General features: G+C 33.2%; 2 non-coding genes across 2 annotated transcripts; both read left to right on the top strand.

Annotated features, from left to right (window-relative positions):
* The first annotated feature begins 23,445 nt into the window (after nucleotides 1-23,445).
* LOC145599879 (small nucleolar RNA R71) lies at nucleotides 23,446-23,551 on the top strand. The gene has a single exon (XR_014104133.1). It is a non-coding gene; the product is annotated as a small nucleolar RNA R71 (small nucleolar RNA).
* Nucleotides 23,552-34,446: 10,895 nt separating this feature from the next.
* Nucleotides 34,447-34,552, top strand: LOC145599877 (small nucleolar RNA R71). The gene has a single exon (XR_014104131.1). It is a non-coding gene; the product is annotated as a small nucleolar RNA R71 (small nucleolar RNA).
* Nucleotides 34,553-72,089: the final 37,537 nt, after the last annotated feature.

Below are 72,089 nucleotides of genomic sequence, written 5' to 3'. Positions count from 1 at the left end.
CAACAAAGCTAATTGAGTCTAATGAAAGTCAAACACATTGAAACAAAGCTTTTTGTATCAAATGAAAGTCAAATGCATTCAACAAAGCTAATTGAGTCAAATCAAAGTTAAACACATTCATACAATTGTTTTTGAATCAAATGAAAGTCAAATGCATTTTACAAAGATAATTGAATCTAATGAAAGTCAAACGCATTCAAACGAAGCTTTTTGAATCAAATGAAAGTAAAATTCATTCAACAAAGCTAATTGAGACAAATAAAAGCCAAACACATTCAAACAAACCATGTTGAATTAAATGAAAGTGAAATGCAATTAACAAAACTAATTGAGTCAAATGAAAGTCAAACACATTCATACAAAGATAATTGAGTCAAATGAAAATCAAATGCATCTACAAAACTAATTGAGTCAAATGAAAGTCAAACACATTCAAAGAAAGCTTTTTGAGTCAAAAAAAAGTCAAATGCATTCAACAAAGCTAATTGAGTCAAAATGAAAGTCAAACACATTCAAACAAGGCATTTTGAATCAATTGATAATCAAATGCAATCAACGAAGATAATTGAGTCAAATGAAAGTCAAAGACATTCAAACAAAGCTTTTTGAATTAAATGAAAGTCAAATACATTCAACAAAGCTAATTGAGTCAAATGAAAGTCAAACACATTCATACAAAGCATTTTTAATCAAATCAAAGTCAAACGAATTCAACAAAGATAATTGAGTCAATTGAAAGTCAAACACATTCAGAAAAAGCTTTTTGAATTAAATAAAAGTCAAATACATTCAACAAAGCTAATTGAGTCAAATGAAAGTCAAACACATTCTTACAAAGCTTCTTGAATCAAATGAAAGTAAAAAGCATTCAACAAAGCTAATTGAGTCAAATGAAAGTCAAACACATTATACAAAGCTAATTTAGTTAAATGAATGTCAAATGCATTCTACAAAGCTAATTGAGTCAAATGAAAGTCAAACACATTCATACAAAGCTTTTCGTATCAAATGAATATCTAACATATTCAAACGAAGCTTTTTGAACGAAATGAAAGTTAAATTCAATTAACAAAGATAATTGAGTCAAATGAAAGTCAAACACATTCAAACAAACTTTTTTTAGTCAAATAAAAGTCAAATTCATCGAAAAAAGTTTTTTTCCTCAAATGAAAGTCAAACAAATTCAAACAAAGCTTTTTATATCAAATGAAAGTCAAATGCATTCAATAAAGATAATTGAGTCAAATGAAAGTCACACACATTTATACAAAACTTTTTGAATCAAATGAAAGTCAAATGCATTCAACAAAGCTAATTGTATCAAATGAAAGTCAAACACATTCAAACAAAGCTTTTTGAATCAAATGAAAGTTAAATGCATTCAACAAAGATGATTGAGTCAAATGAAAGTCAAATACATTCAAATAAAGCTTTTTGAATCAAATGAAAGTCAAATATATTCAACAAAGCATTTTAACTCATATTAAAGTCAAACACATTCAAACAAAGCTTTATGAATCAAATGAAAGTCAAGTGCATTCAAGAAAAATGATTGAGTCAAATGAAACTCAAACACATTCATACAAAGCTTTTTAAATCAAATGAAAGTCAAATGCATTCAACAAAGCTAATTGAGTCAAATGAAAGTCAAACACATTCAAACAATACGTTTTGAATCAAATGAAAATCAAATGCATTCAACAAAGCTAATTGAGTCAAATGAAAGTCAAACACATTGAAAAAATGCTTTTTGAATCAAATGAAAGTCAAACACATTCAAACATAGCTTTTTGAATTAAATGAAAGTGAAATGCAATTAGAAAGCTAATTGAGTCAAATAAAAGTCAAACACATTCACACAAGGCTAATTGAGTAAAATGAAAGTCAAATGCAATCTATAAAGCTAATTGAGTCAAATGAAAGTCAAACACATTTAAACAATGCTTTTTGAATCAAATTAAAGTCAAATGCATTCAACAAAGCTAATTGAGTCAAATGAAAGTCAAACACATTCAAACAAAGCTTTTTGAATCAAATGAATGTCAAACACATTCAACAAAGATAATTGAGTCAAATGTAATTCAAACACATTGAAACAAAGCTTTTTGAATCAAATGAATGCATTCAATAAAGATAATTGAGTCTAATGAAAGTCAAACACATTCATACAAATCTTTTTGAATCAAATGAAAGTCAAACACATTCAACAAAGATAATTGAGTCAAATGTAATTCAAACACATTCAAACAAATCTTTTTGAATTAAATGAAAGTCAAATGCATTCAACAAAGCAAATTGAGTCAAATGAAACTCAAACACATTCTAACAAAGATTTTTGAATCCAATGAAAGTAACATGCATTCAACAAAGCAAATTGAGTCAAATGAAAGTCAAACACATTCAAAGCAAGCTTTTTGAATTAAATGAAAGTGAAATGCAATTAACAAAGCTAATTGAGTCAAATGAAAGTCAAACACATTCATACAAATCTTTTTGAATCAAAATGAATGTCAAACACATTCAAACAAAGCTTTTTGAACCAAATGAAAGTCAAATGCATTCAACAAAGATAATTGAGTCAAATGAAAGTCAAAAACATTAAAAAAAAAGTTTTTTGAATCAAATAAAAGTCAAACATTAAAACAAAGCTTTTTTAATCAAATGAAAGTCAAACATTCAAACAAAACTTTTTTAAATCAAATAATAATCAAATGCATTCATCAAAGCTAATTGAGTCAAATGAAAGTCATATATTAAAACAAAGCTTTTTGAATCAAATTAAAGTCAAATGCATTCAACAAAGCTAATTGAGTCAAATGAAAGTCAAACACATTGAAACAATACTTTTTGAATCAAATGAAAGTCAAATGCATTCAACAAAGCTAATTGAGTCAAATGAAAGTCAAACACAGTCAAACAAAGCTTTTTGAATCAAATGATAGTCAAACACAATCAAACAAAGCTTTTTAAATTCAATGAAAGTGAAATGCAATTAACATAGCTAATTGAGTCAAATGAAAGTCAAACACATTCAAACAATGCTTTTTGAATCAAATGAAAATCAAATGCATTCAACAAAGATAATTGAGTAAACAAAAGTCAAACACATTCAAACAAAGTTTTTTGAATCAAATGAATGTCAAACACATTCAACAAAGATAATTGAGTCAAATGTAATTCAAACACATTGAAACAAAGCTTTTTGAATCAAATGAATGCATTCAATAAAGATAATTGAGTCTAATGAAAGTCAAACACATTCATACAAAGCTTTTTGAATCAAATGAAAGTCAAACGCATTCAACAAAGATAATTGAGCCAAATGTAATTCAAACACATTAAAACAAAGCTTTTCGAATTAAATGAAAGTCAAACACATTCAACGAAGCAAATTGAGTCAAATGAAACTCAAACACATTCTAATAAAGATTTTTGAATCCAATGAAAGTAACATGCATTCAATAAAGCTAATTGAGTCAAATGAAAGTCAAACACGTTCAAACAAAGCTTTTTGAATTAAATGAAAGTGAAATGCAATTAGCAAAGCTAATTGAGTCAAATGAAAGTCAAACACATTCATACAAATCTTTTTGAATCAAAATGAATGTCAAACACATTCAAACAAAACTTTTTGAACCAAATGAAAGTCAAATGCATTCAACAAAGATAATTGAGTCAAATGAAAGTCAAAAACATTAAAACAAAGTATTTTGAATTAAATACAAGTCAAACATTCAAACAAAGCTTTTTGAATCAAATGAAAGTCAAACATTCAAACAAAGCTTTTTTAAATCAAATAAAAATCAAATGCGTTCATCAAAGCTAATTGAGTCAAATGAAATTCAAACATTCAAACAAAGCTTTTTGAATCAAATTAAAGTCAAATGCATTCAACAAAGCTAATTGAGTCAAATTAAAGTCAAACACATTCAAACAATACTTTTTGAATCAAATGAAAGTCAAATGCATTCAACAAAGCTAATTGTATCAAATGAAAGTCAAACACATTCAAACAAAGCTTTTTGAATCAAATGAAAGTTAAATGCATTCAACAAAGATGATTGAGTCAAATGAAAGTCAAATGCATTCAACAAAGCTAAATGAGTCAAATGAAAGTCAAACACATTCAAACAAAGCTTTTTGAATCAAATGATAGTCAAACACAATCAAACAAAGCTTTTTGAATTCAATGAAAGTGAAATGCAATTAACATAGCTAATTGAGTCAAATGAAAGTCAAACACATTCAAACAATGCTTTTTGAATGAAATGAAAGTCAAATGCATTCTACAAAGCTAATTGAGTCAAATGAAAGTCAAACAAATTCAAACAAAGTTTATTGAATCAAATGAATGTCAAACACATTTAACAAAGATAATTGAGTCAAATGTAATTCAAACACATTGAAACAAAGCTTTTTGAATCAAATGAATGCATTCAATAAAGATAATTGAGTCTAATGAAAGTCAAACACATTCACACAAAGCTTTTTGAATCAAATGAAAGTCAAATGCATTCAACAAAGATAATTGAGTCAAATGTAATTCAAACACATTCAAACAAAGCTTTTTGAATTAAATGAAAGTCAAATGCATTCAACAAAGCAAATTGAGTCAAATGAAACTCAAACACATTCAAACAAAGCTTTTTGAATTAAATGAACTTGAATTGCAATTAACAAAGCTAATTGAGTCAAATGAAAGTCAAACACATTCATACAAAACTTTATGAATAAAAATGAATGTCAAACACATTCAAACAAAGCTTTTTGAACCAAATAAAAGTCAAATGCATTCAACAAGGATAATTGAGTCAAATGAAAGTCAAAAACATTAAAACAAAGTTTTTTGAATCAAATAAAAGTCAAACATTCAAACAAAGCTTTTGAATCAAATAAAAGTCAAACATTCAAACAAAGCTTTTTTAAATCAAATAAAAATCAAATGCATTCATCAAAGCTAATTGAGTCAAATGAAAGTCAAATATTCAAACAAAGCTTTTTGAATCAAATTAAAGTCAAATGCATTCAACAAAGCTAATTGAGTCAAATGAAAGTCAAACACATTCAAACAATACTTTTTGAATCAAATGAAAGTCAAATGCATTCAACAAAGCTAATTGAGTCAAATGAAAGTCAAACACATTCAAACAAATCTTTTTGAATTAAATGATAGTCAAACACAATCAAACAAAGCTTTTTGTATTCAATGAAAGTGAAATGCAATTAACATAGCTAATTGAGTCAAATGAAAGTCAAACACATTCATACAAAGCTAATTGAGTCAAATGAAAATAAAATGCATTCTACAAAACTAGTTAAGTCAAATGAAAGTCAAACACATTCAAACAAAGTTTTTTGAATCAAATGAAAGTCAAATGCATTCAACAAAACTAATTGAGTCTAATGAAAGTGAAGCACATTCAAACAAAGCTTTTTGTATCAAATGAAAGTAAAGTGCATTCAACAAAGCTTATTGAGTCAAATGAAAGTCAAACACATTCATACAATTTGTTTTTGAATCAAATGAAAGTCAAATGCATTTTACAATGATAATTGAATCAAATGAAAGTCAAACAAATTCAAACAAATCTTCTTGAATCAAATGAAAGTCAAATGCATTCAACAAAGTTAATTGAGTCAAATAAAAGTCAATCACATTCAAACAAAGCTTTTTGAATCAAATGAAAGTAAAATGCATTCAACAAAGCTAATTCAGCCAAATAAAAGTCAAATACATTCAAACAAACCTTGTTGAATTAAATGAAAGTGAAATGCAATTAACAAACCTAATTGAGTCAAATGAAAGTCAAACACATTATACAAAGCTAATAGAGTCAAATGAAAGTCAAATGCATTCTAGAAAGCTAATTGAGTCAAATGAAAGTCAAACACATTTAAAGAAAGCTTTTTGAGTCAAATGAAAGTCAAATGCATTCAACAAAGTTGATTGATTCAAATTAAAGTCAAACACATTCAAACAAAGCGTTTTGATTCAATTGAAAATCAAATGCATTCAACAAAGATAATTGAGTCAAACAAAAGTCAAACACATTCAAACTAAGCTTTTGAATCAAATGAAAGTCAAATGTATTAAACAAAGCTAATTGAGTCAAATGAAAGTAAAACACATTCAAACAAAGCTTTTTGAATCAAATGAAAGTAAAATGAATTCAACAAAGCTAATTTAGTCAAATGAAAGTCAAACACATTCAAACAAAGCTTTTTGAATTAAATGAAAGTGAAATGCAATTAACAAAGCTAATTGAGTCAAATCAAAGTCAAACAATTCATACAAAGCTAATTGAGTCAAATGCATTCTGCAAAGCTAATTCAAATGAAATTCAAACACATTCAAACAAAGCTTTTTGACTCAAAGGAAAGTCAAATGCATTCAACAAAACTAATTAAGTCAAATTAAAGTTAAACTCATTCAAACAAAGCTTTATGAATCAAATGAAAGTAAAATGCATTCAACATAGCTAATTGAGTCAGATGAAAGTCAAACACATTCAAACAAAGCTTTTTGAATCAAATGAATGTCAAACACATTCAACAAAGATAATTGAGTCAAATGTAATTCAAACATATTAAAACAAAGCTTTTTGAATCTAATGAATGCATTCAATAAAGATAATTGAGTCTAATGAAAGTCAAACACATTCATAGAAAGCTTTTGAAAGTCAAAAGCATTCAACAAAGATATTTGAGTCAAATGTAATTCAAACACATTCAAACAAAGCTTTTTGAATCAAATGAAAGTCAAATGCATTCAACAAAGCAAATTGAGTCAAATGAAACTCAAACACATTCTAACAAAGATTTTTGAATCCAATGAAAGTAACATGCATTCAACAAAGCAAATTGAGTCAAATGAAAGTCAAACACATTCAAACAAAGCTTTTTAAATTAAATGAAAGTGAAATGAAATTAACAAAGCTAATTGAGTCAAATGAAAGTCAAACACATTCATACAAATCTTTTTGAATCAAAATGAATGTCAAACACATTCAAACAAAGCTTTTTGATCCAATTGAAAGTCAAATGCATTCAACAAAGATAATTGAGTCAAATGAAAGTCAAAAACATTAAAACAAAGCTTTTTGAATCAAATAAAAGTCAAACATTCAAGCAAAGCTTTTTGAATCAAATGAAAGTCAAACATTCAAACAAAGCTTTTTTAAATCAAATGAAAATCAAATGCATTCATTAAAGCTAATTGAGTCAAATGAAAGTCAAACATTCAAACAAAGCTTTTTTAATCAAATGAAAGTCAAATGCATTCAATAAAGTTAATTGAGTCAAATGAAAGTCAAACACATTCAAACAAAAAGAAAAGGAAAAGAAAGGAAGAAAAAAAAAAGAAAAAGGAAAAAGAAAATAAAGAGGAGGAAAAAATTTGGGGATGTATGGGGTATTTATAGGAGAGAGAGTGGTGTAGGGTTAGTTTTAAGATTGGGCCTCATAAAATTAATGGGTCAATTAGATAAATGAAATGGACTAGCTTTGTCTAATATGTATGGCATAAATGTAGAATGGACAATTAAAAATCCTTTTAGAACAAAATCAATTATCAACCCAAAAATAATTTGGAACTTTAAAACTTAAATCCCGGAAAAACACACATAAATATTATAAATGAAATAAAAATTCATTTATAATGGGATTACACTTGTTTTTTCCATGAGAAAGAGTATGAAAATGATAGCCATTGATGTGATAGTGATTAAATTTTCGAACTCTTGTTAGTGGTCCAAATGCTAACGAGCGAACAATGTCATTTTTTATGCCCTTTTCCAATACCTATATTAATCAAAGGTTCAAAATGTCATTACGGTCATATACTAACATGCTAAAAACACTAGTTAATCATATATTTAATTAGTATTTTATATTAGTTAAGTGACTTACATAATCTTAGAACCAATCAGGATATATGTCTTCATATTTGATCCAAACTTCATCTGAACTTTGGCATCTATGTTCTCTGATCATTTGTTCTTCAAACAAACTGTTAATTATATTAGTATGTAAACATATAGATATGTTACGAGCAACATGTTATGGTACTTTTATAGAAATTTACCTTTCATATTGCTGTAGAGTTTCACAATTACTTAGAACATATCGGTGAGCAACTTTGTAATCTTTTTCAACAAGGTAACAAAATTGACCTTCTGACGAACTATGTCCAAAAGTTGAAGAGAACATCTCAGGTAAGTCAGGATTATTGTTCAATTCACTTTCAGCATGTGCACCCAATCCTAAATCCTTCACCTTAGAGTCAACTTCTTCTTCAAAATAAAGGGAGAAAAAATTTGTTACCTCCTCGAGTAGGTAGGCATTACAAATTGAGGCTTCCACTCGCGCTTTATTACCCACTTTCCTCTTTAAATGGTATAAAAACCTATAATAAAAAATGCTAAGTATCTTCAAATTAATTTTAAAAAAAAGAAAGTAAAAGATGAATTTTATATAATTACCTCTCAAAAGGGTACATCCACCTATATTGAACCGGCCCACCAATTTTTGCATCATATGGCAAATGAATAGGAAGATGCTCCATGCTATTAAAAAAACCAGGCGGAAATATTCTCTCTAATTTGCTAATAATTTCAGGAATATTTTCTTCCAATCGCACCATGTCTGTAGTTTTTTAAGGTGGTGGCGCAAAGATCTCTAAAAAATTGGCTCAACTCAGTAATAACATTCCACACATTTAAGGGTAACAAGTCTTTAAATACCGCTGGTAGCAATCGTTGCATAAAAACATGACAATCATGACTTTTCATACCGAATAGCTTACACTCCTTTAAATCAATGCATCTACCTAAATTAGAAGCATATCCATCAAAAAACTTTAATTTCTTCACCCATTCACAAATAAGTTTCCTTTTCTCTTTAGGCAACACAAAAGGAGCATTCGGTTTTAAAGTCCGTTTTTCCCCTTTACTATTAACAACATCTTGCGCCTCCAATTTTCGTCGTTTACAATACTCCCCCAAGTCTCTTCTTGCTTTCACATTGTCTTTAGTTTTACCCTTAACATCTATTACAGTGTGAAACACATTATCAAATACATTTTTTTCAATGTGCATGACATCAAGATTGTGGCGTATCAAGAGCTTGCTCCAATATAAAAGCTCCCAAAAAGACGCTTTGCTTTGTCCAATGGTGGAACTTTCCATATCCTTCTGCCTCGTTATCATCACCCCTTATTTGCTCAACAGTTTTTGGAAATAAAGATACTCGATTCCAAATGTCCTCACCACTCATTCGTGGTGGTGGGGAATCATTCTCAACTCTGTCTTTAAAAAAAGCACTCTTATTTTTTCGAAAATTATGATCATGGGGTAAAAACTGACGGTGACAATCAAACCAACTTTGTTTTCCACCATTTTTAAGAGTGAAATCCTTAGTGTTTCCATACAATATGGGCAAGCTAATCTACCCGACGTGGTCCATCCTGAAAGCATGCCATAAGCCGGAAAATTACTAATAGTCCAAAGCAATGTAGCCTTCAATTGAAAATTTTGTTTTTGCGAGATTTCGTAAGTCGGTAACCCAACCTCCCATAATTGCTTTAACTCTTCAATAAGAGATTGCAAGTACACATCGACCTTTAGGATTCTTCGGACCTGGAATTATCAAACTTAGAAACATAAAAGGTTTCTTCATGCACAATTGAGGTGGAAGATTATAAGGAGTTAAAATGACGGGCCAACAAGAATATTGCCAACCTGTCTTTCCAAATGGTGAAAATCCGTCGGTACAAAGACCTAGTCGGACATTTCTAGGCTCCACAGCAAAAGAAGGGTACTCTTTATCTAGGTGTTTCCACGCCTCTCCATCACTTGGATGAGACACAAGGCCATGAACTCGAGGATTATCTTTATGCCACCTCATCTGCTCTGCAGTAGATCTTGTTGCATATAATCTTTGTAATCTCGGGCCTATAGGAAAGTAAATAAGAGCACTATGAGGAGAATTGTTGCCACTTTCTCTAAGTTTCTTATAACGACTTCCTTTGCAATATTGACATTCTTTGAGATCTTTGTGTTCCTTCCAAAATAACATACATCCATTTGGACATACATGAATCTTTTGGTGCAGAAGTTCTAGCCCTTCAAGCAATTTCTTAGTCTTGTAAGAACTATTTGTCATCTTGTTTTCATCTGGGCACATGTCTTTCATTAAGGAAGCAACACCATCTATAGCTTTATGTGGAATATTATACTCGCACTTGATGTTTGCCATCCTTGCAGCAGCAGACAATACAGACAACTTGCAGCCATCATACAATGGCTCTTCCGCTGCCTTCAACATGTCAAAGAACTTCTTGTAACTAGCATGTGGCTCTTCTTCAATATTTTCTAAACCACCTTCTAGTCCAAAGGCATCTAATACCATGTTTCTATATGGGTTCAATGCATCCTCGGTGGATATGGAGCTGCTACTTTGGGATTCTCTTTGGAAGTGCAGTTCACCATGAAAAACCCATTGGAAATAGTTAGGCAAAAAACCATGCCTATAGAGATGCTCCTTAATGGTATCAAGATCTTGATAAGGAATATTTCGACACTGTGCACATGGACATTTTATCACACCATCTGTCACGACATTGTCTTGTGTGGTAGCAAATGTAATAAACTCATTGACCTTTTCAGCAAAGGTTGGACTAAGGAATTTTCCTTCTAACAGTTTAAACATCCATGCTCGATCCTCCCTCATTATATAGCAGTTTCACTAAAAAATAAATGATACAAAAAGCATAGAAAAAGTAAGTAAAGCACTTGGAAGAATGACATTCTTTTAGGTCATTTAACTATTTAAGGTCATCAAAATGAAAATTATTGTTACCAATTAACATCATATGAGAAGAAGCGTTCCCATTTTCTCCACGCTCTACCTAATGAACTTGAAAAGGATTGATTCATGTCTAATATATGTATTTCTAAATTCCTACGAAAATAAATCTCAAAAAAAAAGCATGTTATAACGTTTTAAGGTCTTGTAGAACCAAAATCAAGCAAATTCGGCCAAAATGGGAAGAAGCGTTCCCATTTTCTACATGCTCCTTCTAATGAACTTATAAAGGCTTGAATCATGTCAAATATATGTATTTGTAACTGCCTAATCAAATAAATAACAAAGAGAAAGAATTTTATAAGGTTTTAAGGTCTGGTAGAACCGAAATCAAGCAAATTCAGGCAAAATGAGAAGAAGCGTTCTCATTTTCTACATGCACTTACTAATGAACTTCAAAAGGCTTGAGTCATGTCAAATATATGTATTTAAAACTTCCTAACAAAATAAATCACAAAAAAAAAGGATGTTATAAGGTTTCAAGGTCTTGTAGAACCAAAATCAACCAAATTCGGCCCAAATAGGAAGAAGCGTTCCCATTTTCTACATGCTCTTTCTAATGAACTTATAAAGGCTTGAATCATGTCAGATATATGTATTAGTAACTTCCTAAGCATAGAAATCACTAAGACAAAACAATTTATAAGGTTTTAAGGTCTGGTAGAACCGAAATCAAGCAAATTCGGGCAAAATGAGAAGAAGCGTTCCCATTTTCTACATGCTCTTTCTAATGAACTTGAAAATGCGTGATTCATGTCAAATATATGTATTTATAACTTCCTAACAAAAGAAATCACAAAAAAAGGATGTTATAAGGTTTTAAGATCTTGTAGAACCAAAATCAAGCATATTCGGGCAAAATAGAAAGAAGCATTCCCATTTTCTACATGCTCTTTCTAATGAACTTATAAATGCTTGAATCAATTTAAATATATGTATTTATAACTACCGAAGCATAGAAATCACAAAAAAAAGCAAGTTATACGGCTTTAAGGTCTTGTAGAACCGAAATCAAGCAAATTCGAGCAAAATGGGAAAAAGCTTTCCCATTTTCAACATGCTCTTTCTAATGAACATGAAAAGGCTTGAGTCATGTCAAACATATGTATTTATAACTTCATAACAAAATAAATCACAAAAAAAAGGATGTTATAAGGTTTTAAGGTCTTGTAGAACCAAAATCAAGCATTTTCGGGCAAAATGGTAAGAAGCGTTACCATTTTCTACATGCTCTTTCTAATGAACTTATAAATTCTTGAGTCCTGTCAAATATATTTATTTGTAACTGCCTAAGCATGGAAATCACAAAAACAAAGCAAGTTATAAGGTTTTAAGGTCTGCTAGAACAGAAATCAAGCAAATTCAGGCAAAATGAGAAGAAGCGTTCCTATTTTCTACACGCTCTTTCTAATGAACTTGAAAAGGCTTGATTCATGTCTAATATATGTATTTATAAGTTCCTAAGATAAGAAATCAGCAAAAAGCATGTTATAAGGTTTTAAGGTGTTGTAGAACCAAAATCAAGCAAATTCGGCAAAAATGGGAAGAAGCGTTCCCGTTTTCTACATGCTCCTTCTAATGAAATTATAAAGGCTTGAATCATATCAAATATATGTAGTTGTAACTGCCTAAGCAAATAAATAAAAAAGAGAAAGTAATTTATAAGTTTTAAGGTCTGGTAGAACCGAAATCAAGCAAATTTAGGCAAAATGAGAAGAAGCGTTCCCATTTTCTACACGCTCTTTCTAATGAACTTGAAAAGGCTTGATTCATGTCTAATATATGTATTTATAACTGCCTAATAAAATAAATCACAAAAACAAAGCATGTACTAAGGTTTTAAGGTCTTGTAGAACCAATATCATGCAAATTCAAGCAAAATAGTGAGAAGCATTCCCATTTTCTACATTTTCTATCTAATGAAATTATAAATTCTTGAATCATGTCAAATATACATATTTATAACTACCTAAGAAAATAAATAACAAAGCAAAAGCAAGTTATAAGGTCTTAAGGTCTTGTAGAACCAAAATCAAGCAAATTTAGGCAAAATGGGAAGAAACATTCCCATTTTCTACATGCTCTTTCTAATGAACTTATAAATGCTTGTATCATGTCAAATATATGTATTTATAAATCTATAAGAAAATAAATCACAAAAACAAAGCAAGTTATGAGGTTTTAAGGTCTTGTAGAACCTACATCAAGCAAATTCGAGCAAAATAGTAAGAAGCATTCCCAAATTCTATATGCTCTTTCTAATGAACTTATAATTGTTTTAATCTTGTGAAATATATGTATTTATAAATGTATAAGCATAGAAATCACAAAATCAAAGAAAGTTATAAGGTATTTAGGTCTTGTAGAACTGAAATCAAGCAAATTCGGGCAAAATAGTAAGAAGTATTCCCTTTTTCAACATGCTCTTTTTAATAAACTTGAAAAGGCTTGATTCATGTCAAATATATGTATTTATAACTTCCTAAAAAAATAAATCACAAAAACAAAGCAAGTTATAAGGTTTTAAGGTCTTGTAGGACCAAAATCAAACAAATTCGGGCAAAATAGTAAGAAGGCTTTCCATTTTCTACATGCTCTTTCTAATAGAACTTATAAATTGTTGAATCAATATATGTATATATAATTTTCTAAGCATATAAATCACAAAAACAAAGCAATTTTTAAGGTTTTAAGGTGTTGTAGAACCAAAATCAAGCAAATTCGGGTAAAATGGGAAAAAGCGTACCCATTTTCAACATGCTCTTTCTAATGAAGTTGAAAAGGCTTGGTTCATGTCAAATATATGTATTTATTAGTGCCTAACAAATGAAATCACAAACACAAACCTAGTTATAAGGTTTTAAGGTCTTGTAGAACAAAAATCAAGCAAATTTGGGCAAAATAGGAAGAAGCACCCATTTTTTACATGCTCTTTCTAATGAACTTGAAAAGGCTTGATTCATGTCAAATATATGTATTTATAACTTCCTAACAAAAAAAATCACAAAAACAAAGGATGTTATAAGGTTTTAAGGTCTTGTAGAACCAAAATCAACTAAATTCGGCCCAAATGGTAAAAAGCGTACCCATTTTCTACATGCTCTTTTTAATGAACTTATAAAGGCTTGAATCATGTCAAATATATGTATTAGTAACTTCCTAAGCATAGAAATCACTAAGACAAAGCAAGTTATAAGGTTTTAAGGTCTAGTAGAACCGAAATCAAGCAAATTCGGGCAAAATGGGAAGAAGCGTTCCCATTTTCTACATGCTCTTTCTAATGAACTTGAAAAGGCTTGATTAATGTCAAATAGATGTATTTATAACATCCTAATAAAAGAAATCACAAAAACAAAGCATGTTATAAGGTTTTAAGGTCTTGTAGAACCAAAATCAAGCAAATTCGGCCCAAATGGGAAGAAGCGTTCCCATTTTCTACATGCTCTTTCTAATGAACTTATAAAGGCTTGAATCATGTCAAATATATGTATTTGTAACTTTCTAAGCATAGAAATCACTAAAAAAAAAAGCAAGTTGTAAGGTTTTAAGGTCTGGTAGAACCGAAATCAAGCAAATTCGGGCAACATGAGAAGAAACGTTCCCATTTTCTACATGCTCTTTCTAATGAAATTGAAAAGGCTTGATTCATGTCAAATATATGTATTTATAACTTCTAAGAAAATAAAACACAAAAATAAAGCATGTTATAAGGTTTTAAGGTCTTGTAGAGCCAAAATCAAGCAAATTCGGCCAAAATGGGAAGAAGCATTCCCATTTTCTACATGCTCTTTCTAATGAACTTGAAAAGGCTTGAGTCATGTCAAATATATGTATTCATAACTGCCTCACAAAAGAAATCACAAAACCAAAGAAATTTATAAGGTTTTAAGGTCTTGTAGAACCAAAATCAAGCAAATTTGGGCAAAATAGTAAGACGCATTCCCATTTTCTACATGCTCTTTCTAATGAACTTATAAAATAATATATATTATTTTATCGCCTTCGTTTTATTGCTAAAAGTGATTGAACGATTATTAATTCCTTCTAATATTTCTTTTGTATAGAACAAGATGACTTGTTTTCGTTTTATTTATTACAACATAATATGTAAATTAGTTCAATGACTCTGAATAAATTAGCAACAATTTATAACACAACTTGTTTCTAATGGCAACAAATTAAAATGTGATGTCATTTTAGCAACAAATAGTAAAAGAAGTGTCTCCAATAGCAACAACTAGAAATTTTGTTGCCCAACGTTTTGTAAAATGGCATTAATAAATAACAACAAATAAAAAATCTGTTGTCATCTAGCAATAATAATGAGACGGCTAATTTCTAATAGGAACAATTCAAAAATTTGTTGCCTCAATTTGTTTCTAAATCGCTACAAATAAAAAATTAGTTGTCAAAATTTGTTGATATAAGAAAACAAGACAAAATTTGATGAAATCTAGCAACAACTAGTAAGAAAACTTGTTTTCAATAGCAACAAAAAAGAGATATATTGAATCAAATAAAAGTCAAATGCATTCAACAAAGGTAATTGGGTCAAATGAAAGTCAAACACATTCATACAAAGCTTTTTGAATCAAATAAAACTCAAATGCATTCAACAAAGCTAATTGAGTCAAATGAAAGTCAAACACATTCAACAACGCTTTTTGAATCAAATGAAAGTCAAATACATTCAACAAAGACAATTGAGTCAAATTAAAGTCAAACACATTCAAACAAAGCTTTTTGAATCAAATGAAAGTCAAATGCATTCAACAAAGATAATTAAGTAAAATGAAAGTCAAACACATTCAAACAAAGCTTTTGAATCAAATGAAAGTCAATTGCATTCAACATAGCTTTTTAACTCAAATGAAAGTAAAACACATTCAAACAAAGCTTTTTGAATCAAATGAAAGTCAAATGCATTCAACAAAGTTTTTTGACTCAAATGAAAGTCAAACACATTCAAACAAAGCTTTTTGAATCAAAAAGGTTGTAACGTAAGGCATAAAGGGTGAAGGTAGGCTAAAATTTAAAATTTGGTGATTTTCCTAAAAAGTGAAACAAAAGGGTGATCAATCCTTAACACCACAATCAAGAAATTACCAAACAAAAACGACACCCCCAAGCTTAATTGAAGCTGTACTCACAAAGAAATATATACAAAAAGCGTACACGCTTCTCCCCCCAAGCTAAAATGAAGCATTGTCCTCAATGCTTAGAAGGAGAAAAGAATACATCAAAATATTTTTGAAATTTTTCACTTTTTAAATTTTTTTGTATTTTTGTAATATGCAATGTCCTTGCCTTTTACTTAATTCGGACGGCTTTTTCTATTATGCAATTTATTAGTCCATGCCTTTTTTGAAATAGGACGGCTTTTGCTCAAACATTTGCCATTATTCACAAAGAAAATGATATCACAAACTTGCATTCATAAAAACCAAAACTCCAACTCATCCACCACAAACTCCATCTCAAATGATCATTTTGCTTCACAAAAACCAAGAAAAGTAGAAAATGAAACAAAAGGTCAAATAACTAAAGATGTGGCTTGAAAAGAAGGGATAAGGCTCAAATGGTTACAAGAAGGCAAATGTAAACCCAAAAATAAAGAAAATAACAAAATATAACAAAAATGAAAAATACCACCCCGAAAAATGTGCCTTTGTCATTCCTAGATAGTTCGGTCTCAGGTTTAAGAATCATACATCAAGCTTTATTAGATTAGGTTTGCATAGTCAAGGATCCACGCCGCTCATACAAAGAATGTTGAAGGCTAGAAAAACAAGTAACCTCACAAGGATGTAGCAAAAACTCACTAATGGTGTCAAATTGACTATAGGGAGCAACTACCAAGCATGCCACAAACAAGTAGAATCCGGCTTCATGATCCTCCTAGTTCAAACCAACTACCCTAGCATACACCTATCCTACAGTCAACCAAACATAGTCTCAAACCGTGCATACCTTTACAACCTAGGAAGAAAGTCATGCAAAAGACAAGTCCAATGTATAAAGTTCATTCCTAAAGAAAAATTGAAAAATTAGGCCTCAAAATTACACCACAAATAAAAAGAAAAATAAAAGAAAATAAAAGAAAAGGAAAGTAAAAGAAAATAAAAGAAAAGAAATGGAGACATAGAAGAGGAAAAATAGGAGAAATAATATGAAATGGACTAGAAAGCAAGTTAAACACATAAGAATCCCAATCGACAAACAAGTGATCGATCGACATCATCGTCATCGATCCCAAACACATTACGTGTTAACAAGCATCCATCCTCGAACCATTCAACTTCCCCTAAACTAATCCTATTCTATGCAACCAAGGAAAATAAAGAGAAAAATAAGAAAGATCTCACCGGGCTCCAAGCTAAGCAAAAATAAACGAAGCAAGTAGAAACCACCTCGTTGCATTCCATATCCAAAAGCTTCTTCAAGAAACCAAGTGAGAAAAAGAAAATAAAAGAAACTATGAGCAAAGAAAATGGTTAGTAACTTCAAAGCAAAGAAAAGAAAACAACAAATAAAAGGAAACTAAACTAAGCAAAAAGTATATACAACTAAAGAAAATAAAAGCTAAACTAATCAAAGAATAAAAAAGAATAAAAGAAAAGAAACTAAGAAAGCAAGAAAGTCTAAACTAACTAAAGAACTAAACTAAACTACAAGATTTGGATTCAAGGGATTTGGATCAAAGGGTTTTGGATTAAAGGGATTTGGATATTAGGGATCAACAATAACAACGTCTCAAGCAAAGCATCATCACAAACAACAAGTATCCAAACAAATAGGGCAAGCAAGCTAGCTACAAGGAAGGTAGCCTAGAGATCAAGAAAAAGAGGAAATCAAACAAGAGGAAAAAAAATAAGCATGCAAACAACTAAGGTATGTACACAACAACAAATATTGGTCACCGAGCAAATCATTAGTTCCCCCAAGCTAGATAAAAGTACATCTCAACATCCCAAGCAATACAAAACAAGCATAAAAAATATAAGGGATGGAGGTAAAAACTACAAAAAAAAAAGCAAAAGGGAACTAATGACTACTACCATCACCACCACCACTACCACTACCACTCGGCCCGGCCCCATTGGGGTCAATGTTGCACTCGGGGTCATCAAAGGGATGAGGGTAAGGCTTCCATCTTCCGGTGTACCCCTCGGGCCACCCATAATGCCCCTTGAAAAGATCTTGTTGCCAAGGAGCAAGAGGGGTGAAGTGATCGGGCAAGGTAAGTTCATAGGGGTGGTTGTCATGGACATGGGGGTAGTTAGGATCACCCCTATAGTCACTACCACTCGGAGCCTTGTAATCATAGTTACCATGCTCATCCGGATAGTAGCGACGCTCGGTATCAGGTTTGGAAGGACCCGACCAATATGGATGCCCATACGAAGGTAGAGGACCTTGTTGGGGCGGGAAATACGGATAGTTAGCCGGGGGAACAATGTTCCCGCGGTCAACTTCCGCATCATAAATTTGTTGTTGTTGAGCAAACATACCTTGTTGCATTTCTTGAATACCTCTCAATTGTTCATAGATAGCCCCAAAATCTTGATCATATATGCCGTCCAAGTGGATTTTCAACCCACTCATTTGCTCACTAAGAGCCCTCAAATCGGCATTTTCATAAGCATGTTGCCCTTCTTGTTGTTGTTCTTGAGGAACTTGTTGTTGTTGTTGTTGTTGTTGTTGTTGTTGCTCTTCATCATCATCTTCATCATCCTCATGGGAGTCGAAGTTGGGACGCCGAAAGGACTTAGGGACATGCCACACATTGTTGGCGATCCAGGCCAAAGAAGTCAAGCCGGGGTTAGGCAAATAGCACCAATGCTAGTTACCCCTTAGCCACTCATATCTCCCATCCCTATAGCTCTTGGAGATGAATTGAATTTGACCCAATTGTTGCAAGTCAAGGTATAGAGAAGTGCTATCTCCAATCTCCTTGCAAAAGGGAAGATATGCATCAAGGCGAAGGCGAGTCAAGAGCCTAGTCACCATGCCCCCGCATGGGATCTCTCCCGAACTCCGGCCACGAAGATCAACACAATATTGGGCAAAGATATACCCCAAGTTCAACCGGCCCACATACTCCGGGCGAGTAGACAACCACAAGACTTTGAGCTCAAGCTTGCTCAATTTCCCCAACTCTTGCTTGGGAAATACCACATAGCCCAAAAGGCGGTGCACAACCCTAAGGCAAGGTTGGTACACCGAGGAAATCTTAGCCCTGTTGGTGATGAATTCGTTACCACCCGAGATGTCTTCCCACCAAGAGTTGTGGTCGTACTCCGGGAAGATATAGTGTTCAACGTTCAATATATCCCCATGGGGATCAAAGTCCAAAGCCGCGTTGAACTCTTCTAAGGAATGATCGAAGACATGGTTGAATATTTGGAATCGCACCCGATATTGCCCTCCCAAGGGCACAAGCTCCAAGGTAGCCAAGAACTCCAACGTTGGCTCCTTGTAGGTGCGATAGGCATTGTTGATGAAAGAAGCCATTCGAAGGTTCAAGAGCAAAGACCGCACATCATCATCTATCCCCAATTTTACCATGTCACGTTGGAGATAATGGCGGGTTTGTTTGAAGGTTCTCTCTTCCTTCAACTGTTGGTAGAAGGTCTTTTGTTCGTTGGTGAAATTTTTCTTTTTGGGAAGAGAGGTTGGTGGTCGTGTTTGAGAGGAAGAGGGGTTTGAAGTACTTGGCCTAGATGAAGTACTTGGCCTTGAAGAAGTACTTGGGCAAGGTTCATCGATGATAACATCGGTTTTTCTTTTCTTGGAGAGTTTCTTTAAGTATTTAGACATGTTTGAGGCTTTGAGAAAGTTCACCAACAATGATCAAAGAGCAAAACCAAAGAACCAAGAACACCACACCCAAAATCACCACTTACTACCAACTTCACCAATTTTCAATTTCACACTTCCTTCCAACAAAACCAATTCCAAACCAATCAACAACACCAATAATCCAAGAAAAACTCCTTTCAAACAATTCAAGATCAACCAAGAGACCAATACCAACAATCACAACAAACTACCCAATTTCCAAAAATCCAACTCACAATTTATCAACCAAAGATGATGAAAATCGCTACAAAATCAACAAACAACACAATGTTATGCAAAATCAATCAATAAACATCACAAAATCACATCCAATATCAAGATGAAGCATCAAAAATCACAAAACCCATACTACACTATTCATGCTCATACAAAATTTCAACCTATGCAAAATTATGATATAATTGACAAAATTAAAGCAAGGATTAGTGATTATACCATACAAGATGCAAGATTAACCAAATTTGAGCCACCAATTGCAATCCCAAACAAAAGCCCCAATTTTCGGTCACCAAGTGTAGGAGAGAGAGTGAGTGAAATTTGGGTCAATTTGTGAGGAATTTTGAGTGTAGGAAGGTTTGTGAGTGAATTTCAATGAAAATGGAGTGATTTTTATGAGGAATTGAAGGATTTTTGAGGGTGAATGAGGAGGGAATAGGTGCGCACAAGGAGGGTTTGAGGGAGTGATGTTCATGAGGTAGAAGAAGAAGAGTGATGAAATGAAAGGAAGGAGAAGGAGGAAAGAAGATAAGGAGCACGGCAGCAGGGCGTGCGGCCGCACCTGCTGCTGGTGCGCCCGCACACACCTCGTGTGCGGCCGCACCTTGCTGTGCATCTCCGATTTTTTTCTTTTTTCTCTTATTTTTGATACTTACTGCCTATTTGGGTGCGCACATGAATCATGATGGTGATGAGGAACACCATAGGCAGTAGCCAAAATCATTTTTAAAGATCTCAAAGTTGAAAATTCATGTGCTCACCACAAAAATTCACTAAGTATCAATTTCCTCTAACTTTCAAAACATGAATTTCCTATCTTACCTCTCTAAAATTCTTACCCTTTTTACCTCAAATTTTGATTAGAATCGAACAAAATATGATATGTGCCATGAACACCTTCCATTCACCATGCATTCTTGAAGAAATCCAATCCCGCAAAATTCATCCTGAAAATCCAAACAAGTAAAAAAGTGAAAGAAAAGACAAAGTAATAAAAGAAACAAAAACAAGAAAATTCAAAAATCAAAAGGAAAGGTTAGAATCTTCGGGTTGCCTCCCGGGAAGCGCTTGCTTAAGGTCCTTAGCTCGACCCTTCCTCCAAATCATGGAGGGTCAAAGAACACCACCTTCTTCAAGGTGGTTGAAAGAGCAAAATCTTCTTCAATCTTGAGTAACTTCTCATTGTTGCTTGATGAAACCTCCACAAAATTCTTCTCAAATTCATTTTTCTCTTTTCTCAACTTCTTTCTTTTTCTCAATTTCTTCGAATCACGAGCCTTTTTCTTCGGCTTAACTTCAACATCCTTGACTATAGAAGCTTTCTCTTCATCTTGAGAATTAAGCTTGAACCAATTTGGAATCTCAATTTCCTTCTCATCCTTTAGCTTTGGAATCACAATTTCTTCTTCTCTAACCTTCATGCTATCAAAACTTGCAAAAACATCATCAACTTTCTCAAGAGCATTGTTAGTAGAAGAATCAACCATGCATACATCATCAATAGAACGAGAAAGACTAGCACATGCTATATCTTGCACACAAGATAGAGACTCATGCATTGGTTTCAACTTAAAACTCTCTTCTAGCTTACCACATCTCAAAGTAATGCCGCCTCCTTTCACATCTATCAAGGCTCCCGAGGTAGCTAAGAAGGGTCTCCTTAGAATGATTGGAATATGCTCATCTTCCTCAATCTCCAAAACCACAAAATCTACGGGAAAAACAAACTCTCCAATCTTAAGAGGGACATCATCAACTCTCCCCTTAGGAAGCTTAATAAAGTGATCGGCTAATTGAAGGGTTATATTAGATGGTTGAAGCTCACCTAGATCAAGTCTTTTGAAAACCGAATAGGGCATGATACTCACACTAGCCCCTAGATCACATAAAGCATTCTCAAACATCATTTTCTTGATCTTGCAAGGAATTGAAAAGTTTCCCGGATCCTCCATTTTCTCCGGAAGCTCACCATGGACAAGAGCACTAAAACACTTCCCTCCTTCCACCGAATTACCCTCATGAAAATCTTCCTTCTCCTCTAATATCTCCCTAAGAAACTTGGAGTACTTAGGCATTTCGGGAATTGGCTTGGTAGAGGGTGTGGAAACATGAACTTCCTTAAGAACTTCAAGGAACTTCCCAAATTGATCGTCCATTTTGAATCTCAAGAGTTTTTGGGGGTATGGTAGATCGGGAAATCTCTCTTCCTCACACATCTTTTCAACAACACTTTCTTCTTTTTCCTCATCCTCACAATAAACTTCCTTAGACTCAACCTTCTCAACTTCATTCTCCATAGCACCACTCTCATCTTCTCCCTCCATTGAACAAGAAACTCCCTCACTAAGGTCATTCCCACCACTAGTGGCAATAGAATACACTGGTTTCTTTGGTTCAACACCTTAGGAAGGTAAAGAAGAAGGACAAGCATAATCCTTAAGAGTGTTTGCTAGTTGGGTTATTTGAGTCTCAAACATCTTATTGTGAGTCATCATTTCATTGAACTTCTTATCACTAACCGTCGTGTAGGTGTTAATGATCTTGGTTTGATTATCAATCAATTCTTCCAAATTAGTCCTAGGAGAAGAAGGTTGTGAATAGGAATTTTCACCTTGAGTCTTTGGAACAAATCCGGGTGGGGGACCTCTTTGAGCATTGTTTTGAAAATTGCCCCTTCCTTGATTATTCCAAGTACCCCTATTTTGATTTTGACCATAACCTTGATTATGGTTACCACCACCTTGATTATGGTTACCATTACCTTGGTTATGATTTCCATAACCTTGGTTTTGATTACCATAGCCTTGGTTTTGATTACCATAATTTTGTATTTGATTTTGGCCACTATAACCTTGGTTATTATGGTTACCACGAGAACCTTGATTCTCTTGGTTCCTATAACCACCACCATGATTATAGTTGTCAAAATTGCCTTGGTTTTGGTAATTCCTATTCCATTGGCCTCTTTGATTATCAAACCTTTGAACATTGTTGTTTGACACAAAATTCACATGCTCACACTCATTGTTATCAAACTCATCAACACATTCATTATTGCAATTGCTAGAGTCATGATCATATGATCCACATGCATCACAAAACAAACAACCCATAGGCATATTATGTGAAGTGGGAGGGGTTTGAGAGTTGGAAGAAGTACCTCTCCCCTTAAATTGGGAGGGAAGATTTGAAGCTTGAGAAGTGGAAGAAACACTCTCCAACTTGGCTTTGATTGCGGTCATCTCCTTTCCCAAGTTTGTCATTTGAGAGGAAAGATTGTTAATGGCATTGAGATGGTCCACCGAATACAACGAAGATTGCTTGCTTAAAGAATCTCTTTCCCCATCTTGCCAATCTCTATAGTAAGTCACCACATCCACTATTATGTCCACAACTTCTTCTTCGGTCTTGTTCATGATAGGACCACCGGCCCCTCCATCAAGGCATGACTTGCCATGAGGACTCAAGCCACCATAGAAGATTTGGATCACTTGGTATGTTGGAATTCCGTGGTGAGGACATTCTCTTTGATACTCCTTGAATCTTTCCCATGCTTCATAGAGACTCTCATTTGGCTTTTGCTTGAACCCTTGAATTAAAGCCCTTGCCTCCGCCGTCTTCTTTTGAGGATAAAAACGGGACAAGAAAGCTTTAGTGACATCATCCCACGTTCTCAATGAATTGGGCTTCACCTCTTTGTCTAGCCATTCCAAAGATCTTCCTATGAGAGAGAAAGGGAACAACTTAAGGCGGATAAACTCTTGAGACACTCCATTAACCTTGATTGTGTTGCAGTATTTTTCAAACTCCTTAAGATGGTTCAATAGGCTCTCATTCTTAGCCCCACTATATTGTCTCCTCTCAATTGGTGATCATTTCCGGCCGAATTTCAAAATCGTTTGCCGGTGTTGTAGGTGGAGCTATGCCGCTCTCCAACCTATATGCACCGGGCACTCCCAATTATTTCAAGGCAACTCTTGGATGTTCTCCCATAACTTGCTCTTATTCAATCTCTTCTTCGCTTGAAGAACTATAATCCAATGACTTGTTTGCTACTCTCCTCCTTGAGAGAGTTCTTTCAATCTCCGGATCAAAGGGAACAATTGAACGATCTCGGGACCTTTGCATACAAAACTCAAAGAAAATATTAGTAGCACGGCTACAAGTGTAGCCTAAAGTATAAAATCTTTTTGTATTTTGCAAATTAAGTGGAATAGACTCAACAACAATATGCACTCAAAGCACCATTCCCCGGCAACGGCGCCATTTTGATGGGCGAAGGAACGGAAGGTCTTTGGGCTACCACCCCACCCAATCAAACAAAATTTATAACTCAACAAACCCCTATGAAGTGTAGTGGTAAGTCAAGGTTGAACCCAAAGGAATGGAAGTTGAATGTATATTGCCTAAGTCAAGCTACTCCGAATTCAAATGCGGGGTTTATGGTAGAAACTAGAGCTAGAGCTAAACGATGCAAAGAACTTGTATAAAATCAATGTAAAAGACACTAGGGTAATGGATCCACATGTAATTGTAATGGAGAATGGTAATTTGGGAGGTCAAACCAACTAAGTCAAGTGATATGAAGGAAGATAAATCATGTATCCAAAAGAGCATACCAAGATAATTCTCCTAGAGGTCTAACTAGCGCCAACTACGCTAAACACTAACTAGGAAACGTCACAAGGCACCTCAATCGAGAAATTGCAAGTTACTAATCAATGGTCCGTATCATAGCAAGCTTACAATGCAATCTAGTGTAACAATTAAAGATGGCCAAGCTTCAATCAATTACACACATGCACATGAACCAAGTTTAATCATATCATCAACTCCATTAATTATCCCCAAATTACTCTAATCCATCACTCAAACATTTTTCACCATTTCCCTAACTAGGAAACTACTCACTAGCCATGGAAATTAAGATCAAAACTACACTAATCATCAATTTCATCATCAACATATTTGAAATCAAAGATCAAATCAACAATCAATTAAAAATCAATCAAACTTCAATCAAACATCAAACAAAATTCAATCAATCAACAATAATATGGAAAACAAATGAAATCAACTAAAAGCAAACTTATATTGAAATCAAGATGAAGATCCTTACAAACTTTGATCTAAAGATCAATTACAATGAAGAATTCTTGAACAATCAACCAAGAAGCGTTCCCATTTTCTACATGCTCTTTCTAATGAACTTGAAAAGGCTTGATTCATGTCAAATAGATGTATTTATAACATCCTAATAAAAGAAATCACAAAAACACAGCATGTTATAAGGTTTTAAGGTCTTGTAGAACCAAAATCAAGCAAATTCGGCCCAAATGGGAAGAAGCGTTCCCATTTTCTACATGCTCTTTCTAATGAACTTATAAAGGCTTGAATCATGTCAAATATATGTATTTGTAACTTTCTAAGCATAGAAATCACTAAAAAAAAGCAAGTTATAAGGTTTTAAGGTCTGGTAGAACCGAAATCAAGCAAATTCGGGCAACATGAGAAGAAACGTTCCCATTTTCTACATGCTCTTTCTAATGAAATTGAAAAGGCTTGATTCATGTCAAATATATGTATTTATAACTTCTAAGAAAATAAAACACAAAAATAAAGCATGTTATAAGGTTTTAAGGTCTTGTAGAGCCAAAATCAAGCAAATTCGGCCAAAATGGGAAGAAGCATTCCCATTTTCTACATGCTCTTTCTAATGAACTTGAAAAGGCTTGAGTCATGTCAAATATATGTATTCATAACTGCCTCACAAAAGAAATCACAAAAACAAAGAAATTTATAAGGTTTTAAGGTCTTGTAGAACCAAAATCAAGCAAATTTGGGCAAAATAGTAAGACGCATTCCCATTTTCTACATGCTCTTTCTAATGAACTTATAAAATAATATATATTATTTTATCGCCTTCGTTTTATTGATAAAAGTGATTGAACGATTATTAATTCCTTCTAATATTTCTTTTGTATAGAACAAGATGACTTGTTTTCGTTTTATTTATTACAACATAATATGTAAATTAGTTCAATGACTCTGAATAAATTAGCAACAATTTATAACACAACTTGTTTCTAATGGCAACAAATTAAAATGTGATGTCATTTTAGCAACAAATAGTAAAAGAAGTGTCTCCAATAGCAACAACTAGAAATTTTGTTGCCCAACGTTTTGTAAAATGGCATTAATAAATGACAACAAATAAAAAATCTGTTGTCATCTAGCAATAATAATGAGACGGCTAATTTCTAATAGGAACAATTCAAAAATTTGTTGCCTCAATTTGTTTCTAAATCGCTACAAATAAAAAATTAGTTGTCAAAATTTGTTGATATAAGAAAACAAGACAAAATTTGATGAAATCTAGCAACAACTAGTAAGAAAACTTGTTTTCAATAGCAACAAAAAAGAGATATATTGAATCAAATGAAAGTCAAATGCATTCAACAAAGGTAATTGGGTCAAATGAAAGTCAAACACATTCATACAAAGCTTTTTGAATCAAATAAAACTCAAATGCATTCAACAAAGCTAATTGAGTCAAATGAAAGTCAAACACATTCAACAACGCTTTTTGAATCAAATGAAAGTCAAATACATTCAACAAAGACAATTGAGTCAAATTAAAGTCAAACACATTCAAACAAAGCTTTTTGAATCAAATGAAAGTCAAATGCATTCAACAAAGATAATTAAGTCAAATGAAAGTCAAACACATTCAAACAAAGCTTTTTGAATCAAATGAAAGTCAATTGCATTCAACATAGCTTTTTAACTCAAATGAAAGTAAAACACATTCAAACAAAGCTTTTTGAATCAAATGAAAGTCAAATGCATTCAACAAAGTTTTTTGACTCAAATGAAAGTCAAACACATTCAAACAAAGCTTTTTGAATCAAAAAGGTTGTAACGTAAGGCATAAAGGGTGAAGGTAGGCTAAAATTTAAAATTTGGTGATTTTCCTAAAAAGTGAAACAAAAGGGTTATCAATCCTTAACACCACAATCAAGAAATTACCAAACAAAAACAACACCCCCAAGCTTAATTGAAGCTGTACTCACAAAGAAATATATACAAAAAGCGTACACGCTTCTCCCCCCAAGCTAAAATGAAGCATTGTCCTCAATGCTTAGAAGGAGAAAAGAATACATCAAAATATTTTTGAAATTTTTCACTTTTTAAATTTTTTTGTATTTTTGTAATATGCAATGTCCTTGCCTTTTACTTAATTCGGACGGCTTTTTCTATTATGCAATTTATTAGTCCATGCCTTTTTTGAAATAGGACGGCTTTTGCTCAAACATTTGCCATTATTCACAAAGAAAATGATATCACAAACTTGCATTCATAAAAACCAAAACTCCAACTCATCCACCACAAACTCCATCTCAAATGATCATTTTGCTTCACAAAAACCAAGAAAAGTAGAAAATGAAACAAAAGGTCAAATAACTAAAGATGTGGCTTGAAAAGAAGGGATAAGGCTCAAATGGTTACAAGAAGGCAAATGTAAACCCAAAAATAAAGAAAATAACAAAATATAACAAAAATGAAAAATACCACCCCGAAAAATGTGCCTTTGTCCTTCCTAGATAGTTCGGTCTCAGGTTTAAGAATCATACATCAAGCTTTATTAGATTAGGTTTGCATAGTCAAGGATCCACGCCGCTCATACAAAGAATGTTGAAGGCTAGAAAAACAAGTAACCTCACAAGGATGTAGCAAAAACTCACTAATGGTGTCAAATTGACTATAGGGAGCAACTACCAAGCATGCCACAAACAAGTAGAATCCGGCTTCATGATCCTCCTAGTTCAAACCAACTACCCTAGCATACACCTATCCTACAGTCAACCAAACATAGTCTCAAACCGTGCATACCTTTACAACCTAGGAAGAAAGTCATGCAAAAGACAAGTCCAATGTATAAAGTTCATTCCAAAAGAAAAATTGAAAAATTAGGCCTCAAAATTACACCACAAATAAAAAGAAAAATAAAAGAAAATAAAAGAAAAGGAAAGTAAAAGAAAATAAAAGAAAAGAAATGGAGACATAGAAGAGGAAAAATAGGAGAAATAATATGAAATGGACTAGAAAGCAAGTTAAACACATAAGAATCCCAATCGACAAACAAGTGATCGATCGACATCATCGTCATCGATCCCAAACACATTACGTGTTAACAAGCATCCATCCTCGAACCATTCAACTTCCCCTAAACTAATCCTATTCTATGCAACCAAGGAAAATAAAGAGAAAAATAAGAAAGATCTCACCGGGCTCCAAGCTAAGCAAAAATAAACGAAGCAAGTAGAAACCACCTCGTTGCATTCCATATCCAAAAGCTTCTTCAAGAAACCAAGTGAGAAAAAGAAAATAAAAGAAACTATGAGCAAAGAAAATGGTTAGTAACTTCAAAGCAAAGAAAAGAAAACAACAAATAAAAGGAAACTAAACTAAGCAAAAAGTATATACAACTAAAGAAAATAAAAGCTAAACTAATCAAAGAATAAAAAAGAATAAAAGAAAAGAAACTAAGAAAGCAAGAAAGTCTAAACTAACTAAAGAACTAAACTAAACTACAAGATTTGGATTCAAGGGATTTGGATCAAAGGGTTTTGGATTAAAGGGATTTGGATATTAGGGATCAACAATAACAACGTCTCAAGCAAAGCATCATCACAAACAACAAGTATCCAAACAAATAGGGCAAGCAAGCTAGCTACAAGGAAGGTAGCCTAGAGATCAAGAAAAAGAGGAAATCAAACAAGAGGAAAAAAAATAAGCATGCAAACAACTAAGGTATGTACACAACAACAAATATTGGTCACCGAGCAAATCATTAGTTCCCCCAAGCTAGATAAAAGTACATCTCAACATCCCAAGCAATACAAAACAAGCATAAAAAATATAAGGGATGGAGGTAAAAACTACAAAAAAAAAAGAAAAAGGGAACTAATGACTACTACCATCACCACCACCACTACCACTACCACTCGGCCCGGCCCCATTGGGGTCAATGTTGCACTCGGGGTCATCAAAGGGATGAGGGTAAGGCTTCCATCTTCCGGTGTACCCCTCGGGCCACCCATAATGCCCCTTGAAAAGATCTTGTTGCCAAGGAGCAAGAGGGGTGAAGTTATCGGGCAAGGTAAGTTCATAGGGGTGGTTGTCATGGACATGGGGGTAGTTAGGATCACCCCTATAGTCACTACCACTCGGAGCCTTGTAATCATAGTTACCATGCTCATCCGGATAGTAGCGACGCTCGGTATCAGGTTTGGAAGGACCCGACCAATATGGATGCCCATACGAAGGTAGAGGACCTTGTTGGGGCGGGAAATACGGATAGTTAGCCGGGGGAACAATGTTCCCGCGGTCAACTTCCGCATCATAAATTTGTTGTTGTTGAGCAAACATACCTTGTTGCATTTCTTGAATACCTCTCAATTGTTCATAGATAGCCCCAAAATCTTGATCATATATGCCGTCCAAGGGGATTTTCAATCCACTCATTTGCTCACTAAGAGCCCTCAAATCGGCATTTTCATAAGCATGTTGCCCTTCTTGTTGTTGTTCTTGAGGAACTTGTTGTTGTTGTTGTTGTTGTTGTTGTTGTTGCTCTTCATCATCATCTTCATCATCCTCATGGGAGTCGAAGTTGGGACGCCGAAAGGACTTAGGGACATGCCACACATTGTTGGCGATCCAGGCCAAAGAAGTCAAGCCGGGGTTAGGCAAATAGCACCAATGCTCGTTACCCCTTAGCCACTCATATCTCCCATCCCTATAGCTCTTGGAGATGAATTGAATTTGACCCAATTGTTGCAAGTCAAGGTATAGAGAAGTGCTATCTCCAATCTCCTTGCAAAAGGGAAGATATGCATCAAGGCGAAGGCGAGTCAAGAGCCTAGTCACCATGCCCCCGCATGGGATCTCTCCCGAACTCCGGCCACGAAGATCAACACAATATTGGGCAAAGATATACCCCAAGTTCAACCGGCCCACATACTCCGGGCGAGTAGACAACCACAAGACTTTGAGCTCAAGCTTGCTCAATTTCCCCAACTCTTGCTTGGGAAATACCACATAGCCCAAAAGGCGGTGCACAACCCTAAGGCAAGGTTGGTACACCGAGGAAATCTTAGCCCTGTTGGTGATGAATTCGTTACCACCCGAGATGTCTTCCCACCAAGAGTTGTGGTCGTACTCCGGGAAGATATAGTGTTCAACGTTCAATATATCCCCATGGGGATCAAAGTCCAAAGCCGCGTTGAACTCTTCTAAGGAATGATCGAAGACATGGTTGAATATTTGGAATCGCACCCGATATTGCCCTCCCAAGGGCACAAGCTCCAAGGTAGCCAAGAACTCCAACGTTGGCTCCTTGTAGGTGCGATAGGCATTGTTGATGAAAGAAGCCATTCGAAGGTTCAAGAGCAAAGACCGCACATCATCATCTATCCCCAATTTTACCATGTCACGTTGGAGATAATGGCGGGTTTGTTTGAAGGTTCTCTCTTCCTTCAACTGTTGGTAGAAGGTCTTTTGTTCGTTGGTGAAATTTTTCTTTTTGGGAAGAGAGGTTGGTGGTCGTGTTTGAGAGGAAGAGGGGTTTGAAGTACTTGGCCTAGATGAAGTACTTGGCCTTGAAGAAGTACTTGGGCAAGGTTCATCGATGATAACATCGGTTTTTCTTTTCTTGGAGAGTTTCTTTAAGTATTTAGACATGTTTGAGGCTTTGAGAAAGTTCACCAACAATGATCAAAGAGCAAAACCAAAGAACCAAGAACACCACACCCAAAATCACCACTTACTACCAACTTCACCAATTTTCAATTTCACACTTCCTTCCAACAAAACCAATTCCAAACCAATCAACAACACCAATAATCCAAGAAAAACTCCTTTCAAACAATTCAAGATCAACCAAGAGACCAATACCAACAATCACAACAAACTACCCAATTTCCAAAAATCCAACTCACAATTTATCAACCAAAGATGATGAAAATCGCTACAAAATCAACAAACAACACAATGTTATGCAAAATCAATCAATAAACATCACAAAATCACATCCAATATCAAGATGAAGCATCAAAAATCACAAAACCCATACTACACTATTCATGCTCATACAAAATTTCAACCTATGCAAAATTATGATATAATTGACAAAATTAAAGCAAGGATTAGTGATTATACCATACAAGATGCAAGATTAACCAAATTTGAGCCACCAATTGCAATCCCAAACAAAAGCCCCAATTTTCGGTCACCAAGTGTAGGAGAGAGAGTGAGTGAAATTTGGGTCAATTTGTGAGGAATTTTGAGTGTAGGAAGGTTTGTGAGTGAATTTCAATGAAAATGGAGTGATTTTTATGAGGAATTGAAGGATTTTTGAGGGTGAATGAGGAGGGAATAGGTGCGCACAAGGAGGGTTTGAGGGAGTGATGTTCATGAGGTAGAAGAAGAAGAGTGATGAAATGAAAGGAAGGAGAAGGAGGAAAGAAGATAAGGAGCACGGCAGCAGGGCGTGCGGCCGCACCTGCTGCTGGTGCGCCCGCACACACCTCGTGTGCGGCCGCACCTTGCTGTGCATCTCCGATTTTTTTCTTTTTTCTCTTATTTTTGATACTTACTGCCTATTTGGGTGCGCACATGAATCATGATGGTGATGAGGAACACCATAGGCAGTAGCCAAAATCATTTTTAAAGATCTCAAAGTTGAAAATTCATGTGCTCACCACAAAAATTCACTAAGTATCAATTTCCTCCAACTTTCAAAACATGAATTTCCTATCTTACCTCTCTAAAATTCTTACCCTTTTTACCTCAAATTTTGATTAGAATCGAACAAAATATGATATGTGCCATGAACACCTTCCATTCACCATGCATTCTTGAAGAAATCCAATCCCGCAAAATTCATCCTGAAAATCCAAACAAGTAAAAAAGTGAAAGAAAAGACAAAGTAATAAAAGAAACAAAAACAAGAAAATTCAAAAATCAAAAGGAAAGGTTAGAATCTTCGGGTTGCCTCCCGGGAAGCGCTTGCTTAAGGTCCTTAGCTCGACCCTTCCTCCAAATCATGGAGGGTCAAAGAACACCACCTTCTTCAAGGTGGTTGAAAGAGCAAAATCTTCTTCAATCTTGAGTAACTTCTCATTGTTGCTTGATGAAACCTCCACAAAATTCTTCTCAAATTCATTTTTCTCTTTTCTCAACTTCTTTCTTTTTCTAAATTTCTTCGAATCACGAGCCTTTTTCTTCGGCTTAACTTCAACATCCTTGACTATAGAAGCTTTCTCTTCATCTTGAGAATTAAGCTTGAACCAATTTGGAATCTCAATTTCCTTCTCATCCTTTAGCTTTGGAATCACAATTTCTTCTTCTCTAACCTTCATGCTATCAATACTTGCAAAAACATCATCAACATTCTCAAGAGCATTGTTAGTAGAAGAATCAACCATGCATACATCATCAATAGAACGAGAAAGACTAGCACATGCTATATCTTGCACACAAGATAGAGACTCATGCATTGGTTTCAACTTAAAACTCTCTTCTAGCTTACCACATCTCAAAGTAATGCCGCCTCCTTTCATATCTATCAAGGCTCCCGAGGTAGCTAAGAAGGGTCTCCTTAGAATGATTGGAATATGCTCATCTTCCTCAATCTCCAAAACCACAAAATCTACGGGAAAAACAAACTCTCCAATCTTAAGAGAGACATCATCAACTCTCCCCTTAGGAAGCTTAATAGAGTGATCGGCTAATTGAAGGGTTATATTAGATGGTTGAAGCTCACCTAGATCAAGTCTTTTGAAAACCGAATAGGGCATGATACTCACACTAGCCCCTAGATCACATAAAGCATTCTCAAACATCATTTTCTTGATCTTGCAAGGAATTGAAAAGTTTCCCGGATCCTCCATTTTCTCCGGAAGCTCACCATGGACAAGAGCACTAAAACACTTCCCTCCTTCCACCGAATTACCCTCATGAAAATCTTCCTTCTCCTCTAATATCTCCCTAAGAAACTTGGAGTACTTAGGCATTTCGGGAATTGGCTTGGTAGAGGGTGTGGAAACATGAACTTCCTTAAGAACTTCAAGGAACTTCCCAAATTGCTCGTCCATTTTGAATCTCAAGAGTTTTTGGGGGTATGGTAGATCGGGAAATCTCTCTTCCTCACACATCTTTTCAACAACACTTTCTTCTTTTTCCTCATCCTCACAATAAACTTCCTTAGACTCAACCTTCTCAACTTCATTCTCCATAGCACCACTCTCATCTTCTCCCTCCATTGAACAAGAAACTCCCTCACTAAGGTCATTCCCACCACTAGTGGCAATAGAATACACTCGTTTCTTTGGTTCAACACCTTAGGAAGGTAAAGAAGAAGGACTAGCATAATCCTTAAGAGTGTTTGCTAGTTGGGTTATTTGAGTCTCAAGCATCTTATTGTGAGTCATCATTTCATTGAACTTCTTATCACTAACCGTCGTGTAGGTGTTAATGATCTTGGTTTGATTATCAATCAATTCTTCCAAATTAGTCCTAGGAGAAGAAGGTTGTGAATAGGAATTTTCACCTTGAGTCTTTGGAACAAATCCGGGTGGGGGACCTCTTTGAGCATTGTTTTGAAAATTGCCCCTTCCTTGATTATTCCAAGTACCCCTATTTTGATTTTGACCATAACCTTGATTATGGTTACCACCACCTTGATTATGGTTACCATTACCTTGGTTATGATTTCCATAACCTTGGTTTTGATTACCATAGCCTTGGTTTTGATTACCATAATTTTGTATTTGATTTTGGCCACTATAACCTTGGTTATTATGGTTACCACGAGAACCTTGATTCTCTTGGTTCATATAACCACCACCATGATTATAGTTGTCAAAATTGCCTTGGTTTTGGTAATTCCTATTCCATTGGCCTCTTTGATTATCAAACCTTTGAACATTGTTGTTTGACACAAAATTCACATGCTCACACTCATTGTTATCAAACTCATCAACACATTCATTATTGCAATTGCTAGAGTCATGATCATATGATCCACATGCATCACAAAACAAACAACCCATAGGCATATTATGTGAAGTGGGAGGGGTTTGAGAGTTGGAAGAAGTACCTCTCCCCTTAAATTGGGAGGGAAGATTTGAAGCTTGAGAAGTGGAAGAAACACTCTCCAACTTGGCTTTGATTGCGGTCATCTCCTTTCCCAAGTTTGTCATTTGAGAGGAAAGATTGTTAATGGCATTGAGATGGTCCACCGAATACAACGAAGATTGCTTGCTTAAAGAATCTCTTTCCCCATCTTGCCAATCTCTATAGTAAGTCACCACATCCACTATTATGTCCACAACTTCTTCTTCGGTCTTGTTCATGATAGGACCACCGGCCCCTCCATCAAGGCATGACTTGCCATGAGGACTCAAGCCACCATAGAAGATTTGGATCACTTGGTATGTTGGAATTCCGTGGTGAGGACATTCTCTTTGATACTCCTTGAATCTTTCCCATGCTTCATAGAGACTCTCATTTGGCTTTTGCTTGAACCCTTGAATTAAAGCCCTTGCCTCCGCCGTCTTCTTTTGAGGATAAAAACGGGACAAGAAAGCTTTAGTGACATCATCCCACGTTCTCAATGAATTGGGCTTCACCTCTTTGTCTAGCCATTCCAAAGATCTTCCTATGAGAGAGAAAGGGAACAACTTAAGGCGGATAAACTCTTGAGACACTCCATTAACCTTGATTGTGTTGCAGTATTTTTCAAACTCCTTAAGATGGTTCAATAGGCTCTCATTCTTAGCCCCACTATATTGTCTCCTCTCAATTAGGGTGATCATTTCCGGCCGAATTTCAAAATCGTTTGCCGGTGTTGTAGGTGGAGCTATGCCGCTCTCCAACCTATATGCACCGGGCACTCCCAATTATTTCAAGGCAACTCTTGGATGTTCTCCCATAACTTGCTCTTATTCAATCTCTTCTTCGCTTGAAGAACTATAATCCAATGACTTGTTTGCTACTCTCCTCCTTGAGAGAGTTCTTTCAATCTCCGGATCAAAGGGAACAATTGAACGATCTCGGGACCTTTGCATACAAAACTCAAAGAAAATATTAGTAGCACGGCTACAAGTGTAGCCTAAAGTATAAAATCTTTTTGTATTTTGCAAATTAAGTGGAATAGACTCAACAACAATATGCACTCAAAGCACCATTCCCCGGCAACGGCGCCATTTTGATGGGCGAAGGAACGGAAGGTCTTTGGGCTACCACCCCACCCAATCAAACAAAATTTATAACTCAACAAACCCCTATGAAGTGTAGTGGTAAGTCAAGGTCGAACCCAAAGGAATGGAAGTTGAATGTATATTGCCTAAGTCAAGCTACTCCGAATTCAAATGCGGAGTTTATGGTAGAAACTAGAGCTAGAGCTAAACGATGCAAAGAACTTGTATAAAATCAATGTAAAAGACACTAGGGTAATGGATCCACATGTAATTGTAATGGAGAATGGTAATTTGGGAGGTCAAACCAACTAAGTCAAGTGATATGAAGGAAGATAAATCATGTATCCAAAAGAGCATACCAAGATAATTCTCCTAGAGGTCTAACTAGCGCCAACTACGCTAAACACTAACTAGGAAACGTCACAAGGCACCTCAATCGAGAAATTGCAAGTTACTAATCAATGGTCCGTATCATAGCAAGCTTACAATGCAATCTAGTGTAACAATTAAAGATGGCCAAGCTTCAATCAATTACACACATGCACATGAATTATCAACCAAGTTTAATCATATCATCAACTCCATTAATTATCCCCAAATTACTCTAATCCATCACTCAAACATGCTTCACCATTTCCCTAACTAGGAAACTACTCACTAGCCATGGAAATTAAGATCAAAACTACACTAATCATCAATTTCATCATCAACATATTTGAAATCAAAGATCAAATCAACAATCAATTAAAAATCAATCAAACTTCAATCAAACATCAAACAAAATTCAATCAATCAACAATAATATGGAAAACAAATGAAATCAACTAAAATCAAACTTATATTGAAATCAAGATGAAGATCCTTACAAACTTTGATCTAAAGATCAATTACAATGAAGAATTCTTGAACAATCAACCAAAAACCATGAGTTTCTCTCTCTTCAATCCTTGAGTTTCTCTCTCTAAAATTCTAATCAAATACTAACAATATGAATTCTAATGTAAAACTTCTCTTAAAATAGAAGGAAATAACTATATATACAAAGAGGAGGTAGGTATTGACGCCCAAAAATAGACCCACGCCGGTGCGGTCGCACATAGGAGAGAGAGTGGCGCGCACGGGAAACATACCCAGAAAGGTGCGCCCGCACGCACCAGGTGTGTGGGCGCACACTCCCCGAGTGCGCCCGCACCTAACTGGGTATAGCCCTCTTCTTCTCTTCGTCCTAGCTCAAGTGGTGCACACATCCTAGATGATGATGATGGAGGACAAGGTAGGCAGCAACTTCTTTGGAATTCTTGAAGAATATAAGCCATGAAAAGAACATATACAAGGCCTTGAAGCATGCTCCTTGGATCCCCCTTTGACTTGAAACTCTTCGCACAAGCATTAGGCATGAAAAACAATGAAAGATCATGGAGAGGAAGCTCGGGAATTCTTGGACTATTAATCATAACCTACAAACAAAGGATAAAAAGCAAGTAAAAGGGAAAAATAACAAGTAAACTAGAAAATGCATAAAATAGAGAAACTAACTAAGAAAAGCATAAAATGAAGAAAATAAGAATAAAACTAAGGAAAACTAAAGAAAAGAGTAATAAAATGAAATGAAATTCATCCAAAAAGAGATCAAATGAGTGCCATAAATGTCACTCATCAGTCAAATGAAAGTCAAACACATTCATACAATGCATTATGAATCAAATTAAAGTCAAAAGCATTCAACAAAGCTAATTGAGTCAAATGAAAGTGAAACAAATTCAAACAAGGCTTTTTTAATCAATTGAAAGTCAAATGCATTCAACAAAGCATTTTGACTAAAATGAAAGTCAAATACATTCAAACAAAGTTTTTTGAATCAAATGAAAGTCAAATGTATTCAACAAAATTCATTGAGTCAAATAAAAGTCAAACACATTCAAACAAAGCTTTTTGAATCAATTGAAAGTCAAATGCATTTAACAAAGCTAATTGAGTCAAATAAAAGTCAAAAACATTCAAACAAAGCTTTTTGAATAAAAAAAAAAGTCAAATGCATTCAACAAAGCTAATTGAGTCAAATTAAAGTCAAACACATTCAAACGAAGCTTTTTGAATCAAATGAAAGTAAAATGCGTTCAACAAAGCTAAATAATTCAAATGAAAGTCAAACACATTCAAATAAAGCTTTTTGAATTAAATGAAAGTGAAATGCATTCAACATAGCTAATTGATCCAAATTAAAGGCAAATGCTTTTTTAATTAATTAAAAGTCAAATGCTTTCAACAAAGCTAATTGAGTCAAATGAAAGTCAAACTCATTCAACAAAGCTTTTTGAATCTAATGAAAGACAAACACATTGTAACAAAGCTTTTAAAATAAAATGAAAGTCAAATGCATTCAACGAAGCTAATTGAGAAAAAAAAAGTCAAACACATTCATACAAAGCTTTTTGAATCAATTGAAAGTCCAATGTAATCAATAAAGCTTATTGAGTCAAATGAAATTCAAACTCATTCAAAGCTTTTTTTTATCAAATGAAAGTCAAACACATTCAAACAAAGCTTTTTAAATTAAATAAAACTCAAATGCATTCAACATAGCTAATTGAGTTAAATTAAAGGCAAACACATTAAAACAAATTTTTTTTAAATCAAATGAAAATCAAATGCATTTAACAAAGCTAATTAAGTCAAATGAAAGTCAAACACATTCAAACAAAGCTTTTTAAATTAAACGAAAGTTAAATGAATTCAACAAAGCTTTATGACTCAAAAGAAAGTCAAACACATTCAAACAAAGCTTTTTGAATCAAATTAAAGTCAAATGCATTCAACAAAGCTAATTGAGTCAAATGAAAGTCAAACAAATTCAAACAATACTTTTTGAATCAAATGAAAGTCAAACACATTCAAACAATACTTTTTGAATCAAATGAAAGTCAAATGCATTCAACAAAGCTAATTGAGTCAAATGAAAGTCAAACACATTCAAACAAAGCTTTTTGAATCAAATGAAAGTCAAATGCATTCAACAAAGCAAATTGAGTCAAATCAAAATCAAACACATTCAAACAAAGCTTTTTGTATCAAATGAAAGTAAAATGCATTCAACGAAGATAATTGAGTCAAATGAAAGTCAAACACATTCAAACAATTTTTTTTTGAATCAAATGAAAGTCAAATGCATTTTACAAAGATAATTGAGTCAAATGAAAGTCAAACACATTCAAACAAAGCTTTTTGAATCAAATGAAAGTCAAATGCATTTAACAAAGCTAATTGAGTTAAATAAAAGTTAATCACATTCAAACGAAGCTTTTAGAATCAAATGAAAGTAAAATGCATACAACAAAGCTAATTGAGCCCAATAAAAGTCAAACACATTCAAACAAACCATGTTGAATTAAATGAAAGTGAAATGCAATTAACAAAGCTAATTGAGTCAAATGAAAGTCACACACATAATACAAAGCTAATTGAGTTAAATGAAAGTCAAATGCATTCTGCAAAGCTAATTGAGTCAAATGAAAGTTAAACACATTCAAAGAAAGCTTTTTGAGTCAAATGAAAGTCAAATGCATTCAACAAAGCTAATTGAGTCAAATGAAAGTCAAACACATTCAAACAAAGGATTTTGAATCAATTGAAAGTCAAATGCATTCAACAAAGATAATTGAGTCAAATTAAAGTCAAACACATTCAAAAAAAGATTTTTGAATCAAATGCAAGTCAAATTTATTAAACAAAGTTAATTGAGTCAAATGAAAGATAAACACATTCAAACAAAGCTTTTTGAATCAAATGAAAGTAAAATGCATTCAACAAAGCTAATTAAGTCAAATGAAAGTCAAACATCTTCAAACAAAGCTTTTGGAATTAAATGAAAGTGAAATGCAATTAACAAAGCTAATTGAGTCAAATCAGAGTCAAACACATTCATACAAAGCTAATTGAGTCAAATTAAAGTCAAATGCATTCTGCAAAGGTAATTCAAATTAAATTCAAACACATTCAAACAAAGCTTTTTGACTCAAAGGAAAGTCAAATGCATTCAACAAAACTAATTGAGTCAAATGAAATCAAACACATTCATACAATGCTTTTTGAATCAAATGAAAGTCAAATGCATTTAACAAAGATAATTTATTCAAATGTTAGTCAAACACATTCAAACAAAGCTTTTTGAATCAAATGAAACTCAAATGCATTCAACAAAGCTTTTTGACTCAAATGAAAGTTAAACACATTCAACAAAGCTTTTAGAATCAAATGAAAGTCAAACACATTCATACAAAGCTAATTGAGTCAAATGAAAGTCAAATGCCATCTAAAAAGCTAATTGATTCAAATGAAAGTCAAACACATTCAAACAATGCTTTTTGAATAAACTGAAAGTCAAATGCATTCAAAAAAGCTAATTGAGTCAAATGAAAGTCAAACACATTCAAACGAAGCTTTTTGAATCAAATGAAAGTCAATTGCATTCAACAAAGCTAATTAAGTCAAATTAAAGTCAAACACATTTAAACGAAGCTTTTTAAATCAAATGAAAGTAAAATGCATTCAACAAAGCTAATTGAGTCAAATGAAAGTCAAACACATTCATACAAAGCTTTTTGAATCAAATGAAAGTCAAATGCATTCAACTAAGTTAATTGAGTCAAAAAAAAGTCAAACACATTCATACAAAGCAAATTAAGTAAAATGAAAGTCAAACACATTCATACAAAGCTTTTTGAATCAAATGAAAGTCAAATGCATTCGACAAAGCTGATTGAGTCAAATGAAAGTCAAACACATTCAAACAAAGCTTTTTGAATTAAGTGAAGGTGAAATGCAATTAACATAGCTAATTGAGTCAAACGAAAGTCAAACACATTCATACAAAGTTAATTGATTCAAATGAAAGTCAAATGCATTCTACAAAGCTAATTGAGTCAAATGAAAGTCAAACACATTCAAACAAATCTTTTTGAATCAAATGAAAGTCAAATACATTCTACAAAGTTAATTGAGTCAATTGAAAGTTAAACACATTCAAACATTGCTTTATTAATCAAATAAAAGTCAAATGCATTCAACAAAGCTAATTGAGTCAAATGAAAGTCAAATCCATTCAACAAATCTTTTTGAATCTAATGAAAGTCAAACAAATTCAAACAAAGCATTTGAAATAAAATGAAAGTCAAATGCATTCAACGAAGCTAATTGAGTCAAATGAAAGTCAAACACATTCATACAAAGCTTTTTGAATCAATTGAAAGTCCAATGCATTCAATAAAGCTTATTAAGTCAAATGAAATTCAAACTCATTCATCAAAGCTTTTTTTATCAAATGAAAGTCAAACACATTAAAACAAAGCTTTTTGAATCAAATGAAAGTTAAATTCATTCAACAAAGTTAATTTAGTTAAATGAAAGTCAAACACATTCAAATAAAGCTTTTTGAATCAAATGAAAGAAAAATGCATTCAACAAATCTAATTGAGTCAAATGAAAGTGAAGCATATTCAAACAAAGCTTTTTAAATTAAACGAAAGTTAAATGCAGTCACAAAGCTTTATGACTCAAATGAAAGTCAAACACATTCAAACAAAGCTTTTTGAATCAAATTAAAGTCAAATGCATTCAACAAAGCTAATTGAGTCAAATGAAAGTCAAACACATTCAAACAATACTTTTTGAATCAAATAAAAGTCAAATGCATACAACAAAGGTAATTCAGTCAAATAAAAGTCAAACAAATTCAAACAAATCTTTTTGAATCAAATGAAAATCAAACATATTCAAACAAAGCTTTTTGAATTCAATGAAAGTGAAATGCAATTAACAAAGCTTATTAAGTCAAATGAAAGTCAAACACAATCATACAAAGCCTATTGAGTCAAAAGAAAGTCAAATGCATTCTACAAAGCTAATTGAGTCAAATGAAAGTCAAACACATTCAAACAAAGCTTTTTGAATTAAATGAAAGTCAAATGCATCTAACAAAGCTAATTATGTCTAATGAAAGTCAAACACATTTAAACAAAGCTTTTAATATCAAATGAAAGTAAAATGCATTCAATAAAGCTAATTGAGTCAAATGAAAGTCAAACACATTATACAAAGCTAATTGAGTCAAATGTAAGTCAAACACATTCAAACAATTGTTTTTGAATCAAATGAAAGTCAAATGCATTCAACAAAGATAATTAAGTCAAATGAATGTCAAACATATTCAAAACAAAGGTTTTTGAATCAAATTGAAGTCAAAAGCATTCAACAAAGCTAATTGAGTGAAATGAAAGTCAAACACATTCAAACGAAGCTTTTTGAATGAAATGAAATTAAAATGCATTCAACAAAGCTAATTGAGTCAAGTAAAAGTCAAACACATTCAAACAAAGCTGGTTGAATTAAATGAAACTTAAATGCAAATAACAAAGCTAATTGAGTCAAATGAAAGTCAAACACATTATACAAAGCTAATTGAGTCAAATGATAGTCAAATGCATTTATGGCACTCATTTGGTCTCTTTTTTGATGAATTTTATTTGGATTTCATTTGACTCAATTAGCTTTGTATAATGTGTTTGACTTTCATTTGACTCAATTAGCTTTGTTAGTTGCATTTCACTTTCATTTAATTCAAAAATCTTTGTTTGAATGTGTTTGACTTTCATTTGACTCAATTAGATTTGTTGAATGCATTTTACTTTCATTTGATTAAAAAAGCTTTGTTTGTATGTGTTTGACTTTTATTTGACTCAATTAGCTTTGTTGAAGGCATTTGACTTTCATTTGATTCAAAAAGCTTTGTTTGAATGTGTTTAACTTTCATTTGACTCAATTATTTTTGTTGTATGCATTTGACTTTCATCTGATTCAAAAAGCTTTGTATGAATGTGTTTGAGTTTCATTTGACTCAATTATCTTTATTGAATGCATTTGACTTTCATTCGATTCAAAAAGCATTGTTTGAATGTGTTTGACTTTCATTTGACTCAATTAGCTTTGTAGAATTCATTTGACTTTCATTTGACTCAATTAGCTTTGTATGAATGTGTTTGACTTTCATTTTATTCTAAAAGCTTTGTTGAATGTGTTTAACTTTCATTTGACTCAATTAGCTTTGTTAATTGCATTTCACTTTCATTTAATTCAAAAAGCTTTGTTTGAATGTGTATAAATTTCATTTGACTCAATAAGATTTGTTGAATGCATTTTACCCTCATTTGATTCAAAAAGCTTTGTTTGAATGTGTTTGACTTTCATTTGTTTCAATTAGCTTTGTTGAATGCTTTTGACTTTCATTTGGTTCAAAAAACTTTGTTTAAATATGTTTGACTTTCATTTGATTCAATTAGCCTTGTTGAATGCATTTGACTTTCATTTGATTTAAAAAGCTTTGTTTGAATGTGTTTGACTTTCATTTGACTAAAGTATCTTTGTTGAATGCATTTGACTTTCATTTGATTCAAAAAGCTTTTTTTGAATGTGTTTGACTTTCATTTGACTCAATTAGCTTTGTTGAATGCATTTAACTTTCATTTGATTCAAAAAGCTTTCTTTGAATGTGTTTGAATTTCATTTTACTCAATTAGCTTTGTTGAATGCCACTACAAAAATAGAGCATTTTAATTAGCAACAATTAAAATTTGTTTCGCACAATAATTTTGTTGCTAACTTGACTTGGCAACAAATTGGAAACAAAAATTACTAGTTGCTAAGAGGCTTGTTGCCAAGTGATTTTGTCTACCAATTTAAAAAAAAAAATACGTTGCTACATTGCATCAATTTATATGTGGTTGTCACAATTGTTGCTATGTCTTGCGCAATCGTTGCCAACTCTAGCAACAATTTTCTCAGTATTGTTGCTACTGTTGGTAACAGATTTGTGATATTGGTTGCTAACATTGGCAACAAATTTCTAATTATTGTTGCTTATATTGGTAACAGATTTATAATGTTAGTTGCTAACAATGACGACGTAATATAAATAATGGTTGCTAGTAATGGCAATAAATTGTTGATATTGGTTCCTGAAAATGGCAACAAAAATATCACAATAGTTCCTTTGGTTGCTAACTATTACAACGATATTGGCAACCAAACATTTAATTGGTTGCCAAATCTAGCAGCAAAATAATAATAATAATAATAATAATAATAATAATAATAATAATAATGAATAAATAAATAAATATTTTGGTAAAACAATTAAAGTAAATAACAAATATTATATCAAAATTAAAATCCAAAGCCAATAAAACAAAAATCATATCTTTAAAATACTTGTACATCAAAGGCTAAACTAAAAGATAATATAGATCAAATAGGCAACGCTAAAAATAAACAACCTAATATATGTTTGTTTAACTACTTAGAAAATTTTTATAGTTTGTAGATAATAAAAATCTATAGTTTAGCGAAGAACTGCATTTTGGGTTAGGAATTGAACTTGTTCTTGAATAGCCTTCATAGCAGCCACTGTTTCATTAAGCTTTTCTGTTGTTTCATTTAGCTTTGTAGTAGCTTCAACAAGACTTGCCTTTGTCTCTTCAAGTTCTTTGGCTTGTACTACATTTTTTGTATTGAGTTCTTGAACATGATTTTGCAAATTAGTCACCAACTCATTTCGGGCCTTCGAACTAGGTTCATTCCTTGGTTTCATATAATAATTGTCAATAGCACTTTCGAGACCATATATTCTTCCATTTTTCTATCCACCTAAGGCTTCCAAAAGTAGCTCGTCCTCCGTTTTAGGATCTTCAGTCTCCAAATTAGAGGCTTTCTTGTTCTGAAAATCATCCTATAAAATAATTAAATAAATGAAGTTAGTATGAGTATTGTCTTATTTTCTACACAAGCATAATTACATTCTATTACAAACTTAAATACTTACCCAAACTTTTTGTGCCGTCTCATCCACAAAACCTTTATTCTCTTTAACATGACATTTGTAATACAACTCGGCTGCAGTAGGCACACGTTGTAGTTGTTTCTCCTACTCGTGTCAAGGGAAAAAGAAAAACTCAATCAGAAACAACCTACTAGATGAATTAGTTAACAATTACCGCAGCACTGTAGCAACGACAGCCGCAGCATTGCAGCACTGCCACAACACTGCAGCAGCACTGACACAGCACCGCAACAGAGCAGCAGCAGCAGCAGCTCATTATAGCAGCAGCTGCACTGCCGCAGCACAGCAGCAACACTTCCACATCACAGCAGCAGCACTTCCACAGCACAGCAGCAGCACTGCCGCCGCAGCACAATAGCAGCAGCACTACCGCAGCACTGTCGCAGCACTGCCGAAGCAGAGCAGCAGCACTGCCGCCACAGCACAGCAGCAGCAGCACTGCCGAAGCAGGGCAGCAGCACTACCGCCACAGCACCGCCGCAGCAACAACCCTTTGTGATAAGGAAAAAAAAACGGATCCATTATTTTCCACTAATTAGATCATTCGTACCAACAATTGATAGATTACACTACTACTAATTTGGGGATCACATTCCTTCTGTGAATAACTAATAAAATATCAAATATCAAGTTATAAATCATTCTGTAAATGACATACCAATTCAATCTTAATTTGTTCGGTTGATTTAGATCCTTGGAAATGGATTGGCAATTCTTTCCCAAGCCTCTTTCTATTTAACAAATATTGGGCAGACTTCTTTTTGAAGGTATCAGTTGCTCTAATAGCTGCAAGTCGTTTCCTAATGCTTGGGTGACACCATTTAGCACGATAACCTTTTGTTGTGAACATCTTACTCACCACATTAGAAAGGCTTCTAGAACATTTTTGCTGCCATCCTTTCTTTACCATTTTTGCCATTGAAGGATCCCAAGAGAACTTAGCCTTTTGAGCAATGATGCACCACTTGTTAGTGATATATAATTTATTAAAGGAAAAATTGATTTTAAATTGTTAAAAATTATCATGTTTCATAATGAAAAATACCTTAAAAGCTTTCCACCAAATTGCTTTTGCTTCTTTCGGAACCTTAGCCCAGTTAATCCATGGCCCCATAAAATAAGTCTTATATGAAGTTTCAACAACTTCATCCACAACTTCACGAGAATGAAACCTGTTTCATAAACACTGAAATTAGAAACAAAAAATAAATATATATATATATATATATATATATATATATATATATATATATATATATATATATATATATATATATATACACACCAATTCAATTGTATTAACTAAGGTTACTCACTATAGTCCCTCTGTTTTGTGCAATACTTTAGAAGCATCTGGATTACCCGTGTCATCAGGAAACTCTACTTCCTCTTCATTTTCGTTATAGCCAACACCATCTGCATCATCAATTTCCATCTCCTCTTGATCCCTATATAGTTCTTCCATATGAGAATTATCATTCATTTCACCATGTGATGGTGTTTGTTGAGAAGAAAGTTGTGATGAAACATTAGGTTGACGCCTAATGATTGGACCCCTCCCATTAAAGCCACCTCTAGTTAGAACCATTTTTGTGTATCTACACACTAGAAAATGAGAAAAGACAAGGTAATATAGGCACTATAAGAGTTGAATATACTAAAGAAGTAATATTAACTATCTGATATAAATTTCATACAATATAAAATTTAACTATCAAAATTACAATAACAAGAAGTTAAAGGCATTAAAAATATTTGAAAATTAAGATAAACTAAAGTAAAAAGTTAAATGCCTAATCTAAAATGAACTATTTTCTTCATCTTCCTCTTCATCATCATTTTCCTCTAATTCCTCCTCCTCCTCCTCCTCCTCCTCATCCTCTCCCTCTTCCACTTCCTCATATTCATTACAAGAAAGCTCTTGGGCTTCTTCCTCACCTACTTCAAATTCTGAATACAAAGGAAGATTTTCAATTGAAGCAACTTGGAATGCATTAGGCTCAACGAGCGAATCAATAACTCCTCTTGCCTTAATGTTGAAAACAAACCACCACTGATTTCTTTCATTACTACTACTACTACTAGGACAAGGAGCATAATATACTTGTTCGGCTTGATATGCCAGTACGAACGGATCATACTTTGGATATCGTTTTGAATGGTTCACCTCAACAAGATTATACTTATCATGTATCCTAATGCCAGGTCCAACATCAAACCACTCACACTTAAACAACACTGTTGTATAACGCTTTCTTGCTCCAACATAAGTTAACTCTATTATTTCTTGTAGAATTCCATAATAATTACTTCCTTGGACACTTTTCACACATATACCATAATTCATAGTTGACTTATTATTTCCATGAGAAAGAGTATGAAAATGATAGCCATTGATGTGATAGTGATTAAATTTTCAAACTCTTGTTAGTAGTCAAAATGCTAACGAGCGAACAATGTTATTTCTGATGCCCTTTTCCAATACCTATATTAATCAAAGGTTCAAAATGTCATTACGGTCATATACTAGCATGCTAAAAACACTAGTTAATCATATATTTAATTAGTATTTTATATTAGTTAAGTGACTTACATAATCTTTAAACCAATCAGGATATATGTCTTCATATTTGATCCAAACTTCATCTGAACTTTGGCATCTATGTTCTCTGATCATTTGTTCTTCAAACAAACTGTTAATTATATTAGTATGTAAACATATAGATATGTTACGAGCAACATGTTATGGTACTTTTATAGAAATTTACCTTTCATATTGCTGTAGAGTTTCACAATTACTTAGAACATATCGGTGAGCAACTTTGTAATCTTTTTCAACAAGGTAACAAAGTTGACTTTCTGACAAACTATGTCCAAAAGTTGAAGAGAACATCTCAGCTAAGTCAGGATTATTGTTCAATTCACTTTCAGCATGTGCACCCAATCCTAAATCCTTCACCTTAGAGTCAACTTCTTCTTCAAAATAAAGGGAGCAAAAATTTGTTACCTCCTCGAGTAGGTAGGCATTACAAATTGAGGCTTCCACTCGCGCTTTATTACCCACTTTCCTCTTTAAATGGTATAAAAATCTATAATAAAAAATGCTAAGTATCTTCAAATTAATTTAAAAAAAAAAGAAAGTAAAATATGAATTTTATATAATTACCTTTCAAAAGGGTACATCCACCTATATTGAACCGGCCTACCAATTTTTGCCTCATATGGCAAATGAATAGGAAGATGCTCCATACTATTAAAAAACCAGGCGGAAATATTCTCTCTAATTTGCATATAATTTCAGGAATATTTTCTTCCAATCGCACCATGTCAGTAATTTTTAAAGTGGTGGAGCAAAGATCTCTAAAAAATTGGCTCAACTCAGTAATAACATTCCACACATTCAAGGGTAACAAGTCTTTAAATACCGTTGGTAGCAATCGTTGCATAAAAACACGACAATCATGACTTTTCATACCGAATAGCTTACATTCCTTTAAATCAACGCATCTACTTAGATTAGAAGCATATCCATCAGGAAACTTTAATTTCTTCACCCATTCACAAATAAGTTTCCTTTTCTCTTTAGGCAACACAAAAGGAGCATTCACTTTTAAAGTCCGTTTTTCCCCCTTTACTATTAACAACATCTTGCGCCTCCAATTTTCGTCGTGTACAATACTCCCCTAAGTCTCTTCATTGTCTTTAGTTTTACCCTTAACATCCATTACAGTGTGAAACACATTATCAAATACATTTTTTTCAATGTGCATGACATCAAGATTGTGGCGTATCAAGAGCTTGCTCCAATATGGAAGCTCCCAAAAGACGCTTTGCTTTGTCCAATGGTGGAACTTTCCATATCCTTCTGCCTCGTTATCATCACCACTTATTTGCTCAACAGTTTTTGGAAATAAAGATACTCAATTCCAAATGTCCTCACCACTCATTCGTGGTGCTGGGGAATTATTCTCAAATCTGTCTTTAAAAAAAGCACTCTTATTTTTTCGAAAATTATGATCATGGGGTAAAAACTGACGATGACAATCAAACCAACTTTGTTTTCCACCATTTTTAAGAGTGAAAGCCTTAGTGTTTTCCATACAATATGGGCAAGCTAATCTACCCGACGTGGTCCATCCTGAAAGCATGCCATAAGCCGGAAAATCACTAACAGTCCAAAGCAATGCAGCCTTCAATTGAAAAGTTTGTTTTTGCGAGATGTCGTAAGTCAGTAACCAAACCTCCCATAATTGCTTTAACTCTTCAATAAGAGGTGGCAAGTACACATCGAGATTCCCTTTAGGATTCTTCGGACCTGGATTTATCAAACTTTAAAACATAAAAGGTTTCTTCATGCACAATTCAGGCGGAAGATTATAAGGAGTCAAAATGACGGGCCAACAAGAATATTGCCTTCCTGTCTTTCCAAATGGTGAAAATCCGTCGGTACAAAGACCTAGTCGGACATTTCTAGCCTCCGCAGCAAAAGAAGGGCACTCTTCATCTAGGTGTTTCCACGCCTCTCCATCACTTGGATGAGACACAAGGCCATGAACTCGAGGATTATCTTTATGCCACCTCATCTGCTCCGCAGTAGATCTTGTTGCATATAATCTTTGTAATCTCGGGCCTATAGGAAAGTAAATAAGAGTACTATGAGGAGAATTGTTGCCACTTTCTCTAAGTGTCTTATAACGACTTCCTTTGCAATATAGACATTCTTTGAGATCTTTGTGTTCCTTCCAAAATAACATACATCCATTTGGACATACATAAATCTTTTGGTGCGGAAGCTCTAGCCCTTCAAGCAATTTCTTAGTCTTGTAAAAACTATCTATCATCTTGTTTTCATCTGGGCACTTGTCTTTCATTAAGGAAGCAACACCATCTATAGCTTTATGTGGAATATTTTACTCCCACTTGATGTTTGCCATCCTTGCAGCAGCAGACAATACAGACAACTTGCAGCCATCATACGATGGCTCTTCCGCTGCCTTCATCATGTCAAAGAACTTCTTGTAACTAGCATGTGGCTCTTCTTCAATATTTTCTAAACCACCTTCTAGTCCAAAGGCATCTAATACCATGTTTCTATATGGGTTCAATGCATCCTTGGTGGATATGGAGCTGCTACTTTGGGATTCTCTTTGTAAGTGCAGTTCACCATGAAAAACACATTGGAAATAGTTAGGCAAAAAACCATACCTATAGAGATGCTCCTTAATGGTATCAAGATCTTGATAAGGAATATTTCGACACTGTGCACATGGACATTTCATCACACCATCTATCACGACATTGTCTTGTGTAGTAGAAAATGTAATAAATTCATTGACCTTTTCAGCAAAGGTTGGACTAAGGAATTTTCCTTCTAACCGTTTATACATCCATGCTCGATCCTCGTTCATTATACAGCAGTTTCACTAAAAAATAAATGATACAAAAAGCATAAACAAAGTAATTAAATCACTTAGAAGAATGACATTATTTTAGGTCATTTAACTATTTAAGGTCATCAAAATGAAAATTATTGTTACCAAATAACATCATATGAGAAGAAGCGTTCCCATTTTCTACACGCTCTTTCTAATGAACTTGAAAAGGCTTGATTCATGTCTAATATATGTATATATAAATTCCTAAGTAAAGAAATCACAAAAAAACATGTTATAAGGTTTTAAGGTCTTGTAGAACCAAAATCAAGCAAATTCAGCAAAAATGGGAAGAAGCGTTCCCATTTTCTACATGCTCCTTCTAATGAATTTATAAAGGCTTGAATCATGTCAAATATATGTATTTGTAACTTCCTAAGAAAATAAATAACATAGAGAAAGCAATTTATAAGGTTTTAAGGTCTGGTAGAACCGAAAATCAAGCAAATTCAGGCAAACGTTCTCATTTTCTACATGCACTTTCTAATGAACTTGATAAGACTTGAGTCATGTAAAATATATGTATTTATAACTTCCTAACAAAAGAAATCACAAAAATAAAGGATGTTATAAGGTTTTAAGGTCTTGTAAAACCAAAATCAACCAAATGCGGCCCAAATGGGAAAAAGCGTTCCCATTTTTTACATGCTCTTTCTAATCAACTTATAAGGTCTTGAATCATGTCACATATATTTATTAGTAACTGCCTAAGCATAGAAATCACTAAAACAAAGCAAGTTATAAGGTTTTAAGGTCTGGAAGAACCGAAATCAAGCAAATTCGGGCAAAATGAGAAGAAGCGTTCCCATTTTCTACATGCTCTTTCTAATGAACTTGAAAAGGCTTGATTCATGTCAAATATATGTATTTATAACTTCCTAACAAAAGAAATCACAAAAAAAAGATGTTATAGGGTTTTAAGGTCTTGTAGAACCAAAATCAAGCGTATTCGGGCAAAATAGTAATAAGCATTTCCATTTTCTACATGCTCTTTCTAATGAACTTATAAAAGCTTGAATCATGTTAAATATATGTATTTATAATTGCCTAAGCATAGAAATAAAAAAATCAAGTTATAAGGTTTTAAGGTCTTGTAGAACCGAAATCAAGCAAATTCGAGCAAAATGGGAAGAAGGATTCCCATTTTCAACATGCTCTTTCTAATGAACATGAAAAGGCTTGAGTCATGTCAAATATATGTATTTATAACTTCATAACAAAATAAATCACAAAAAAAAGGATTTCATAAGGTTTTAAGGTCTTATAGAACCAAAATCAAGCATTTTCGGGCAAAATGGTAAGAAGCGTTCCCATTTTCTACATGCTCTTTCTAATGAACTTATAAATGCTTGAGTCATGTCAAATATATTTATTTTTAACTGCCTAAGCATAGAAATCAAAAAAACAAAGCAAGTTATAAGGTTTTAAGGTCTGGTAGAACCGAAATCAAGCAAATTCAGGCAAAATAAGAAGAAGCGTTCCTATTTTCTACACGCTCTTTCTAATGACTTTGAAAACGCTTGATTCATGTACAATATATGTATTTATAACTTCTCAAGAAAAGAAATCACAAAAAAAGAATGTTATAAAGTTTTAAGGTGTTGTAGAACCAAAATCAAGCAAATTCGGCCAAACTAGGAAGAAACGTTCCCGTTTTCCACATGCTCCTTGTAATGAAATTACAAAGGCTTGAATCATATCAAATATATGTATTTGTAACTGCCTAAGCATATAAATAACAAAGATAAAGCAATTTATAAGGTTTTAAGGTCTGGTAGAACCGAAATCAAGCAAATTCGGGCAAAATAAAAAGAAGCGTTCCCATTTTCTACACGCTCTTTCTAATGAACTTGAAAAGAATTGATTCATGTCAAATATATGTATTTATAACTGCCTAAGAAAATAAATCACAAAAACAAAGCATGTATTAAGGTTTTAAGGTCTTGTAGAACCAATATCAAGCAAATTCGGGCAAAATAGTAAGAAGCATTCCCATTTTCTACATATTTTTTCTAATAATATTATAAATTCTTGAATCATGTAAATTATAAATATTTATAACTGCCTAAGCAAATAAATAACAAAGCAAAAGCAAGTTATAAGGTTTTAAGGTCTTGTAGAACCAAAATAAAGAAAATTCAGGAAAAATGGGAAGAAACGTTGCCATTTTCTACATGCTCTTTCTAATAAACTTATAAATCCTTGGTTCATGTCAAATATATGTATTTATAACTCCATCAGAAAAAAAATCACAAAAACAAAGAAAGTTATGAGGTTTTAAGGTCTTGTAGAACCAAAATCAAGCAAATTCGGGCAAAATAGTAAGAAGCATTCCCAAATTCTACATGCTCTTTCTAATAAACTTATAATTGTTTGAATCATGTGAAATATATGTATTTATAAATGCATAAGCATAGAAATCACAAAAACAATGAAAGTTATAAGGTTTTTAGGTCTTGTAGAACTGAAATCAAGCAAATTCGAGCAAAATAGTAAGAAGCATTCCCGTTTTCTACATGCTCTTTTTAATAAACTTGAAAAAGCTTGATTCATGTCATATATATGTATTTATAACTTCCTAACAAAATAAATCATAAAAACAAAGCAAGTTATAAGGTTTTAAGGTCTTGTAGAACCAAAATCAAGCAAATTCCGGCAAAATAGTAAGAAGCCTTTCCACTTTCTACGTGCTCTTTCTAATAAACTTATAAATTCTTGAATCATGTCAAATATACATATTTATAATTGCCTAAGAAAATAAATAACAAAGCAAAAGCAAGTTATAAGGTTTTAAGGTGTTATAGAGCTTAATGCGCGAAAACAATTTGGGATTAGCTCTTTGACTGCTTGAATCCCAATCGTCTTGCATCAGCGGTCACCTCCGGGGTTCTTCGCACCTGGATAGTACCGTCAGTTCAGCACTTGATGGATGCTTTCTCCTGTTTTTCTGAGGCTTCTGGTTTAAAGGCTAACCAAACTAAGAGCTCCATTTATTTTCCAAAGCGATCCCTTGTTTGCGTAAGGTAGGTGTAGGTCCGATTCACCGTTCCAGCCGTCAGGTTGGATGGAGAAATATTAGCAATTGGGCGGGCTCAGCCAAAGAACTCCGCAGTTCAACTTTCCGCCGCAATCACTGCATGCGCTAGGATCTACATGCACCCATTTATATCAAGGGATGACTGCTACTACACAGACACAGACTCTATCGTTCTTGCCAATCCTCTTCCAGATAACGAAAGAAAAGCAACGACTGGAGTGGGAGAGTCAGAGTCAAAAACTTGAGTCGAACCCCTTTCGAGGAGGAAAGAAAAGAGTCACTAGGAGGGAAGTCGAGAACGTTTAGGGATTGGAAGTATCCAGTGGACCAGGAGAAATGGTTGGTACTAGGATGATGCCCGCCGAAGCACGGTCGGCAACAGCTAATTGGCTCAGGCGATTCTTTAGCTACTAATCTAGCTACACAAGAAGAGGAAAAAGAAAAAAAAGTCTTTAAGACAAGAACCCAGGAATTGATTGATTCGAGATCCCTGTTCCAAAGAAAAAGTGCTACCTATAGTTCATTATAAGTAGACAGTTGCGGTGCCTCGGGTTGGTGGAGGACAGGCTAGGATGTGGAATCGCCAGCGCCTCTAGTAAAATAGTGGCATAGGCTGGCTCGTGCCTTTTCTCAATCACAAGAGGCATTTCTTTCAACTCTTTGGGAATGTTCACCATTGAGGCCAATTTCGCGGACCTTAGTAGCCTTATCGCTACGAATACGCCGGTGTTTTTTCTACTCTTCCAGCTGATAGCATACTACAGTCTGTGCTTCTTTTTGGAAGCTCGCCCCAAACAGTCGATTTGTCCCCCTTAGAGCAGAGCGAAGTGGAGTTTGGCCCTCGCCCCCAGAGGATCCAGATAAAGAATACTACGCTCGTACATTCACTGTTTTTGAAGCTTTAAATTCAAGGAATTCAAAGAAACTGGTTGACTGTTGCACAGAAAGGCCGACAGAAGCAAATTATTCCACCTGGCAACAGCAAAGGTAGAGTTTGGCACAGGTCAAAGGGACACCTACCACCTTTGCGGCTGGTCGTGCTATCGCCTTGACTTAACTTATGAAGATGGCTCCCCCCGTGGGTTGGGGGTCGCGTCCTTCGAAAATCCCAAAGGATTGGTGATTCGGAGTGTCATGGTTCGAAGCTTGGGATGATTTTAGGCGCGGCCTATTCCCTTTGGCGCATTCTGTTGCCTGTGTCAGGAAGGCTGCTCTTCTTCCTTGTAAACATCCCCCCGAGGGTGTTTTGGGGGGAAACGTTCCTTTCCTGCCTCCTTCGATAAGGAAGCAAATTGCAAATACTAATTTGGTAAGAATTAATCGAATTGAAGCTATAGCGTCATCGTTTGCGGGAATCGAAATATCTGCAAGATCCGGATCTAAGCAAGCCTGGTTCTCCGGGCACTACGGAGCAAGAAAACGGCTTTAGTGACTAACGCGAAACTGCTTTCGCTCTGCCCTTGCTTGTTGAATCATAACAAAGAGACAGAGTCAAGCCTTTCACTTCATTGTTAAAGCTCTTGAACATGGGTTGAGTTCATACATGAATCTTTCTATAAACTATGCCCAAAGCATTCAAAAAGTAAGGCGCGGGGAGAAATCGTTCCTTTTTGCTCCAACATCGTTTCCTCTCCAACTAGCCATTTATCTGAATGAAAGTCTTTCTTAGGCGGCTTAGGGAAAACCCGGCGGCGCATTATGTTGCCTGTGTCAGGAAGGCTGCTCTTCCCTGGCCACTTCGCCACCTTTGTTTGGTACGTAGTGAAGAGGCTTGCTACTTTCAATCAGAAAAGGAAGATGGAGCAAGGCAAGGGATAAAGAAGTTGTTCCCTCTTCTCTGGTATAAGGAATATGCCCACAATCGGGCGATAGACTGGTATCGGGCGTTTGGCTTCCTGAGCTGGCAGGCCCCTGTCGGGGAACGCTCATAGGTAGTGGCTTGGTTAAGGGAACCCACCGGAGCCGTAGCGAAAGCGAGTCTTCATCTGCCCTTTCTCAACGCATTTCTTTAGACAAAGACTCCGTGTTTTCCTCTTTTCCGCCAGGGAAGTACTCCCGCCTCGAGAAAGCGCCTTTGCTCGAGCGATATGCAGAAATACGTGGCAAAGAGCGGAGAGGGGAGGTTTCGAAGAATTTAAGGTTGGGGCGAATTCAGTTTTCTCAGGGTCGTGCGCTTTGAGAGGACCTAAGAGAATGAGTGGCTTAACGCTCTAACGGCAGGAGCTGGCGGAGAGCGGAAGATTCGAATCTCACGGAAGAAGGGACTCACTGAGCCGGGATCACTAACCCACGAATCTGCTCGGAACCGGTCGATTCCTGAGCCATTCGTTCTCCCCTCTCGGGCGCCTGGAGAACGCAAGTTTGATCGAGGATTGGAGAGGAAAGGTGGAAGAAAAGGCTCGGGATGGCCCTACCCCGTCATCCGACTTTGATGGACGGCATTAACGAGCCTTTCAAACTAACAGGACGGACGGTCAGAGGCCGCAGCGGGACTACCATAGGAAAGCCCGCCCCCGCGAGCTAACATATAAATCTATTCTTCTCCACCTAAGACTATCCCTAAGTGCAAAACAAACCACCTGAACATACAGGGAATTGGAGGTAACATTCTACCGATGTTAAGTCATGGACTGGTTCCAATAAAGGGAACCCAAGGGCGATATTCTTCTCCAATTTGAGTTTTGCTCACGTCTCGGATGAATTCAAGGGTGCGCTAGCTGAAAAGGCAGGGGATGCGCCTGCTCGCTCTTTTTAATAAAGAATTCCGGCTCGGCCCGGGAAAGCGCTGGCCTTTTCTTTTTTTTATTCGGATAGGATTTCTGTTGGCTTCGTTGGGAGGCCCGCAATCAAACAAAAAGTTGCCCTTATTTCAACTTGACGTGAAGAATGCTAGTAAGGCAAGGTGCGTAGCGGGAATGACTAGTCCCACACCCACGGGCATCAGGAAGAAAATAGGTTGTTCTATAATCTTCTTTCTTACCACCGAATAGGTTGTTCGGCTTGAAGACAAGACTCGTAACGTCGTTGCCTAAACCTTTTGAAAAATCCAAACATCTCAGAGATAGATAGAGAGGTAGGAATTTCTCGAACGAACCGCAAAAAGTTTTAAAGGAGAGGAGGCATAGCATCTTAGATGGCTGGCTCGACCAGAGCGGACGACGGTCAGGGCTTGACTCATGTACGTGGAGGAAGAAGGCTATGGTTGCGCTCCGGAACCTGAAATGCCTATTGACAACACGGAGACCTTCAATTCAGACAAGAGATGACGCACGCTTCACAGCTCGACTACGGATTGAGAAGTAGAAGTCCAACCGCGATTGAATACCTATCCCTATGGCTGCTATCTGCTTCTATCCTTGAAGGAGAGGTTACGAAGTAGCTCGAACAACGGGAGAGGTCAAAAAACGGCTGTGCTTCAGGAACAGGAACAATAGGGGGGTCATTTTGCCGAGTTCCTTCGACATGGTTCTCGTCGACGGTCCGGCGCACCCCTACTATATAAAGCCGCCCCCCAACTCGCCGAAGAGAAAGAGCTAGAAAAGCCTGCCGGATCCGGGAAGGCGATGGATTTGCCCAGGTTCGGAATGTGCCCGAGGCACAACTCGCATTGAAGACTGCCCACACGAGAAAGGAGCGACTCGCCGGGCTCGAACTCGGTTGTGCTCCCCCCGTGGGTGGGGGTCGCGACCAAAATCAAGCAAATTCGGGCAAAATGGGAAAAAGCGTACCCATTTTAAACATGCTTTTTCTAATGAGCTTGAAAAGGCTTGATTCATGTCAAATATATGTATTTATAACTTCTTAATAAAAGAAATCACAAAAACAAACCAAGTTATAAGGTTTTAAGGTCTTGTAGAACCAAAATCAAGCAAATTTGGGCAAAATAGTAAGCAGCATTCCCATTTTCTACATGCTCTTTCTAATGAACTAAAAAAAAACTTGAATAATGTTAAATATATGTATTTATAATTCCTAACCATAGAAATAACAAAAACAAAGCAAGTTATAAGGTTTTAAGGACTGGTAGAACCGAAATCAAGAAAATTCGAGCAAAATAGGAAGAAGCACCCATTTTTTACATGCTCTTTCTAAAGAACTTGAAAAGGCTTGATTCATGTCAAATATATGTATTTATAAATTTCTAGAAAAAGAAATCACAAAAACAAAGGATGTTATAAGGTTTTAAGGTCTTATTGAACCAAAATCAACTAAATTCGGCCCAAATAGGAAGAACCGTTCCCATTTTCTACATACTCTTTCTAATGAACTAATAAAGGCTTGAATCATGTCAAATATATTTATTAGTAACTGCCTAAGCATATAAATCACTAAGAAAAAGCAACTTATAAGGTTTTAAGGTCTAGTAGAACCGAAATCAAGCAAATTCGGGCAAAATGGGAAGAAGCGTTCCCATTTTCTACATGCTCTTTCTAATGAACTTGAAAAGGCTTGATTCATATCAAATATATCTATTTATAACATGATAAGAAAAGAAATCACAAAAACAAAGCATGTTATAAGGTTTTAAGGTCTTGTAGAACCAAAATCAAGCAAATTCGGCCCAAATGGGAAGAAGCGTTCCCATTTTCTACATGCTCTTTCTAATAAACTTATAAAGGCTTGAATCATGTCAAATATATGTATTTGTAACTGCCTAATCATAGAAATCACTAAGACAAAGCAAGTTATAAGGTTTTAAGGTCAGGTAGAACCGAAATCAAGCAAATTCGGGCAAAATGAGAAGAAGCGTTCCCATTTTCTACATGCTCTTTCTAATGAACTTTAAAAGGGTGATTCATGTCAAATATATGTATTTATAACTTCCTAAGAAAATAAATCACAAAAATAAAGCATGTTATAAGGTTTTAAGGTCTTGTAGAGACAAAATCAAGCAAATTCGGCCAAAATGAGAAGAAGCATTCCCATTTTCTACATGCTCTTTCTAATGAACTTGAAAAGGCTTGAGTCATGTCAAATATATGTATTCATAACTGCCTCACAAAAGAAATCACAAAAACAAAGCAATTCATAGGTTTTAAGGTCTTGTAGAACCAAAATCAAGCAAATTTTGGCAAAATAGTAAGAAACAATCCCATTTTCTACATGCTCTTTCTAATGAACTTATAAAATAATATGTATTATTTTATCGCCTTCGTTTTATTTCTAAAAGTGATTGAACGATTATTAATTCCTTCTAATATTTCTTTTGTATAGAACAAGATGACTTGTTTTCGTTTTATTGATTTTAACAAATTATGTAAATTACTTCAATGACTCTGAATAAATTAGCAACAATTTATAACACAACTTGTTTCTAATGGCAACAACTTAAAATGTGATGTCATTTTAGCAAAAAATAGTAAAACAAGTGTCCGCAATAGCAACAACTAGATTTTTTGTTGCCAAACGTTTTGTAAAATGGCATTGCTAAATGACAACAAATAAAAAATCTGTTATCATCCAGCAACAATAATGAGACGGCTAATTTCTAATAGGAACAATTCAAAAATTTGTTGCCTCAATTTGTTTCTAAATCGCTACAAATAAAAAATTAGTTGTCAGAATTTTTTGATATATGGAAACAAGACAAAATTTGATGAAATTTAGCAACAACTAGTAAGACAACTTGTTTTCAATAGCAACAAAAAAGAGATATATTGAATCAAATAAAAGTCAAATGCATTCAACAAAGGTGATTGTGTCAAATGAAAGTCAAACACATTCGTACAAAGCTTTTTTAATCAAATAAAACTCAAATGCATTTAACAAAGCTAATTGAGTCAAATGGAAGTGAAACATATTCAACAACGCTTTTTGAATCAAATTAAAGTCAAATACTTTCAAAAAAGACAATTGAGTCAAATGAAAGTCAAACACATTCAAACAAAGCTTTTTTAATCAAATGAAAGTCAAATGCATTCAACAAAGATAATTGAGTCAAATAAAAGTCAAACACATTCAAACATATCTTTTTGAATCAAATGAAAGTCAAATGCATTCAACAAAGCTTATTGTATCAAATGAAAGTCATACACATTCAAACAATGCTTTTTGAATCAAATAAAAGGAAAATGCATTCAACAAAGCTAATTGAGTCAATTGAAAGTCAAATACATTCAAACAAAGCATTTTGAATTAAATGAAAGTGAAATGCAATTAACAAAGCTAATTGAGCCAAATGAAAGTCAAACACATTCTTACAAAGCTTTTTGTATCAAATGAAAGTCAAATGCATTCAACAAAGATAATTGAGTGAAATGAAAGTCAAACACATTCAAACAAAGCTTTTTAAATCAAATGAAAGTCAAATGCATTCAACAAAGCTTATTGTATCAAATGCAAGTCAAACACATTCAAAAAATGCTTTTTGAATCAAATAAAAGTAAAATGCATTCAACAAAGCTAATTGAGTCAAATGAAAGTCAAATACATTCAAACAAAGTTTTTTGAATTAAATGAAAGTGAAATGCAAATAACAAAGCTAATTGAGTCAAATGAAAGTCAAACACATTCATAAAAAAGCTAATAGAGTCAAATGAAAGTCAAATGCATTCTACAAAGCTAATTGAGTCAATTGAAAGTCAAACACATTCAAACAATGCTTTTTGAATCAAATGAAAGTCAAATGCATTCAACAAAGATAATTGAGTCAAATGAAACTCAAACACATTCATACAAATCTTTTTGAATCAAATGAATGTCAAACACATTTAAACAAGCTTTTTGAACCAAATGAAAGTCAAATGCATTCAACAAAGATAATTAAGTCAAATGAAAGTCAAACAGATTATAACAAAGTTTTTTGAGTCAAATGAAAGTCAAATGCATTCAACAAAGCTTTTTGACTCAAATGAAAGTCAAACACATTCAAACAAAGCTTTTTGAATAAAATGAATGTCAAATGCATTCAATAAATATAATTGAGTCAAATGGAAGTTAAACACATTAATACAAAGCTTTTTGAATCAAATGAAAGTCAAATGCATTCAACAAAGCTAATTGAGTCATATGAAAATCAAACACATTCAAACAAAGCTTTTTAAATCAAATGAAAGTCAAATGCATTCAATAAATATAGTTGAGTCAAATAAATGTCAAACACATTCATACAAATCTTTTTGAATCAAATGAAAGTCAAATGCATTCAACAAAGCTTATTGTATCAAATACAAGTCAAACACATTCAAACAATGCTTTTTGAATCAAATAAAAGTAAAATGCATTCAACAAGGCCAATTGAGTCAAATGAAAGTCAAATACATTCAAACAATGCTTTTTGAATTAAATGAAAGTGAAATGCAATTAACAAAGCTAATTGAGTCAAATGAAAGTCAAACACATTCATAAAAAAGCTAATAGAGTCAAATGAAAGTCAAATGCATTCTACGAAGCTAATTGAGTCAAATGAAAGTCAAACACATTCAAACAATGCTTTTTGAATCAACTGAAAGTCAAATGCATTCAACAAAGATAATTGTATCAAATGAAAGTCAAACACATTCTTACAAATCTTTTTGAATCAAATGAATGTCAAACACATTTAAACAAGCTTTTTGAACCAAATGAAAGTCAAATGCATTCAACAAAGATAATTAAGTCAAATGAAAGTCAAACAGATTATAACAAAGTTTTTTGAGTCAAATGAAAGTCAAATGCATTCAACAAAGCTTTTTGACTCAAATGAAAGTCAAACACATTCAAACAAAGCTTTTTGAATCAAATGAATGTCAAATGCATTCAATAATTATAATTGAGTCAAATGGAAGTTAAACACATTCATACAAAGCTTTTTGAATCAAATGAAAGTCAAATGCATTCAACAAAGCTAATTGAGTCATATGAAAATCAAACACATTCAAAAAAAGCATTTTGAATCAAATGAAAGTCAAATGCATTCAATAAATATACTTGAGTCAAATAAAAGTCAAACACATTTATACAAAGCATTTAGAATCAAATGAAAGTCAAATGCATTCAACAAAGCTAATTGAGTCAAATGAAAGTTAAACACATTCAAACAAAGCATTTTGAATCAAATGAAAGTCAAATGCATTCAACAAAGATAATTGAGTCAAATGAAAGTCAAACACATTCAAACAAAGCTTTTTAAATCAAAGGAAAGTTAAATGCATTCAACAAAGCTAATTCAGTCAAATGAAAGTCAAACACATTCATACAAAGCATTTTGAATCAAATGAAAGTCAAACGCATTCAACAAAGATAATTGAATCAAATGAAAGTCAAACACATTCATACAAAGCATTTTGAATCAAATGAAAGTCAAACACATTCAACAAAGATAATTGAGTCAAATGAAAGTCAAACACATTCAAACAAAGCTGTTTGAATCAAATGATAGTCAAATGCATTCAATAAAGATAATTAAGTCAAATGAAAGTCAAACACATTCAAACAAAGCTTTTTAAATCAAATGAAAGTCAAATGCATTCAACAAAGATAATTGACTCAAATGAAAGTCAAACACATTCATACAAAGCTTTTTAAATAAAATAAAAGTCAAATGCATTCAACAAAGCTTTTTACTCAAATAAAAGTCAAACACATTCAAACAAAGCTATTTGAATCAAATGAGAGTCAAATGCATTCAATAAAGATAATTGAGTCAAATGAAAGTCAAACACATTCATACAAAGCTTTTTGAATCTAATGAAATTCAAATTCATACAACAAAGCTAATTGAGTCATATGAAGATCAAACACATTCAAAAAAAGCTTTTTGAATCAAATGAAAGTCAAATTCATTCAATTAATATAATTGAGTCAAATAAAAGTCAAACACATTTATACAAAGCATTTAGAATCAAATGAAAGTCAAATGCATTCAACAAAGCTAATTGAGTCAAATGAAAGTTAAACACATTCAAACAAAGCTTTTTGAATCAAATGAAAGTCAAATGCATTCAACAAAAATAATTGAGACAAATGAAAGTCAAACACATTCAAACAAAGCTTTTTAAATCAAAGGAAAGTTAAATGCATTCAACAAAGCTAATTGAGTCAAATGAAAGTCAAACACATTCATACAAAGCATTTTGAATCAAATGAAAGTCAAACGCATTCAACAAAGATAATTGAATCAAATGAAAGTCAAACACATTCATACAAAGCATTTTGAATCAAATGAAAGTTAAACGCATTCAACAAAGATAATTGAGTCAAATGAAAGTCAAACACATTCAAACAAAGCTGTTTGAATCAAATGATAGTCAAATGCATTCAATAAAGATAATTAAGTCAAATGAAAGTCAAACACATTCAAACTAAGCTTTTTGAATCAAATGAAAGTCAAATGCATTCAACAAAGATAATTGACTCAAATGAAAGTCAAACACATTCATACAAAGCTTTTTAAATAAAATAAAAGTCAAATGCATTCAACAAAGCTTTTTACTCAAATAAAAGTCAAACACATTCAAACAAAGCTATTTGAATCAAATGAGAGTCAAATGCATTCAATAAAGATAATTGAGTCAAATGAAAGTCAAACACATTCATACAAAGCTTTTTGAATCTAATGAAATTCAAATTCATACAACAAAGCTAATTGAGTCATATGAAAATCAAACACATTCAAAAAAAGCTTTTTGAATCAAATGAAAGTCAAATTCATTCAATTAATATAATTGAGTCAAATAAAAGTCAAACACATTTATACAAAGCATTTAGAATCAAATGAAAGTCAAATGCATTCAACAAAGCTAATTGAGTCAAATGAAAGTTAAACACATTCAAACAAAGCTTTTTGAATAAAATGAAAGTCAAATGCATTCAACAAAAATAATTGAGTCAAATGAAAGTCAAACACATTCAAACAAAGCTTTTTAAATCAAAGGAAAGTTAAATGCATTCAACAAAGCTAATTGAGTCAAATGAAAGTCAAACACATTCATACAAAGCATTTTGAATCAAATGAAAGTCAAACGCATTCAACAAAGATAATTGAGTCAAATGAAAGTCAAACACATTCAAACAAAGCTGTTTGAGTCAAATGATAGTCAAATGCATTCAATAAAGATAATTAAGTCAAATGAAAGTCAAACACATTCTAACAAAGCTATTTGAATCAAATGAGAGTCAAATGCATTCAATAAAGATAATTGAGTCAAATGAAAGTCAAACACATTCATACAAAGCTTTTTGAATCTAATGAAAGTCAAATTCATACAACAAAGATAATTCAGCCAAATGAAAGTCAAAAACATTCATACAAAGCTTTTTAAATCAAATGAAAGTCAAATGCATTCAACAAAGCTAATTGAGTTAAATGAAAATCAAACACATTCAAACAAAACTTTTTAAATCAAATGAAAGAAAAATTCATTCAACAAAGCTAATTGAGTCAAATGAAAGTGAAACACATTCAAACAAAGCTTTTCAAATTAAATGAAAGTGAAATGCAATGAACAAAGCTAATTGAGTCAAATGAAAGTCAAACATATTAAAACAAAGCTAATTGAGTCAAATGAAAGTCAAACACATTCAAATAAAGCTTTTTAAATTAAATGAAAGTGAAATGCAATGAACAAAGCTAATTGAGTTAAATGAAAGTCTAACACATTCAAACAAAGCTTTTTGAATCAAATTAAAGTCAAATGCATTCAACAAAGCTTTTTGACTCAAATGAACGTCAAACATATTCAAACAAAGCTTTTTGAATCAAATGAAAGTCAAATGCATTCAATAAAGATAGTTGAGTCAAATGAAAGTCAAACACATTCATAATAAGCTTTTTGAATCAAATGAAAGTCAAACGCATTCAACAAAGATAATTGAGTCTAATAAAGTCAAACACATTCAAACAAAGCTTTTTAATTCAAATGAAAGTCAAATGCATTCAACAAAGCTAATTGAGTCAAATGAAACTCAAACACATTCTAACAAAGCTTTTTGAATCTAACGAACGTAAAATGCATTCAACAAAGCTAATTGAGTAAAACGAAAGTCAAACACATTCAAATAAAGGTTTTGAATTAAATGAAAGTGAAATGTTATTAACAAAGCTAATTCAGTCAAATGAAAGTTAAACACATTCTTACAAAGCTTTTTGAATCAAATGGAAGTCAAATGCATTAAACAAAGATAATTGTGTCAAATGAAAGTCAAACACATTCAAACAAAGCTTTTTGAATAAAATGAAAGTCAAATGCATTCAGCAAACCTTTTTGACTGAAATAAGAGTCAAACACATTCAAACAAAGCTTTTTGAATCAAATGCATTCAATAAAGATCATTGAGTAAAACGAAAGTCAAACACATTCAAAAAAAGCTTTTCGAATCAAATGAAAGTCAACTGCATTCATCAAAGATAATTGAGTCAAATGAATGTCAAACACATTCATACAAATCTTTTCGAATCAAATGAATGTCGAATACGTTCAAACAAAGGTTTTTGAACCAAATGAAAGTCAAATTCATTCAACAAAGATAATAAAGTCAAATGAAAGTCAAACACATTCAAACCAAGCTTTTTGAGTCAAATGAAAGTCTAATGCATTAAACAAAGTTTTTTTACACAAAAGAAAGTCAAACACATTCAAACAAAGCTTTTTGAATCAAATGAAAGTCAAATGCATTCAATAAAGATAATTGACTCAAATGAAAGTCAGGCACTTTCATACAAAGCTTTTTGAATCAAATAAAAGTCAAATACATTCAACAAAGCTAATTGTATCAAATGAAAGTCAAACACATTCAAACAAAGCTTTTTGAATCAAATGAAAGTTAAATGCATTCAACCAAGATAATTGAGTCAAATGAAAGTCAAACACATTCAACCAAAGCTTTTTGAATCAAATGAAAGTCAAATGCATTCAACAAAGCAAATTAAGTCAAATAAAAGTCAAACACATTCTAACAATGCTTTTTGAATAAAATGAAAGTCAAATGCATTAACCAATGATAATTGTTACAAATGAAAGTCAAACACATTCAAACAAAGCTTTTTGAATCAAATGAAAGTCAAATGCATAAAACAAAGATAATTGAGTCAAATGAAAGTCAAACACATTCAAACAAAGCTTTTAGAATCAAATGAAAGTCTAATGTATTCAACAAAGATAATTGAGTCAAATTAAAATCTAACACATTCAAACAAAACTTTTCTAATCAAATGAAAGTAAAATGCATTAAACAAATCTTTTTGACTCAAATGAAAGTAAAACACATTCAAACAAAGCTTTTTGAATTTAATGAAAGTCAAATACATTCAACAAAGCTAATTGAGTCAAATGAAAGTCAAACACATTCTTACAAAGCTTCTTGAATCAAATGAAAGTAAAATGCATTCAACAAAGATAATTGAGTCAAATGAAAGTTAAACACATTCAAACAAAGTTTTTTGAATGAAATGAAAGTGAAATGCAATTAACAAAGCTAATTGAGTCAAATGAAAGTCAAACACATTCATACAACACTTTTTGGATCAAATAAAAGTCAAATGCATTAAACAAAGATAATTTAGTCAAATGAAAGTCAAACACATTCAAACAATGCTTTTTGAATAAAATGAAAGTCAAATACATTCAACAAAGATAATTGAGTCAAATTAAAATCTAACACATTCAAACAAAGCTTTTCTAATCAAATGAAAGTAAAATGCATTCAACAAAGATAATTGAGTCAAATTAAAATCTAACACATTCAAACAAAGCTTTTCTAATCAAATGAAAGTAAAATGCATTCAACAAATCTTTTTGACTCAAATGAAAGTAAAACACATTCAAACAAAGCTTTTTGAATCAAATGAGAGTCAAATGCATTCAATAAAGATAATTGAGTAAAATGAAAGTCAAACACATTCAAAAAAAGATTTTTGAATCAAATGAAAGTCAAATGCATTCAACAAAGATAATTGAGTCAAATGAAAGTAAAACAAATTCAAACAAAGCTTTTTGAATTTAATGAAAGTCAAATACATTCAACAAAGCTAATTGAGTCAAATGAAAGTCAAACACATTCTTACAAAGCTTCTTGAATCAAATGAAAGTAAAATGCATTCAACAAAGATAATTGAGTCAAATGAAAGTTAAACACATTCAAACAAAGTTTTTTGAATGAAATGAAAGTGAAATGCAATTAACAAAGCTAAGTGAGTCAAATGAAAGTCAAACACATTCATACATAACTTTTTGGATCAAATAAAAGTCAAATGCATTCAACAAAGATAATTTAGTCAAATGAAAGTCAAACACATTCAAACAATGCTTTTTGAATAAAATGAAAGTCAAATGCATTAACCAATGATAATTGTTACAAATGAAAGTCAAACACATTCAAACAAAGCTTTTTGAATCAAATGAAAGTCAAATGCATAAAACAAAGATAATTAAGTCAAATGAAAGTCAAACACATTCAAACAAAGCTTTTAGAATCAAATGAAAGTCTAATGCATTCAACAAAGTTAATTGAGTCAAATTAAACTCTAACACATTCAAACAAAGCTTTTCTAATTAAATGAAAGTAAATTGCATTCAACAAATCTTTTTGACTCAAATGAAAGTAAAACACATTCAAACAAAGCTTTTTGAATCAAATGAGAGTCAAATGCATTCAATAAAGATAATTGAGTAAAATGAAAGTCAAACACATTCAAAAAAAGATTTTTGAATCAAATGAAAGTCAAATGCATTCAACAAATATAATTGAGTCAAATGAAAGTCAAACACATTCATACAAAGCTTTTCGAATCAAATACATGTCAAACACATTCAAACGAAGCTTTTTGAACCAAATGAAAGTTAAATTCATTCAACAACGATAATTGATACAAATGAAAGTCAAACACATTCAAACAAAGCTTTTTGAGTCAAATGAAAGTCAAATGCATTCAACAAAGTTTTTTGACCCAAATGAAAGTCAAACACATTCAAACAAAACTTTTTATATTAAATGAAAGTCAAATGCATTCAATAAAGATAATTGAGTCAAATGAAAGTCACACACATTCATACAAAACTTTTTGAATCAAATGAAAGTCAAATGTATTCAACAAAGCTAATTGTATCAAATGAAAGTTAAAAACAATCAAACAAAGCTTTTTGAATCAAATGAAAGTCAAATGCATTTAACAAAGATAATTAAGTCAAATGAAAGTCAAACGAATTCAAACAAAGATTTTTGAATCAAATGAAAGTCATATGAACTCAACAAAGCTTTTTAACTCAAATGAAAGTCAAACACATTCAAACAAAGCTTTTCAAATCAAATGAAAGTAAAGTGCATTCAAGAAAGATAATTGAGTTAAATGAAAGTCAAACACATTCATACAAAGATTTTTGAATCAAATGAAATTCAAATGCATAAATGTATTCAACAAAGATAGTTGAGTCAAATGAAAGTCAAACACATTCAAACAAAGCTTTTTGAATCAAATGAAAGTCAAATGCATTCAAGAAAGCTAATCGAGTCAAATGAAAGTCAAACACATTCAAACAATACGTCTTGAATCAAATGAAAGTCAAATGCATTCAACAAAGCTAATTGAGTCAAATGAAAGTCAAACACATTCAAAAAAACCTTTTTGAATCAAATGAAAGTAAAACACATTTAAACATAGCTTTTTGTATTAAATGAAAGTGAAATGCAAATAATAAAGCTAATTGAGTCAAATAAAAGTCAAACACATTCATATAAGGCTAATTGAGTATAATGAAAGTCAAATGCATTCTACATAGCTAATTGAGTCAAATGAAAGTTAAACACATTCAAACAATGCTTTTTGAATCAAATGTAAGTCAAATGCATTCAACAAAGCTATTTGAGTCAAATGAAAGTCAAACACATTCAAACAAAGCTTTTTGAATCAAATGAAAATAAAATGCATTCAACAAAGCTAATTGAGTCAAATGAAAGTCTAACACGTTCAAACAATGCTTTTTAAATTAAATGTAAGTCAAATGCATACAACAAAGATAATTGAGTCAAATAACAAGAAGTTAAAGGCATTAAAAATATTTGAAAATTAAGATAAACCAAAGTAAAAAGTAAAATGTCTAATCTAAAATGAACATTTTTCTTCATCTTCCTCTTCATCATCATCTTCCTCTAATTCCTCCTCCTCCTCCTCCTTCTCCTCCTCTCCCTCTTCCACTTCCTCATATTCATTACAAGAAAGCTCTTAGGCTTCTTCCTCACCTACTTCAAATTTAGATAACAAAGGAGGATTTTCAATTGAAGCAATTTGGAATGCATTAGGCTCAACGGGCGCATCAATAACTCCTCTTGCCTTAATGTTGAATACAAACCACCACTGATTTCTTTCATTACTACTATCACTACTACTACTAGGACAAGGAGCATAATATACTTGTTCGGCTTGATATGCCAGTACGAACGGATCATACTTTGGATATCGTTTTGAATGGTTCACCTCAACGAGATTATACTTATCATGTATCCTAATGCCAGGTCCAACATCAAACCACTCACACTTAAACAATACTGTTGTATAACGCTTTCTTGCTCCAACATAAGTTAACTCTATTATTTCTTGTAGAATTCCATAATAATCACTTCCTTGGACACTTTTCACACATGTACCATAATTCATAGTTGACTTGTTGTAACACCCCAATAATTCTCCCTTTTCCAAACCACTTACTTTAAATAAAATTGTGGAGAACCATTGACATGTTATCGCCACGTGTTAAAACGTTAAGGCTTTATCAAAGTATTGCAGCGGAAAACCAAACATAAGTCTTTAAAATAACACAGTTCAAAAAACGAATAAGCCAAGGCTTACAAGTTGGAACCATAAAGGCCCTTATTTAAAACCAAACCAATAATCAAAAATCCAAGACATAAACGAAATAGCAAAGCATAAATAAGTTCAACACAAGAATCGAATACTCTCAATCACACAATCCCTTGACAATGCGTTTGTCAAATCCCTGAACTTCACATCATCAAGCTAACCTGTGCAATACTACTCCCCAATAATACAAGTGTAATAATTGGATCATCACAGGGTCATTGAAAGGCGAAGGCCATGACCAAAGAAAGACACACACAAAAGCAAGCAATCAGCAAAGCTGAGTACATACAAGTTACAACGCACAAAACCTAGCATGCTCAACTAATTAAAGTAAATAAACATATAACACAAATTCATTAACCAAGACTCCACAATTAAACAATTCAATTGACTCAACATACTTACTAACCAATTCCAAACACTTGACTCTATATTTAATTTAATTAATTTGGTTTGGAGTAAGAAATAGACGAGGTTGTCCAATCCACCAAATCATTTTGGTCCCAAATGACCATTTGAAATAAAAGTTTAGGGCGATGCAAGAATGGGCGCGACTCCATTCTCACAAAGTTAGTCTAGGATCCCATCTAACTTTCATTATAAAATAAAATGTAAATACCAAAAGAGAAGAGGACATGTTGATCAAACAAGCCTCGAAAATCCACGGGCTACCACCGTGTACCCCAACCCATAATTGTCAATACTCTAGAAGTGCATGCTTTCTAGAGTTTTATTGCTCATCCATGTTTCATTTTACGTGATTATAATTTTAATTAATATCCGACTCATTCAAGTAGACCATACATAACAATAATAAATCAATTCACTTTAAATCTTATTTAGGACAATGGTGATCACATCACAAGTTGACCTTTAATTCCATTAAACTTCCAAATTATCCAAAATTGTTGAACATAGTCAACCAACCTAGCCATTTCGGCTTAATAATCCAACTTTACTCAACATACTAAAAAGTCATGATTGTGTAATAAATAAATAAATAACATTGTGGAATAATTAATAAATTCATCCACTTAATCCATTCAATTCCAATCCTTTAATAATCCAAATGTGGTTAACAAACCAATCCAATAAAATATGTTTGTATCAACATTCCATACAAACAATTAATCCAATATAATTCAACATACTTGTATCCATAATTCCATTCAAGCATATTTAATTCACCAAAACATGCTTCATAAACATAAATACATGAATTAATTAAATATATAACCAAACAATTTCCATCCAATTGCTCTCTAATCAAGAAACTAAGTTCGTTCTTTTTGGTACCTAAACATGACACTACTTGCAACGAAGTAGACATGTACGTACCTCGTGTAAACAATCCTTTGCGTCACTTTTAATCACCTAAAAGTCTCCTAAGGAATAATCACCTCCTAGAAAATAACTCATAATCACAAATTAATACATACAAAAATTTCCAGCAATATAATCTACATTAAAAGTCCTTAAACTTCCTTTAAAACATGTTTTTATGCTTAATTAATCATTACAAATTGACTAGGAACAAAAGCCCCAAATTAATTAGTCATTAGAACCCTAAAATCCCAATTTCAATAAATTAAAACCCTAGGTTTTATAATTATAAAATCTGAAAATTATAATAACAATTATAAATCTGAAATTAATAATTTAAACTATCAAAAACATGATTTTGATACTAAAAATATAATCTTTATACTACAAAAATATATAAAACCCAAAACAAAAGTAATAATTTTGAAGCAAAATATAAGAAAACAAAGGAGGAAGAAGGGGGGAAAGGTGGCTGCGGTGGCAGACGCCGGCTGGGTGGTCGCCGACGACCAGGTGGCGGCGGTAGGGAGGCCCGCCGGTGGTGGCAGCAGCCATGAACAGGAGCAGCAGCAATGGCAGTTGGGGGAAGCAGTGAGCATGGCTCACGTAGGAAGGAGGAGGAAAAGAAAAGAAAGAAAAAAAAGAAAAGGAAAAGAAAGGAAGAAAAAAAAGGATTTTTCTAAGCTATACCCCTAAGGTATTCAAGTTTCTAAGGTGTACCCATACTTTTTCAAGATTCTGAGCCGTGCCCTTCAACCTTATCATTACTAAAATGTACCCTTATTAGTTGTTTAAAAGTTATTTGAGTGTGTGATTTCGTGGCTTCAGTTTTCATTATAAGGGTTGCATTAGCTAAGATTTTTTTCTCCTACCATTTCCTTACCTTTTATCATCTTTCTATTAAATTTATAGTTAACTTTAGGTGACGTGGAAGTCCCAAGGAGGGTACCATTCATTAATGGTAGTGAGTTGAGGGGTACAACTTAGAAACTTGAAAAAGCATGGGTACACCTTAGAAACTCGAATACCTTAGGGGTATAGCTTAGAAAAAGAAAATAAAGGAAAAATAAAATAAAAAAAATAAAGAGGAGGAAAAATAAGACTAACCTTTTGTGTGGGGAAAAAAATTTGGGGATGCATGGGGTATTTATAGGAGAGAGTGTGGTGTAGGGTTAGTTTTAAGATTGGGCCTCATAAAATTAATGGGCCAATTAGATAAATGAAATGGACTAGCTTTGTCTAATATGTATGGCATAAATGTAGAATGGACAATTAAAAATCCTTTTAGAACAAAATCAATTATCAACCCAAAAATAATTTGGAACTTTAAAACTTAAATCCCGGAAAAACACACATAAATATTATAAATAAAATAAAAATTCATTTATAATATATTTATAAATACGGGGGATTACACTTGTTTTTTCCATGAGAAAGAGTATGAAAATGATAGCCATTGATGTGATAGTAATTAAATTTTCGAACTCTTGTTAGTGGTCCAAATGCTAACGAGCGAACAATGTCATTTTTGATGCCCTTTTCCAATACATATATTAATCAAAGGTTCAAAATGTCATTACGGTCATATACTAACATGCTAAAAACACTAGTTAATCATATATTTAATTAGTATTTTATATTAGTTAAGTGACTTACATAATCTTAGAACCAATCAGGATATATGTCTTCATATTTGATCCAAATTTCATTTGAACTTTGGCATCTTTGTTCTCTGATCATTTGTTCTTCAAACAAACTGTTAATTATATTAGTATGTAAATATATAGATATGTTACGAGCAACATGTTATGGTACTTTTATAGAAATTTACCTTTCATATTGCTATAGAGTTTCACAATTACTTAGAACATATCGGTGAGCAACTTTGTAATCTTTTTCAACAATGTAACAAAATTGACCTTCTGACGAACTATGTCCAAAAGTTGAAGAGAACATCTCAGCTAAGTCAGGATTATTGTTCAATTCACTGTTAGCATGTGCACCCAATCCTAAATCCTTCACCTTAGAGTCAACTTCTTCTTCAAAATAAAGGGAGCAAAAATTTGTTACCTCCTCGAGTAGGTAGGCATCACAAATTGAGGCTTCCACTCGCGCTTTATTACCCACTTTCCTCTTTAAATGGTATAAAAACCTATAATAAAAAATGCTAAGTATCTTCAAATTAATTTTAAAAAAAAGAAAGTAAAAGATGAATTTTATATAATTACCTCTCAAAAGGGTACATCCACCTATATTGAACCGGCCCACCAATTTTTGCCTCATATGGCAAATGAATAGGAAGATGCTCCATACTATTAAAAAAACCAGGCGGAAATATTCTCTCTAATTTGCAAATAATTTCAGGAATATTTTCTTCCAATCGCACCATGTCAGTAATTTTTAAGGTGGTGGCGCAAAGATCTCTAAAAAATTG

This window comes from Chenopodium album, chromosome 20 (assembly GCF_948465745.1).
Source record: "Chenopodium album chromosome 20, dcCheAlbu1.1, whole genome shotgun sequence".
Classification (NCBI taxonomy): Eukaryota; Viridiplantae; Streptophyta; class Magnoliopsida; order Caryophyllales; family Amaranthaceae; genus Chenopodium; species Chenopodium album.
Note: the sequence above shows the minus strand (reverse complement) of the source record. Positions and strands in the feature narration are given on the sequence as shown.